Source organism: Labrus mixtus, chromosome 17 (assembly GCF_963584025.1).
Source record: "Labrus mixtus chromosome 17, fLabMix1.1, whole genome shotgun sequence".
NCBI classification, from domain to species: domain Eukaryota; kingdom Metazoa; phylum Chordata; class Actinopteri; order Labriformes; family Labridae; genus Labrus; species Labrus mixtus.
In genome coordinates, this window is record NC_083628.1 from 17,151,665 (window position 1) to 17,223,753 (window position 72,089).

Below are 72,089 nucleotides of genomic sequence, written 5' to 3' on the forward strand. Positions count from 1 at the left end.
CGCATACAAGGAAACAAATTAGCAGACAAGGTGGCAAAGGGGGCTACATTAAATACTCAAGTAGATTTTATAGTTGGCATCAGTAGAACAGAAGTAAAGAGCATTATTAAACAGAGATTGAAGGAAAGGTGGCAAAAGCAGTGGGAGGAGGAAAGGAAAGGACAATGGTTTTATAGAATCTAAAGGAAGGTTGGTGAAATGAGAAGTGCAGGAACAAATAGGAGAAATGACAGAATAATATCTAGATTAAGATATGGACACACTCGATTCGATAGGACATTGTGTAAAATATGGAAAACATGATGGACATGGACAAGAGGAGACAGTGGAACATGTCATTTTAAACTGTCAGAAATATAGTTTAAAAAGAAGATAGATGGTGGAAGATTTGAAAGAAATTAAAGTACACTTGGATTTAATAGATATCTTATATAATAATTCAGAAAATTAAAGCTATAGGATTTGATGAGTACCTTAGCCAAACTAAGTTGATTGAGAAGATATCATTATTAATATTTGTATTCATTTGTTTTATTATTTTTAATTTATTATTATTTACAGAAAGTAGTACACGTTAGTTTGATCCACACTCCATATCTTTAGTTGAATTCAGTTAGCCTACATAGACTGTGGAGGGCAGCATTACACTCAACAGTGTACAGCCTGCCGGAATATCATTACAAGACGAAGAAGGAGGAAAGCTGTCAGGAAAGGTAGTGGCGTCTGTCAGTCAAAGTTCACAAAGACTTTATTTGCTTAGTGATTTGTCGACGGAGAAGCGAACCTGCACAGCATGAGCGACAAAGAAGAAGTCCAGTTTGATCCAAAAGGTATGGAGATGTTTACATTTAGCCTGCTGGAGTAACTATCAAACTCACTGGAAGTTATTTTCGTATATCGGTTGCAGACAACTTTTCAAATCTGGCGTAGGCTGCCTGTTTTATGCTACTTAACATCCACACATACGGTCTCCTGAACAGACCTTTTGGAAATGAATTGTGTGCACTTTCTCCACACGAGTACTTTTTCACAACACAGCACTTCTATAGATGTTGTCATCTTTGCCAAAGCGCGTGACTCTTGCGCATACACAACCCTGACCAAAAATTGCAACAGGTTTCTAATAGATTGTTAATTCTGTTGTCTTAAAAACACATTTTCTGTTAATAGAAAACCAATGCTATTGACTTTAAGCCAAATTGTTTAGTAGGTTACAGTGGTAAAACGAGCTTCTGTCAGCTCAACACTTTATTGAGACGTTCTTCAGGCAGTCTTTATTTTTGTGTGTCTATCTTAATACTGAATTAGATCGTGCAACCTGAATTGAATCAAGAAATAAAGCATATAGCCTACTTTAACTTGCTTTATTTATTGTCCGCGAACATAGGCTGCAGCTGATCGCACACTGGCCGTGACGTCATGTTCACGTGTTTACTTCCTGTTTTCCTATCATGTAACTTGTCTAACCAATAGGCTACATGACATCCCTCATTTTTTTTGGAAATAAACTTAATCAAATGGTGTATTTTTTTTACAGCTCTGTACACCAGAAAATATCATTTGTACATATTACTTTAACACAAAATCACTGAGTCTTTCAGGTGTCCTCTTGACTTGGTCTTCTTCCTCTTGACTGAGGTCTGGCCACTGGTATGTCTGAACTTTGAAAATCCTGTCTTGATGTCTGAGTGACCGTTGTCTGTGTGTTTGCTTCTAGCACTCTGTCCTCAGTTCTTATATCTTCTTGTGTACGTTGTACTGTCTTGTGATTGTCCGTCTCATATCTTTTTACATGTGTTGTGTTCATCCGATAGTCGCTCCTGTTAGAGATTCAAACACAACTTGATTTCCTGTTTTACTCAGCTTTCTGTGCGGTTTTGTGTTGAATGGGGTTCTGACCTCGTCCACTTTGTCTTGATGTAAGAGTACTTCGTCTCCAATATCCATGTTCGAATACTGAGCTACTCTGCATACAATTTAGATTTTCCTTTTTTGCTCAGCCTCTCTATCACGCACGTTCTGCTGTGCGTGACTCACAGACGTCTGTTAACTTTCCAAATATTTTCTGGTTAAAGAGAAGGTCAGCAGGGCTTTTCCCTGCAGGATCATGTTCTATGCTTCAATATACTGTACAGTCACAGTATTTTCTCAGTTCACATTTCCAATCAAGTCTTCCGCTTCAGCAAATGTTATTATTTTGATCAGTGATGCATTTTGACGCTCAACATCTCTATTTGCTTGAGCCCATTTTGGAGTTGTTCTGATGTGCTTGATTCCAATAGTTTCACAATAGTCTTTGAATAATTCAGACTTGAATTGTGGTTAGTTATCTGACTTGCAGGTGACAGGTAATCTGCATGTCTGCTGCAGATTGTCTCCAGGCTGTCCATAACCTTTTCTGCAGTTGTAGAAGTGGAAACATCATACTCATAATTAAGGCTGTAGTAGTCAACAACCACAGGTATTTAGTGATTGGCAGGCAGTGGTCATAGTAGGTCTATGGCGACATCCTGCCAGGGTTTGTCTCGTAGGGGTGTGGGTCTCAGTGGTTCTGGTGGGTCAGGTCTGGATACAATCTGACACCCGTGACATGCTTTACAATATTTCATTGCTGCTTTGTACCAGGCCACCAAACTTTGGATCTGAAATGTTGTTTTGTTCCCACTATTCCCAAGTGTCCTTTATGAGCTAACAATAATAGCTATATTGAGCTATTATTGTGGCAAAATAATTTCAAAATGCGTACACAGATCCACACATGCGTGAATAGATCCACCAATACACACAAATCCACAAATGTGGAAAAAGATCTCCAAGCAGTGGCATTTCTATGTGTGAAAAAATAGTTGAACCTTCTTTCTGAAATGGACCCCAGCAGAACCAGTAGTAGTAAAAACAAAAACATTGCCTTCAGGATGTTTATTTGCCTAAAAAGGATGATTGAAATGATTATCCTTAAAGTTACACACTGATATTAAGATTCTTCGATAGTGACTGTTTTGGTAGTGGAAATTGAAGCTAATTTTGAGCATAACTCAAGAATGCTATAATTGACATGGTTAGCAAACACATCTCAGGCGGCTGTGGCTCAATTGGTAGAGTTGTCCTTTTTTAACCGGAAGGTCGAGGGTTCGATCCCCAGCTCCTGCAGCTCCTGTCCGATGTGTCCTTGGGCAAGACACTTAACCCCGAATTGCTGCTTCTGCTGCTTCGTCGGCTGTGTATGAGTGTGTATGAATGGGATTAATTACTTCTGATGGTCTCACTACATAGCAACCTCTGCCATCAGTGTGTGAATGTGTGACCTGCGGTGTAAAAGTGCTTTGAGTATTCAGAAGACTAGGAAAGAGCTATACAAGCTCTAATCCATTTACCATCTTTGAAGAGTTGTACACCCATAAAAACATAATAGTTTCAATAAAATGTTTACCTAATTGATGAGAATGTGTGTTTTGTAGTGATCATTTTTAAAGTAACACATTGATTTTCAGAATTTACTGACACAAAATCTAAATATTTCAACTTCTGTTTGAACTTGATCATAAAAATATTTGAAATCAAACCACTGAAAAAAAAAAATCTAAAAAAGTTGTTTTTTTACATACATTGACATTTAGGGTTTTTTTTGTTATGGGAATGTCCCCTCTATGTACCACAGCTTTCTTTGAGTTTAAGCTAGCTCAATTTTAATATGGACCAATTTCTATGGACCAAACCTTTTAGGAACAGGTAAAAATAAGACAATGGAGAATGAGGGGGGTTCAGATTATACTCACTAAATGAAGGTTCAGTGATGCCATGCATATAGACTGTTTACAAGTTTGTGCGACTGTAACTGCAACTAGAATCAGCAAGGCTGAACTTCGCTGTGTGTGTGCATGACTGAGTGTGTATGTATGTAAAGCTCCTGCTGTGTGTTAACTTGAGTTTCTGCCTCATAGACACATCTCACTGTGCAATGAATAACACATGGGCAGCCCAGAGCTCTGTCTGTTCGTCTCATCTCCACTCATATATATGTAGAGCGTTAGCTGTCCATTATGTAGCCCAGGACACATGTGCGTATTACACACCACCAAACCAATGGGGACAAATGTGTCAAGAGTGATCAGATCTCAATCCATACTCAGGATGCACTGGAGTGCCTTCACACTTGTCCACTTGTATTTCGATCAGGAGGATATTGATGAAAGGTTTAAACAGAGTCCTAAGTCCTCCTCCTCAAGGATGAGGGATAGTTTCATGAAAAAACACTGACAGAGGCACCAAAGCTGCCTTATGAGAAATCCTTGTTTTGTATCTATGTTGAGCAAGTTAGCACCACTTTGTATGCAACACTGCTGTTTAATGAGTTAATTTGACATTTTTTGAAAACCTTAGTGTCTTTCATAGATCGATTGGTTAACCTGATCTTTATAGGCCTAGAAACAACTTACATAGCCTGTAATAGCAGCAGTTATACATTTTTACATTTATTTATGCAATGATGTGTCAATTGTCATGATCACTTAGGTGATTCTACAACAGTTGCTTTGTACAACAAAAGACACCTTCTTACCTTTTTGGACATATTCACTTACTTTAACAATAAGGTGTATAGAGAACAAACCATATGACGTATTTTTGGAGGCCAACCCGGAAGTAGCATCGCCATGGGTTTCGCCCATGAATTCGCCCTATGGGATTTTTGCATTGGATTTTGGATCATTACAGAAAATAAGATCTGTGGCAAACACACGTTGCTGATGTGTAGGCGTTTTGTTCAGCAGGATAATCTTCACAGATGAACGCCATGTTTATGATGTTTGAAGCGTTAATGCGGCCGACAGAAGTAAAAAGCTAACGTTATGCTATAGAGAACCACACCACGGTCGGATGGTACTGACGTCACTACCGTTATGCTTCAGACGATCTCCGATAAACTAATCCACGTAGTTTAATAAATTGTTTATTAACCTAATATTTGCCTTAACCTAAAGATTAAACCTACAGGAGACATCTTCGACTAGTGAGCGAGTTCCCGCCCTCTGTGTCCGGCGTGATGACATTTAATGTCCCCGACAACCACTGTAGTCACATTTAACCACTTGTTAGCAACCGCCTTTTTAAGGACACATAAAAACTTCAAAATTCACAAGTGGGGGTATTACCTAACGTAGTTTATGTGGTCTAACAAAACACCAACATCTCTCAAGCTTGTGTTAACCACAGACCTTATTTCAGGTGTCTTACCACAAAGCCATTCATAATTTCCCTTGACATTTAGATGATAGACCCCATGGCGCTCAAATGCTAACTTACTTCCAGGTTTTAGGACTCATTCCTGTGGCGCTCTATTGGATATGAATAGAACACATAACCTTCAAACATCTGTGCCATGTTTACAGTGTGTTATTCAGTGTGACTGCTGTAAATTTAGAGCTATCAAACAATTAGAATTAATTATTCTTTTAAATATAATGAATAATTAATTTGTTCTCAAAAATACTTCCGCTAACTGTAAACTATTTAGTCATTTATTGTATTATGTCTCCTAAACTCCTCAGAGCACCAGCATCTGCGCTATAATCCCCTGCGGGATACCTGGGTCCTGGTGTCTGCTCACCGCATGAAGAGACCCTGGGCTGGTCAGGTAGAAAAGCCTACTGAGGAACATGTACCCAGATTTGACAGCAACAACCCACTTTGTCCCAAGAACACACGAGCAAGTGGAGAGGTGAGAGCAGATAAATATCATATTTCTACAGTTGCACAAAAATATACAGGAAATCACGACTTGTAATGTATGTTCATGGTTTGGACAATAATGTTTGGTTCTCCACGGGTCATTTAAGCTCTAATAAACTGATCTTTTCTCAGCTCAAAAGGTCTTCCCCTTGCTCACACAGCTAAGAATTAGTCAGTGATCACTAAAGGAAATCGCTCCAGAATTATTATTTTTATTAATTAGTGCCCAGCAGTTATTATTAAAGTAAAAACACACATTGTGATACAAAAATGTACTTTTTGCCTATTTTTCCCATTAATCATCTGTAACTAAAAGTATTACTGGTATTTAACCATAATTATACTGGTGTTTGTCAAACTGATATTGTATTTGATATGTTTCTTGAATCTTCCAAACAACAAGGTCACCCTTGTGAAAGAGATCCCGATCTCAATGGGTTCTTTATCTGGTTAAATAAAGGTTAATAAAAAAAATAAAAAAAAACATATGCCAGTTATAACTGATATTTCTTTGGTACCACAACATATTTTTTGCTTTATGTTCCCCAATTTTTACATTTCTGTGTCCACCTATTTCATTCCAGGTAAATGAAGACTATCACAGTACTTTCATATTTGATAATGACTTCCCTGCTCTTCAGCCAGATGCTCCAGATCCTGGTAAGTTTCAATGCTGTAAATATATTTACTATAGCAAGTCATTGAAAAACATAATAGGAAATATTCAATCCACTGGTTGGGTGCTCGCACATTTTTTTCAACTGCTTGGGATGATGTCAGTTTGTTGCATATTACAATTTAATCTAGTTCTTTTTTTATTTAGTGAAATGCAAGGTTATAAATATTTATTAGTGCTGTCAATCTATTAAATAAAATAATCAAATTATTTACAGGCTTTGTAATTAATTAATTGCAATTAATTGCATATCGATAAAATGAGATGGATTGCATTACAGACCAATTCACTGCATGTCCCTGTTTCCACATTGTTATATCTAATTCCAAATTTAAACCTTACTCTGTTTTCACATTAGTAAGAGTCAAAGAGTGTATTTTACAATTTACTTAAACTGATCAAGTTGCTTCCCTTAAGTTCTCACCCACCCCTCCCTCCACACACACACATTCTGTATACACACACACGCACACACATTCTGTATACACACACACACACACACACACACACACACACACACACACACACACATTCTGTATACACACACACACACACACACACACACATTCTGTATACACACACACACACACGCACACACATTCTGTATACACACACACAACCACACACACACACACAGGGTAAACAATAACAAGCAAGCCTGTTAGGGGGCTTTATGCACTTGAACTTAAGTTACATCCAGTAACTATTACATGTCTGCTCAGCACTGCTTATCACGCCGCTCTCTCAGTTTGTCTCTATGTCACGTGTGTTGATCTCTTGTATAGATAAAATAATAACAGTCAAAGGGTCATGACATTGTTATAATGTGTTTTCATCAACTTAAGAACACTACCCTGGACGTGTGTATGATCAGTGATGAATGACATCAGAGATTTTTACCTGTTATTTATCAAATTAACACGTTATTTTGACAGCCCTAACAATTGTATCCAAAACTTAGACATCAAATCATTTTTGACATGATTTCATGTCACAATGAGCAATTGACTAAAATGTAATGATGTCACAATAACAACTTTCATATTAGTCGATATCAATAATTATCAAATGTCAAAGCATTATTTCTTCCGATTTGAAGGTTGATTTTAGCTTCTGAGTGAAATCTGAAGAAACCAGAAAGTTAATTCTAGGTTAACCATTCTTTATAGTTAGAACAGGACAAACTACACTCTTTAATTCTGGGTGGCAACTAATGTTTAAGGCGCATTAGCGGCCCCCTTTCCCAGTATTTGGGTAGTTTAATTACAGGTTAAAATCTATCAAACTTTTTTTTAACATTTGTTATATTTATATCGACAAAAATTTAATTGCGATAATTATCGTTAACGTTGTATTGCCCAGGCTTAGAATACACGTGTAGAAGGATCAATGTGCTTGTCCCTCAATTTTCAAAGCAAATAAGTTGTTGAAGGCATAACATGATGTTATTTATGTTGTTTTTTTAGGTGTGGATGAAGATCCATTGTTCCAGTGTAAAGCTGCCAGGGGTGTCTGGTAAGAACAAAGCTTGATGTCACATTTTACTGCCTTATTGGTAAAGGTTTTGCATTTTCTGTAAGGTTGAAGTAATTTCAGCAACTTTTTAGTTTGATACACCCAATTGTGTTTAAAGGAAACAATTAAAGAGACTGTAGGTGATAAGCAGCCAGCAGAGGCACTTGGTTACAATTTCTTCTTGTACACCAGCAGATGGCATTATTTTCCCACAATGTTGATAAATACAAAAAGTTGTTGTAAAAGTTGATAAATTATCTGTGAGTGTCTCAGGAGATCTAATCCTTTTTAGATGCTCAGCGGAAAAACCTCCCTTTAAATCTATACGTTTATGGGCTCAGGGCCCATGATGGAAAGTGCATAAAAGTTTCTGATCTAACTTCCAGAAATTCCAGAAGAGTATTTTCCCATTCTCCTTATTGCTAAAGGAGCCCAGAGTTTACAACAATACAAAACAAGTTTTCTTAAAAAACAATTTATGGCAACCATCTGCTAGGACAAGCAGACAGACGGACTGGCAGCAAGCAAGTTTAGGATATGATATGCTGTTGACCAAATTACCCAATTTGCAGATCAAATATGTATTTTGTATTTATATTATAAGTTAAGTGAGCTCCTCTCTTGTTGCCCAGCTCAATCACCTCAATCTTACCTACCAGGCTGCTGCTGACCATAGGAGAGAATAGGTCTGTCTTTGACTTTCCTGAAGATGTGGAAAAATACATAGAGGAGATTGGAGAACGAATGACTTGAAAATTATTTGCACATAATCCAAATAATTTATTTTCGAGCCATGATATAAAAAAGTAAAAATGTAATGAATTCAAAATGGATATATATATATGTGTGTAAATATATATCTAGTGTAAGTGATGCGAATTGTCAATCAACAAGCAATGTTAGTGTTGCTAAGAGAGTTTACAGAATGGTTCCTCATTATGATGTGGACCCGTTCTAAGTTTTAGGAGGAAGTCTAATAAGGGTTAGGGGTTACCCGTGTGTTCAAATCAGGCTTGTTCAGGACAGGGTGGGGGAAATCTCTCTAAACCCACCATTTTTATTTCTTCTCATTAAACCAAATGCCTCATTCTGTTATGATATATTTAAAATCATGAAGGATTTGATGAAGGATTTCTACTGAAAAAGTAGGGGGAGATACCACTATATATACAGCATTAAAAAAAACAATGTTGAATATCTTAATTGATATTTCATGGACTGTAGAGGCCTATAAAAACATATCAATGTATAACAGGTCATGAATAGAATAAAACAGTTAAAATCCAAGGTAGTGTTCTTACAGGAACACTTTACTGGCAAATGAGACATCTAAGATCAAACCTAGATGGCCAGGACAGGCTTACTCATCTTTTTCTTCTAACTCTGGAGTTGTTTTGACAGTAATTCACAAATCCATTCCATCACAGGATGAAAAGGTAATTGAAGATAATCTTCTCACTTCTCAGCTTAATTAAATCAACGTTTATGGACCAAAAAATGATGATGATAAGTTCTATAATAACTTATTTTTCAGAATATCATCATTTGCCAGGCAAGCACATTGTTGGGGTGGACAATACCTCTCTAATATCAGAGGCTGTCACCACAATAGTATAATCATTTCAGACCAAGCTGTTGTATCTTTGACTCTTGTGGAGCCAAAATTGATACGCCAATCCCCAAAATGGAGATTTTATATCAAATGGATGCAATATTTAAAGTTCCTACATTTCTTATACATCACAGACATCTGCCACAATTAGGTGGGAAACCTTTAAGGCATTTATCAGAGGTCAGATTATTAGCTACGCAAGAAGCATATCAAAGTGTATTAAAAAAAAAATTGACAGCTCGAATACAATATTAAAATACTTGAGAACAAAAGTTTTCAGGAAGAGCAGAATAAACAAGAAATCTCAAAACAGCTGTTACACCTTAGAACCTAATACAACGAAGAAACTATGATCATATAATGGATTCAACATTTAAATCTTTAGAAAGATGGATGACTCTTCCTATTTACCTCATTGGGAGGATAAATATATTAAAAATGAACCTCATTACCCAAATGTTTATACTTATTTCAGAATATTCCTTTGGCACCACCCGAAGTAACATTTGCAAGAATTACATCACTTGTTACTAAATTTATATGGAATATGAAATGTCCCAGAGTGTGCCGGTCTCTGTTATATCTTCCATTCGATACTGGGTGGTTAGAATGTCTTAACCTTTACTGGTAAAACTTGGCAGTGTAGTTGAGGACCATAATGTTTTATTTTTGCAAAGGAAACCCTCCGACATGGATGGATAAAGAGGCGTACTCCTTCCAGTTACTATTACACTTATATCTTTATACTGCCAGTTTAAAACGTCTAAGAAATCATACTACTCATCCTATAGTTCTTAACATGGTTAACATATGGTATGAAGTTAGGAAATAAATGAATATGTCTAATTCTTTGTCACAATTTAGCCCAATATGAGGCACTACTGCATTAAAACCAGGCAAACTAGATGCTGGATTCCAGATATGGACAAAAAGAGGAGTATAATATTTGACATTTATAAAGAAGGCGTTTTAATGACATTTGAAGACATTTCTTTTGTGTATACTGTAAAATTCACTTCTTTAAATATTTACAACTAAGGAGTTTTATTTCTTCTTTACAAAATGTGTTATATTTATTATTATGAATTTGAATTATGAATTTGGACTCGGAGCTCTGATTTTTAGATGAAGCTTTTTCCTCCTCTCGACACAAGCTGTAGGCTAACTCAATGTTTTACTTTGAAGAAGGTTTGGATGGTCCTTCTGAAGCCTCTCAACACCAAGCAATAAGAGCGCTCTTAGAGTTGCCCTATAAGTGTTCTGACTTTTCCGTCAGGTTGAGGGACCCCCCCCCCCCCCCCCCCCCCGTTCCTCAACCCCCTTTGGGCGTGGCTGTGCCCACATTCAAAACATACTTTTGAAGAGCAAGAAGGAAGAGAAATGGACATTCTAAAGGTTTCAACATTTTTAGAAACAAACCTTCAAACATTTAGAAGTGTGAATTATTCTTCCCAATCTGCATTTTAAGAAAATCTATTTATTAAACAGTCAACACAAAAAAAATAGATAAATGAAATATAGAAATAGCATTTTTAAATAACACATTCCAATCTAGAGTCGATTAAAGTCATAGAATTCAAAACTGTCTAAGCATGCAATATCAATATGTGTGAGAGAAAATCCTAACCACTAGATGGCAGTAGCTTTCCAAAGTGAAAATATATACACAAAATCATGCCAACTCCTTCCTCTATAGCTCAGCCATTAAGAATCCAATAAAAACCAGAGTCAGAACATTTTATTGGACAGAAATTACGAACTGTTTGATTTGAGTGCAAATGTGAGTTCTTTGACAGTTTTTCTGGTCCTTGATGAGATGCAGACCTCAGCAGGAGTTTTCTAACCGGGAAGCGAAGTGACCTTTGAAGTCTCTGATTGCTTTTTTTATTTGCTCCTCAGCACCAATAGTGTCAAACACTGTCCTATGATTTATAATATATTGGGTTTTTTTAATACTTTATTTATAGCTTCTTCTTTTTTTTTTACAATACAGACATACAAGATAGATAAGAACACCCAACGGTATCACAAAAAATGATGGAAATAAAAGCAAAAAGAGAGGCAAGGGGCACACATCTAGATGTCCAAAGCTGACAGCAAAAACGAATTCAAAAAGAGACTGCCCCTCTTTTAAAAACGGTCCTGGGTAGAAAACAAACAAAACACAAAACAAAAACAAAAACACACACATATGGGTGGGAGTCAGTCAGAATCATCAGTCAGTATGCCAAATAAGGCAGAGTTTGCACATAATATAGACATAGCATAGCAGCACAGACCATAATGAATACATTTAAGTTTTATCCAACAACATCAGAAAGGGTTTCACCACCTTAATGAAATAACCATCAGAGTTCTGCTTGCTAAAACGAATCTGCTCCATCTTAGCAATGAGAAGCATTTCAGTGAGCCACCTTTTGAAACATTGGGATGTTGTAGACTTCCAGTTTAGCAATATCATTTTTTAAGCTGCAACCATGCCTGCCGTGAGAGCATGTTTTTGGTGGGAGGGAAAGGGCCTTGTCACGTCAGAGCTGCCGAAAATTGCCAAGTTGAAGTCTGGCTGAATATTTGTTTCATATTGTTTGGAAAACCAATTCAATTCAATTCACTCCAGAACTTACTTAGTACTGGACAATGCCAGAACAAGTGTGATAGTGAACCTTCTGCAGTATCACACCTATCACACAAGGGGGAGACTGAATCAAACATTTTACTTAGTCTTGTTTTAGAATAATGCAGTCTATGGATAACTTTGAATTGAATTAACAGACAAGCCCTCCTCCCACAGTTCATCTGACACTGGAAAACCTAGTTCTTCAGCCCAGGCCTCCTTGAGATGACTTGCACTCACTGGTGTCATAAAAACAGATACAAAGCGGGAGACCAGATGTTTAGAGTTTGGATTTGGTTTGAAATAAGTATATCATAAAATATTTGGCTCTTTGGTTTGTTTATAAACTGTGGGATTGACTCCTGTATTAAGTGCCTGACTTGAAGGTAACGGTAGAAATATGATTGAGGGAGATTAAATTTAGTTTGAAGAAATGAGGCAAATTTGTTGTCCATACAGAGATCTCCAATACAGCACAGTCCCCTCTCCCTCCAGTTCAGAAAAACACTGTCCATTAACCCTGGCTTGAATAAATGATTATATGCTATAGGAGTTTGTACCGAAACATTCGGCAGACCAAAAAATGTCTTAATTCTTCTTCATGGAATTTCTGAGAATGAAATTATGACCAAGTAATTTGTGGGAGGGCTCTGCTCTAGAAAAGAGGAGCGCAGGAAGAGAGGTTCCTGTAACTGACATGGCTTCGATTTTTAACCAGAGTGGGGAGACGGCAGACCAGTGACCATCAGGGAAGCCCTGTTGCCAAAAAGTAAAAGCTCTTGCATTTGCAGCCCAGTAATAGTGCTTAAACACAGCCAGCCAACCTTTTTGTGTACTCTAGTTCCTGCTTAGCAGTTACAGCCTACATTTTGAAATGCTATTACAGACCACGTGCATGTGATCAGCTTACACTGAGTACCATGTAACTTACTAGAGCAGATTTGCTCAATTAGAAGATGCTTAACACATTTATATCAATAAATGGTCAATGTTTGATAACTGTAAATCTTTTTTATATATCAAACTGGTGTTTTATTATTTCTATAAAACCAAAATCTTTCTGCTCTTCATCTTAACTCTTCTCAGTAAGGTCATGTGTTTCCATCCCTGGTCTGACATTACCCTCCAACTCATGAAACAACAGGAGGTTGTGGAAGTGATTGACAAGTGGGCAGGGCTTGTTGAAGAACTGGGCAAACTCTACCCCTGGGTTCAGGTACGGCTTGCCTGCATACACACAGTCATCACTCTTGAAATTCACATATTATTGAAACAATTACTTCCAGGGCTGGATCATTTTAATACTTTAACTTACCCCATTCTACTTTTTGGTTGCAAGTATAGAGTACTGAATTTGTTATAACTATGCACTTTCAAACAATGATGAATTGACATCCATAGGTTCACATAGCTAGCAATTTAATTGTTTCCATCACATACTGTTCTGTTTTTTGCTGATGGATTTTCTCAATTCAAAAGCGGCTGTACATCTTAACAATTTGTTTAGCAGACGCATTTGTCCAAAGCAACGTACATTATTTAATTCCTCAAAGAAGTCAGGACATCTTAATTACAGCAAATCTGACAAATGCCCCGTGGCTCTGTCCACCCATCCAAACATTGGAAAACAGTAACTGACAAACTCTCCTCCATAATAGGCTGCAGCATTCCAGTCTGAAAATAGACGAAACCCAGTGACTCAAATTACTTTCAAACTACATAACGGCAAAATTCAGGGCAATAACTGAAAACCAAATTGACCTGTTTGATCGTCATTAGGCCCGTTTCACTCAACTCCTTCACTCAATTATAACTTGTTTCATTGAACTCCCACTTAGTCAACAGCAACCACAAACCCAACCTGCCAGCGAAGCCAGTAACTCTCCCCACATGAACCTTAAACATTGGAAAAAACTAAAAGTAAATAAAAAAGGGGAAAACACAGCCCACCACCAAACAAGATGAACCTCCACATTGTTCTTTATAAAACTAATGCATTCTTAATATTCTGATTTTTGTTCTTCTTTCTCCGATCTCCTCAAATCAATGTTATTAATCGGCGTATACGTACAACTGCCATCAGTTATATTTCTGACAGGCATTGCACAGAGGCAAAGCACAACATTGACGGCAGTTCTTGAGAGCTCTAATCAGTATAGAACAACTTAGAGCAGTGAACAGGACCACAGCCAATCAGAGGCAAAGACCCGCCCGAGCTCTGTCTCTTATTGGTTTAGACCACGATATGATCCTACCATGAGTGTGAGTTCGGTCACAGGAGAAAACAGAGAGATGATGCGCTTGCGAAAGAAATCTATGTTTTCACCCGGGCAGCGTCAGGTGCACCAGTGCGACCCAGAAAAAATGTTGGTCGCACTCTGGAGCCCTGCTGGATCTGCAAAAACGGCTATTAGATCTTGAACAACAACATAGTAGAAATAAGGATCCACAATTACTTCAACAGATGAGACCATTTAAACAAGAAATAGATCAAATTTATTCTGAGGAAGTAGAGAAAAAGCGCAGGTTTACGAAACAGAGATATTATGAGGCTGGCTCTAAGGCCTCTAAGATGTAAGCTTGGAGGCTGCAAAAACAGCAATCAGAAAACACAGTTTATGAAATCAGGGAACCTACTTCTAAAGAGACTACATATACATTAGAGGCAATACAAAAAGCATTCAAGAAGTTTTACCAGACTCTGTACACCCAGGCTTTACCATTTGATGCCTGTACAGCTGAACACTTTCTGAATCAGTTGGACCTGCCCTCTTTGGGGAAACTGCATAATTACAAACTAATCAAAGAAATATCAACTGGAGAAATTGGAAGGGCAATTTCTTCCTTGAAGTCCTGCAAGTCTCCAGTTACTGACGGATTTCCAGGAGAGTGGTATAAAACACTGAGAGAGGAATTAATAGCTATATTACACAATCATACTCTGTGGGAGGGAGTCCTTCCTCCATCTTGGAGAGAGGCGACTATTTCTGTAATTCCAAAAGAGGGTAAGGACCTAAATGAATGTGGGGCAACTGTTAATCTATCCACCAGGAGGAGCAGTGACGATCAAGTGATAACTGCATCTGAAAACAGCCGCGTGTAATAATGTATGCGTCAGTCTTGCGCGATTTGTGTCTCTTTCTCCCTCTCTCTCTCTCTCTCTCTCTGTGAGAAATAGCCTACTGTATCAACACCCTCCTAAGTATAATCCTAAATGTAAATTAGTATTTTTGCCTCTGCTATTTGGACATGGAGTGTTTAATCATGCCTCTTTTTCCTCTCAGCATCTTTTTTTCTCCTCATCGCTCAAACCCTTTGTCCTACCACTCCTCCGTACATTAATGTTTTCTGCCTAGAAAAGTATGTGTGAATACGTTTTATATCTGTTCTTGGTCTGAGATCAATTTGAAAAAAAATATATATTCCTAATTGTTTAGCAAGAGTTTCGGAGTAGCTCTGCAAAAGCCAGAGGTAAATTTACCCGTTATTAAAGTGAATTGATTTTCAAGCAACAGTGTCCCATCCTGTTGGCCAACAAGGTTGTTCATTTATCATCCTACACGCATGATGTATATTAGCCTACTTGTACATTTCTTCGTTTGGACTTTTTAAGCATTAGTGTGTGTAAGACACCTCAAGATATGAAATAAACAAGCATGAAGAACACCTTAGATTCATGTTCTGCGTCATTATTTTTTTCAGACTTTTATCCAGGTTTAAAGTAAAACTGCAGTTTTTCATTTTTCCTGATATGCGGATCAGATTCAGCTGCATTTAATTTCAGACTGACAAAATACCCAAAAGAGCCTAAGTGCAAGGAAGTGCGCGCAGATGTAGTGGTGAAAATACACTCTTCCACTGTGGAAGGAATGAAACCATTAGCATTTCAGTGCGTCTTTTTGTTCAAACGTAATGGACAGTCCATCCTAATCGGTCTCCCAGCACCCGCATTGTCACACACATTGAATAAGGAACTTTGATCTGAACTCCAGCAGAGTTTTTAACATTTAATTTAAACATCCGTGACATTTGAAAAGCTTGTGAAGACAGAGCTTGTGAGGGAAACTGAGCAGGCACCGCAATTTGCCTATAGGGCGCATAGAGGAGTTGGAGATGCCACAACCAATCTTATTAACCTTCTGCTTAAGCCTCTAGAAGGTTACAAAACACATGCCAGATTGCTATTTGTTGACTTGTTGCTTCGGCCTTCAACACAATCCAACCCCACATCTTAGCCAGGAGGCTGATTACGATCAGACTCATGTTCTTCTTGCACTGGCTCACCTCAGGGCTGTGTTCTCTCACCCCTGCTGTATATTTACTTCACAAACATATGCAGAAGTAAACAGGATAGCAGGACCATTTTGAAAATTGCTGACGATTCAGTCATCGTGAGTTTGTTAAATGGGGATGAGTCCAGCCATGGACTGGTTGTGAATGAGTTTGTCTCCTGGTGTGAAGTGTCTTTCTTGGAGCTCAACATCTCCAAGACAAAGGAGATGATCCCATACTCCAAAACATCAGTCCACAATTATTAAAAACCAGGCGGTTGATTTGGTGGAAACCTCCAAATGACCTGGGACAATAATTGATTCAAAACTGACCTTTGAGAAGAATTATGAGGCAGTCTGCAAAAAGGCACATCAACGTTTGTTTTGTCTGAGGAAGCTGTCTCTATTTCATGTTGACAAAACCCTGATGATTTTGTTCTCCAGAGCTTTCATTGAATCAGACCTGTCTTTGTCTCTTGTTTCATGGTTTGGTAACCTGACTCTTAAGAACAAAAACGCTCCTAAACGTAGAAGAAAACGTTACTGGAACTCTCTTATACCTGCAGCTATAGCACTGCTGAACAAAACTAGCAAAAGATGATGCACTTTAACCATGCCGGGATTTTTCAGCTTCTTAACAGGTGTCTGTTTGAGGATTTCTCCATGGCCCAATGTAATCAATGTTGTTTGTTTTAACGTTTTAATGTTTCCCTTGAATTGTTTTTATATAATGTGTTGTATTTATGTCTGTAAACGCTGAATTCCTGTCTGCACATCAAGTTTACCTTTCGGTACTAATAAAGAAACCTTGAACCTTAAACCTTAAAGATGTAGATGAGTGAACTCTTTCAATGTGTGTCATGGCTTTGAATTGTGATGGTACTTATTAATATAAAATATCAATACACTAAGTATCTAGGCCTGACTATACAATAAATAAGGTATACTGTAGGTTGATGTGTAGTTGTGAGGGAAGCGCCACCTCATGGCGGGGGGTTTATAACCTATACTGCAGCCAATCAGCAGGGGGAGCTTTACATTTTTTGGCTTCACTTGAGGCGAGGTGTCGCTGTTGATTAAGTTATTATTTTTGTTTTGTTTTGTAAGGTAAACTAAACTGTTGATTCCCCTTTTCTCCTATTTTCTGCTTTTTAGATCTTTGAGAATAAAGGAGCCATGATGGGTTGTTCAAATCCACATCCTCACTGTCAGGTACTAAATGCACACATCCATACTTAAAAAAGGAATTGATATTACATGTTTGACAATGAATCAAAAACTAAATATATACAAATATATTTATATCATCATTTATAAAACAAAGGAAGTTAAAAGAAAAATTAATAAAGTTGTGGCCTTTATGGAGAAATAGTCTAAAAGATCAAATGATCGCTATTTACAGGGAACGTACTCTAACCAACTCTTATATTCAAATGCTTTTCATCAGATCTTCCAGAAAAGTTTGATGCAAAAAAAAATGGAAGTTCTATCTTCTTCAAATTATGTATATATGATGAGATCACAGTTTTTTATGAATTAAGATGCAAATATTCTACAACAGCAATAGCTCTCCTTACTGGAAAAAGGAATTGGTATGGTTAAATTATTTGAATGTATGTGGTTTAATATATCCACTTGAACTCCACTTATAAAACAGTCTAAGACTATAGTGACTGTACATTTTTGTTGAAGGGCGTGATCTTGATGGCACTGCAAATTTAAATGTCTCATCATCAGGACATTTGTTGTAAGATTCACATTTATTTTCACAGGCATTGCCTCTACATATCTACAAGCCTATAATTAGTCATAGTCAAAGGGCCACCAACTGGTAAGGGAGGAAGGCCTTGATTGAAAAAGCACATGACATTTACATGGTGTTTTCAACATGATTTGTACAGCAACAAAAATAATGATTTTAGCCCATTTGCTTCTGCCACCAAGAGGGCACAGGCAGTGACATTTTCTGCCTTGTACTATCCAAAACCCATGAAAATTATATTTTACTTTGACTTCTACATATCCTCCGGCTGCAACACAGTGTGCACAAAGGTACATGGGCCCTTCTGACGCTGCTTTCAGTTTGAATTGTGAATCATAATAAGAATCGGCTAAGTCAGAATCAGCTTTATTGGCCATTTGTGCACATACAAGGAATTTGACTTCAGTTGATTTAGCTCTCTATGTACAAGAATTCAAATTAAATATCAGAATCAGAATCAGTGTTTATTGCCAAGTGAATTTTCACATACAAGGAATTTGACTTGGTTTTTTTATCAGCAAGGAAATATAAAAACAAAAGAGCTCCTGCTGACAGCTTAAATAGAATAAGATACAAATATTGTATTATATATTAGAAAATGTATAATAGAATATAAAATATAAAAACATAAAATGTGCAATGGAGGAACTGTGCAGGTATGTTCTAGTCTGTGTAATATAAAGTCTAGTGTGCGTTAACGCATAATTTCATTATTATTATTATTATTTTTTTATTATTGCAAGACAAGAGACAATACACTTACGATACAACACAAGAGACAATTACAGTGAGCACAAGCCAGAAAAGGGGTATTCATGTTTTACTTGAGTGTGCGTGTTTGTGTGCGTGTGCGCGTGTGTGTGTGTGGATGGAAAGTCAGAGTGAGAAAAAGGAGGAAAACAAAAACAAAGTCACTACGAAACAAAAAACCAAAACAAAAAAATGATAAAATAGGTGAATAAATAAGTAATTTCATTCCGTGCTTAGGCCCAGTTTGTCCTAGAGCAGTGCGAGCACTATTTCTTCCACAGCTTCACTGGTCCACTGCTTTGATGTCCTCACAACAGGTTTGCAGAGCTTTAGTTTCTGCTGGTAAGAGGAATCAAATGGACCATTGCATGGTCGGAGTGACCCATTGCAGCGCAGGGGGATGGCTTAATAAGCGTTGATGAAGGTGGTGTAATAGTGGTCCAAACATTCCTCTCAGGGCATTGGGAAAAGTACGGAGGTTGAATGCTGCCTTGAACCGTTTTAAAATATAAAAGTAGATACATTTTTTGGATTCCCAGTGTGTCTCATCATGCTCATTCTTCTTTATGCTTTTTGTTAGGTCTGGGCCAGCAACTTCCTGCCAAATGAGCCAGCTCTTTCAGATCGCTGTCAAAGAGCTTACTATCAGAAACATGGACGGCCACTGCTGATGCAATATGCGATACAAGAGGCTGAGAAAAAGGTACAGCTATGCACATATACAATTCTACAATTCACTTAGCAGACGCTTTTATCCAAAGCGACGTACATCAGAGAGTAAGAACAACACAAGCAAGGATCTATAAAAAAGTAAACAACGTCAGTAAGAGCAAACGATCAGCTTTGAGTCTGATTGGACACACAGGTGCTGATAGGCATTGCACAGAGGCAAAGCACAACATTGACGGCAGTTCTTGAGAGCTCTAATCAGTATAGAAACCATCTTATAAGTCATCGTTATCAAACAAAAACCATCGTTACAACTATCATCATCATCAATGATATCGAAACCATCATCATTAAGTTAGTAGGTGTTCATAAAGAGCTGGGTCTTTAGCTTTTTCTTAAAGGTGCAGAGGGACTCTGCAGATCCAATGGAGTTTGGAAGTTAATTCCACCACCGGGGGGCGACAGAGGAGAAGAGTCTAGTCAGAGACTTAGGACCCTGTTGTGAAGGTTGGATCAGACGCCTTTCATTGGCAGAGCGTAGTGGGGGGGAGGGAGTGTAGACCTGGATGAGAGAGTTAAAGTAAGGAGGAGACGTTTTTGTCGCTGTTTTGTAAGCGAGCAGCAGAGTTTTAAATTTGATGCGAGCAGTAACTGGGAGCCAGTGTAAGGAGATGAACAGCGGAGTGACGTGCTCTTTTAGGAAGGTTGAAGGCCAGTCGTGCTGCTGCATTTTGTATCATTTGCAGAGGTTTGATAGTGATATAAAAGTTAGCTGGTCATCAATCATGACACCCAGGTTCCGGGCAGACTTTGTGGGCATGAGTTTGGTTGTTCTAAGCTGGATATTGATCTGTGGTTGCATAGAGGGACTGGCTGGGAGGACAAGGAGCTCAGTCTTTGAAAGATTGAGTTGGATGAATGAACGATTCATCCATTTAGAGATATCAGCAAGGCATGACGAGATTCTTGCAGAGACTGTAACATCATCTGGCGGGAATGACAGGAAGAGCTGGGTATCATCAGCATAGCAGTGGTATGAGAAGCCATGAGAGCGGATTATTGAACCAAGTGAGCTTGTGTATATGGAGAAGAGGACCAAGCAATGACCCTTGAGGTACCCCTGTGGATAAGCTGTACGCTTTGGACACTTCTCCCTTCCACGACACTCTAAAGGATCGTCCAGAGAGGTAGGACACGAACCAGCAGTGGGGCAGATCCTGAGATGCCAAGTTCAGAAAGCGTGGATAGGAGGATTTTATGGTTGACTGTGTCAAAGGCAGCAGACAGGTCTAGCAATAATAGAACTGATGACTGACCCGCAGCTCGTAGCGATTCTGTTACTGACAGTAGTGCAGTTTCAGTAGAGTGGCCCCACTTAAAGCCTGACTGATTTGGGTCAAACAGATTGTTTCTGGACATGAACTCAGAGACTTGCTTAAAGACTGTGCGCTCAAGTATTTTTGACAGAAAGAGAAACCGGTCTGTAGTTTTCAACCTGGGCTGGGTTTAGTGTGGGTTTTTTGAGCAGAGGGGTTACCCGAGCTTGCTTGAATGCGGTGGGGAACACACCCGTTGACAGAGAGGAGTTGATGATATGCTTAAGTGCAGCATTAAGCGGAGAGGAAATGGTCTGCAGGAGGCTTGATGGTATTGGGTCCAGAGGACAGGTGGTGGGCCGAGGGTCTAGCGCAAGCTTAGAGACTTCATCCTCAGTCAGAGAGGAGAATGAGTCAAGTGAGGCACTTTTGGTTGGTGCCTTTGGGCTGAGTTGGTCAGGCTCAGAAAACTGGTTACTGATTCAGTAAAATACGAGGCAAACATGTCTGGTGTGAACAGATCGGAGGGTGGAGGAGGAGGTGGTTGAAGCAGTGAGTTAAAAGCAGAAAACATTTTTCTTGTATCTGATGCATTGCATATCTTGTTCTGATAATATGTTGTCTTGGCTGTTTTCAGGCTGGAGGAGAATGAGGCAAGTCTTTGCTTATAGTCATTGAGGTCAGCGGACTGTTTAGATTTTTGCCATTTTCTCTCTGCTGACCTCAGCCCTGCTCTTTGCTCTCGTCTGTAGAGAACAAGCAGTACATACATTTAAATACAAATTAATTTCAAACAGCTATCCACTACATGGAGGGTAAATGTTTATCCCAACAGTCATGTAAAAACTTTACTGAGTTATAATAACAGCGTATTACGTAGCTGGGGTCTGGGCAATACCAGCAAATATATTTTTGATTATTTATCAATTTCCTGATCTTATAAAATGATCCACATTATCTGTGACTTAAAGCAGCCATCATAGGAAGAGGTTGAAATCATAAGATGTGACCTATGCAGTTGACTGCCTCCCCACTCCTAACCTCACTACACCCCTTTCACAAAAAATCCCTCTACCTCCCCCTAACCATGTTTCACTGTTAGAATAAAAAAAAATCTTGACCAGATTTAATTGGGGTTTCAGTTACTTAAGCATAATGGAAATGTTGTTTAAAAATTGTCTGAAATAACATGAAAATGCATAGATCTCTGTCAAGATAACACAGACTCATAGACTATACTGTAATACTCAGGTTGAATGCTTACTATAGTGCGTATAGTCACCCCCCAAAGGCCCATTCTGAGTCAGGAAAAATCCTGTCAATGATATATTATTTTTTCCCTGTACTTTCAAAAACATTTAGATTTGTTTATTCTCTAGGAGCGGCTGGTGGTGGAGAATTCTGATTGGCTGGCAGTAGTGCCATATTGGGCAACATGGCCTTACCAGACGCTGTTGTTACCACGACGACATGTCCTGAGACTCAATGAACTGACAAGAGATGAGAGAGAGAGTGAGTATGTTTGCTAGCACAAAGTGCCTATGAGAGCAACTCGGCAATCATAGTTAATGCAACTAATGTGGCACAAACTGTAAATCACCAGGTTGGATTCCTGACCAGTTACTTCTATGCTCATTCAAAGCACATTCATTCATCAAGGGGAGAAAACTATTGATTTTATATCCCTTATAATAATTTATTGTTCAGAGAGATGTTTGAAGTGATTCTAAATTAGCATCACGTCAACTGCAAACAAAAGCAATTTAAAGTCCAAAAAGTAAAATTTTGTTTATAGCAGTTTATTGCAAATGGTCTTGACAGGTGTTACACTAAATGTTGTTGCATGTATGTTTTTCCAGCCTTTACAACTATAAGTAAAAAATAAATAAACATTAACTTGTCTTCATATCAAATGTTAGAATAATTAGCAGTAACAGTTGTTGGTGTTGTCAGACCGTAAGTTAGATCACCTATCATTAGGTTGTTGACTGTTGAAGAGGTGTTTAGCTAAAATACTTTTGTTTTTCAGTTTTGTATTTTATTAGTAAACCCAATACAAACATAGAAAAAAAACAATGTTTGAACATGGATGACTGCTCAACAAAGAATATTAATTTATAATCAGCTCCATATGTCAGTAGAATTTAAAGGTCACCCACTAAAATATAAATAAATCAAGCATGTCACAGATTATGTGCTTAATTTGCTCCATTTTTGGATTACTGGACCAAATCATGTAGAACATTATTTGTTTTTTTTTCATTTTCAATTATATTCCTATGACCATAAGATAATACATACTTCACAGTGTGTAATGTTAAATGTATGTGTTCATCGTGCTTAGAAGTGACCAGTAGGTGGCAGAATAACATCAGTTACTACATGTAGACATGTAGTGATGTGAAAGTTAAATAAAGCAGCTAGTCCAGCAAGCGTGAAGTCCAAAACACTGTGTTTTTATTAATATAAATTAAAACATGATATGGTAACAGGACAGGGTAAAACTTATTCAAGAGGAAGAAGAAACAACACAAAATGGATTCATTGAAACCGCCAAATCTGTTGAAACTGCCTGAAAATCTTTCGTACAACTTTCTCACAGATCTTAAGCTAAAAGCAGTCATGTAACCTCAATGATCTCAAAGACTCTATGATAAGGGATCAAATTGTGTTTGCAATACATTATACAAGAATCAGAGAGAAATGACTGCGAGAAATAGAACTGACATTGCAAAGTGCTATTAAAATGTGCCCGGCCAGTGAGCTAGTACGCCAGCATGTGCTAACTTTGAATGAGTCTGCAAGCAAAGATAGTGAGGATATTAACACTTTGACAGTAAAAGGAAAACCAAAGAGCAAGTATGAGAATAAAAACATGGACGAGAAGTTCACTTGCAAGACATATGGTGAAAAACACAAACCAAGACAGTGTTCTGCTCATGAAAAAATATGTGCCAAGTGTTAAGGACAAAACCATTCAAAAGATGTACCTCTCTAAAGACAGAAAGAAAGGGCGTAAGGTGCATGCTGTGGAAGAAACAATTGCCATGTGATGATTTGAGTGGGACATTTTTCATCAAGACAGTCTCACGTGATGAAGATGACAGCACACAGGAGGCTAGTCAGACTGTAAATACAGTGATAGTCAATGGCACAGCTGTACCTTTTAAGACAAAGCTTCTGAACACCTAGGATTGGTGAAGATTCATCAGATAAACAGTGAGAACAAAGTGATGGATAAGCAGCACAGAGAACCAAACCACATGTAGTGTGAGGTAACGTCAGACATTGCAAGAGAATTTCCTAATGTTTTAGGTCATTAGTCATGCCACGCCTGTAGGACACGCTCCAAGGAGAGTGCCTGCGCTGCTTTGAGCCAGCTTGAAAAAAAGAGCTGGGGTCTCATTTATAACCTTAGAGTGTGCAATTTCATTATGTTATTTGAAACAGAAGTTGTAGGTGTCGTTAATTGATGTAAAAGCAAAATAGAAAATGACATTAATTTATGAGAACAGGAAAGTTAGCTAAAGCAAAACCAAGGTCGGCAACCAGGTTATGAACTGTGAATGTGATCGATACAACAATGGAAGTTTTTTTGATTTGATTTTTTATAGTTTTTAAAAAAAAAAAAAAATTTCAAATACTGTCATATACCGTATACGGTGGCAAAATGGCAGGATGGTATGGTATTATGAAAAAACGAATACCATCATAGTTTTCAATTCACAATTCACCCATCCCATTAAGAGCAACCTTGGTACCTTAGCAGCTAATATCAAACCCACTGCCAGAAACTTAGGAGTTACATTTTACTATAAACAGGGGTCAAAGTTATATTACATAATATAAATAATATCAAAAGTTACATTACATAATTGTTGAGCCAGCCCGCAGCCTTAGATCCCCGGGTAGGGGCCTCCTGGTCGTTCAATAGTCGATACTTCAATCTAAAGGTAACCATGTTTTCACCATCAGGGCTTTGGAACGACCTGCCAGAGGAGATAAGGCTAGCAGAATGACTGACTTATTTTACATTTCTTAAAAAACACTTCTATAGACTTGCTTTATGTGATGTTGTCTTATTTCCTTTTATCTCCTTTTTTATCTTTTAGCCCATCTTACTTCTTTTACTATTGTGATTCCTTTCCCCCCAAGTACTTCATTCATTTTATTGCACTTTTGTTTTTTATTCATTTTGATAGTTTTTCTTGATTTATAGCTTTAATCTCTTTTTATGAGTTTGTGCAGCACATTTCATGCAGAAGCAATTCAAAGTTCATTAAATTAGATAGATAGATAGATCGATACTTTATTGATCCCGAGGAAAATACAAAAGAGAAAGAAGCTTCAATAAAAGATAAAAGAGCACAGAAAAATATAAAGTGAGATGCACATGAACCAGAAACATGTTGTAATACTCGCAAAACTTGCATTTAGTGTATCTGTATTTTTCTACCAAGCTATCTCCCTGGCTTATTATTATCAGCAGTTTTACCTTTTTTTAGTAATAAAATCTTTAAATTCTTTGAACAGCTCAATCAGCAGCGTTTGTTGAAAAAAACGGCACTCTAACTTTCCCTTCTGTGTGACTCATCTCGTGACATTACATGTACAGGATATGAAATCTTGCTCAGAGTCTGTGGATATTTCTTTAAGACACACCGGCTTACCTGGTCACGACCCACACCTCATCTATAAAGCACCTGTGCAGGCGTGCAATCATTGTTTGTTTGATCTCCACTGGAGTCAGAGTGGAGTGTCTAAACTGGGTGATTTTTGAAAATGTCATGACAAAAGAGAAGTAAGTCAAAAGAATGGAAAGGTTGTTCACCAGTGTATCTGCTTACCAAAGTTGGGCGTCTGTCTACAGGCAGCCTCCCTGGATTGCTGATGTCCTTGTATTCCATTCCTTGTGCATCATTTCTGGTGACCTCCCAGTCACGGTACTTCTGTGGGAAACCAGATTGGCGACTGTGTCCCCTTACAGGCTTTTTGCTCTAAATCTTCCATTGCCTCTTGGAGAAAAAAAATTATATTTTTACTTTACAAGTTTCAAAGTTGCACATTCTTACATCTTTCTTTGCTCTTAATATAATATATAATAATTTGTCTTTGCTTGAGCTCCCCTGCCTAATGCTTTTAATAATACACATTTATCAATTCACTGACTTTAATTACTTATTCTGTCTGTCTGTCTGTCTTTCTACCTATTTATCAGGTCTGGCTGACATTATGAAGAGACTGTTGACCAAGTACGACAATTTGTTTGAAATTGCTTTTCCCTACTCCATGGGCTGGCACGGTAAGAATAAAAACTGTTTGTATTAATGTGAGAACACTTTTTAAGTCTCATTTCCTACTTACATAGATTGACAGAGAAGTGAGTGACTGCTGAGAAAGATAATTTAAGTCCATCTGTACATTTATAAGCTGTTGTTGCACAATAACTCCATAGTTCATGATGTTCTAGGGTTTCCCTTTCACACAACTAGCACATTGACACACCTCCTATGTTTTATTACATTTAGGCTTTTATGTCTTTAAGTATTAAGTCATGTCAACTCTGAACTCTCAGAAATTCTTTATTTGTTCATTTTAGTTTGGTTTGGTGCATCCCAGAGACCGTCTATTTTATATAAATAGTCCTACGTATTTAATTCTCTTGAAGTTGATTAGATACTTACCACAGAGTATCTGGGCCAAGTAAAAAAAAAAAACATACAATTTTGAGATTGAAAGCACAATTTTTCGAGACAAACTTCCTACACTTACGACTTTATTCTTGATTGTATTTTCTACCTATATAAATATATATATTAATTATTAACGAGAATGAAGTTGTTTTTTTAGTCTATGGTTTGATGTTTTTCTTTACGAAGGGCAATTTGCTGTCTTTGTTTTCTTTGTTCAGGCGCACCCACTGGCACCCATTTGAAGGAGGACAACACTCACTGGCAGCTACATGCTCACTATTACCCCCCTCTGCTGCGGTCTGCAACAGTTAAGAAGTTTATGGTGGGTTATGAGATGCTCGCCCAGGAGCAAAGGGACCTCACACCTGAACAGGTAAAAAAAACACAACAAATACATTATACAAATCAAGCTGGAATATTACTATTTGGGGACTGCAATACATACATATTGAAGAAAAAATATATTTGGACAAATTATTTTGCAGTGTTAGGTCCTCCTTTAGTTTTAAGTATGAACATTTTTACCATATTGAAATTAAATGTATTGTTAAAAGCTTTCTCCCAACCTAGGCCTTTGAAAAACCTGAATTAAAAGCAGAAACTTTTACAGCTTTATTTAACAGTGCAAACCCCAGAATACTGTATATTTTCTCTCTGCCCTGTTTTTGTATTAAATGTCTCTTTAAGCTTTGAACTGTTGTTTTTTTTTTCCTCAGGCTGCTGAGAAGCTAAGGAACCTACCTGAAGTACACTATAAAACCAGAGAGAACAGGGAAAGGGGAAAAGGAAAGGAGAAAGTGTGTGAGGAGGGGAATAAAGTGAATTGATCTTGTCTAATGAAAAATGATGGCTTTATTTGAACTATAGTATACTAGATTTTTTGTTGTCTTCTTTCTTTTTTATATCTTTGTCATGATTTGTTCCTTTGTTCTTTAAGTCATGTTTAGTCTGTAATCTTGCATATTGTACCTTTTCATAATTGTAACACCCAGACTTTGATTATAAATAAGAATGGATGAAAAAAAACAGTCTTTTAAAAACTGTGAGTGAGCTTACCCTGTGAGTGTCTGACCAATCAGAGATGTTCAGCACTGCAGGGGCTGCATGACCTGCGGGTCTTTTTTTAGGGGTATATCGTTTACCCCAGAACTACTTGTGTCCTAATGAAAAGGGTATTTGCTCAGTGAAGCTTTGAGTGAGAGACCTGCGATCAGTAATAATGTACAGCCTGTTTCATCTGTTTGGCACTAGAAAAATCTATTGTGCCTTTTGCCATTTGTCTTTTCAGTTTGATCGCTGCGACCCTTTCACACCAATCACCATTCCAGTCCTGGTCCTCCCAAGTCCACTTGGGATTCTTCCATCACCACTACTGGTGTCTAGACTCCATCAGGGGGTATTCTGCTGTTAGCCTAGCTACCTTTTAATGAAGATATCCTGATGATGGAGTGTAATCGCCAAAGACATTGCGAATTTGTTCTTTTTAAAACTTGTAAATGAAACAATTATCCATTCATAATATCTCCTGTTTGAAATACAAGTTGGCAGAGAAAAATGCCTGCCAAAAGGCCCACATCCATGAGACTGGTTTTGACATTGGTTGCCTTGCATTAGTCAGACAATATTCACACCAACCTACTTCTCCATAGGAGGATATTGAAATTCACCTTTTTCTTAAAGCCTACATCTACACTCGACTTTCAAGTCAAAGCTTTTTTATATAGCTTTTTAAATGTGGGAGAGATAAAGTGTGCATTCAAAATGAATTTAAAAAAATGGCAAATAAGTAAATAAATAAAAGATTAAGCTAAATTATATTAGGTTTGCTAAGACAAGACAACATCACAAGAACACCTCCACAAAATATGTTAAAGGTTTAACATATTTAGCCCAATTCGACCAGAGTTTAACAAAAACTTCCTTCTGTAGACGCAGAAAAAAAGTGATTCTTTACATAACATACATACTGTATCATTTACAATATGAATCCAGCTTTGTATTGTGGGAGGTGCAGAAACCAGCACCGAGTAATGGCTTATTTACAAGCAATTTTATTTACAAGACTATGGGCGCGATCACACTAGCCATCCATATCGTGCCGTACTCAAGCATGATTGGCCCCCCCTTTCCCCAGCGGGGGGCTGGCGATCACACTGCTCAAAGACAATCCGGACCAAAGCACGGTTACCTCTTGTACATAACGACGTAATACAGCACATGCATGGCTTTATGTTATTATGACGAGTGCCCATTTACAAACAGGCAGACTCGAGACAAAAAAGAAAAAGAGATGCGCAGTCAAGTCCGCTTTTGCACATCATAGAACAACACATAGAACATGAGATCTATTTTACTGACTTTGTGGCTTATTTTGAGTCATTTTAATCAGATACAGCCATAAATTAATTTAAAAAAATAAAAGTTACGCGCGGTACAGTCCGCATCAGCACATCAGAAAACATGACAGCTACCTTGTGTCTTTATTTTGTGTCATGTTAGTCAGATACAGCCAGAAACTCAGGATTTCTCTATAATAAATGCTGTCAACGTCGTTTACCCACATGCTTTGTACTGTACCGTGCTGAAGCACACCTCTCCAAAGTGTGCCATGGCAAAGGACGGAGCGGTCACAATGCTCAAATGAACTGGACTTTAGGGGTGAAGCGTGCTTAGGCACGGTACGGATTGCCGGTGTGACCGTGCCCTAATATGCCAAACAGGTATTTATCAGTGCCTCTTGCCTGACAATCTGCATTTCCTAAAAACAATGTGTTTAACTGCAGGGGCAGGTCCATGTTAAGAATACACTTCAATGTTTCATGAAACTCTAACCAGAAAGGTTGTGTCACTGGGCACTCCCAGTGGGGATTGACATGTGGGAAAGGAGCCACAGGTTGGATTCGAACCTGGGACGCCCGCGTTGAGGACTATAGCCTCCATATATGGGACGCGCACACTAACCACTGTGCCACCAGCTCCCCAAACTGTCCTCCTTCTGTTAAAGAAATGAGTGTTGTTATTCCTTTTGTGGTCCATGGTTTAAATCCGTAATCCATTTTGTTAGGTTTGAAACCGGGATCATGATCATATGACTGAGTCTGAAAGATAACCATTTATTTTAACCTGGGCTGATGGTTTACTATGAAGTGTGCAGATGACATTAACAACATTTTCATGCATGCCAAATTTCCTCAGTGTGTTACATAGGAAAGGCCAGCTCACTGAGTCATCAATATATACAATGCAGGAGAGAGGGGCATGGTCAGATAAATCAGTACATCCAATATCCCAGCTCAGCATTCTATGACGATCTCTCTTAAAGGCAAAATATAGTCTATTGTTACACCCCGCCACAGGCGTCCCTATGTGGCTAACAACAAACCACACATTGACCCATTAAAAGACATTTAAAGGGATACTTCACCCGTTGAAACATGAATCTGTATTGACATTGGGTCATATATGTAGTAGGAATGTGAAATAAATTTTGAAGTTGGTGTCTTCTTGACTGGGAAAAGGCAGAAAGTCTTTTTTTGGCTCGTGGATGAAAGACACTAAATCCCAGAATGCACAGCGCCGCAGGCCACTCCCACTAAGGTCACGTTCCAGGGAGGACCATCTCCAGGATCCAGCAGATGTCGCCCTTGAGCACCAGCATGAAACCAAACCGGTGCATTGTTGTGTTAGCATGCTAATGCTAGCGATCTTTATTATGCTCGTATCTTCACACTGCATGTAAATTTACCTGAAATGAGCGTGATCTAGAAACACAGTTAAGCAGTGAGTACAGTATGTTATTCTTCTTTTTTCTAGTCCCTCAATTAAACAACTTTTATATGTGAGGGGAGGAGTCAGCCGCCGTCCGGGCGATGTAAACAAACTGAAGATATGACTCGGAAAACATCACAGACTGTGGGACTCGGGTGTTACACCCATTGTAGACAGTCATGACTCACAGAGTTATTTTCAGAGGATATACTTGATTTCTATTAAATTACGTGGGAAAAATAGATATAAAGCCTTTAAGAAAGGGGACAGTGCAAATTAATAAAACACATGATTATACATGGGTGAAAATACCAGAATTAGCCAAAACGCTACTTTTCATCTGTAGTCCCCATAGCAACCACTGCCATCAGTGTGTGAATAGCTATGAATGGGTAGGTGTGACATGCTGTGTAAAAGCGCTTTGAGTAGTTTGACGACTAAAAAAGCGGTATATAAGCTCAAGTGCATTTACAATTTACAGTGGATTTTAGGGAGGCACTGTGCCAGTCACTACAAACACAGGAAAGCCTTCAGATGAAGCTAACGGACCTGGAGGCACACTCAAGGTGTAACAATGTCTGCATTTATGGCATTCCCGAGGGAGCTGAGAAGGACAGCATCCAGCAATTTGTTAGCAACTTTATCAGAAAAGAGCTGCAGCCGGCTGCTGAAATTGACCTAGGAATACAGCGGTGCCACAGAGCTCTCGGCTCCAAGCCGCCACAGGAGACGCAACCCAGGTCAGTGATTGTTTACTTCCAGGAGTATAAAACTAAAAAACTGGTGTTGCACTCCGCATGCTTTTTCCACGGTGAGAGGAGGATTTATTTTGACCATGACTACCCTGCAGAAACGCTTGCTAAAAGGAAGGGGTATACACAGATTAGAAGGATGCTCAGCGATAAAGGAATACGATTTCAAACGCCACCACCGGAAGCTACGAGTGTTTTTCCACTCCTGTACAGTTTCCTACAGGTTGGCGGCTGATGCAGCAGAGGACCTGAAGAAACGGGGGGATGCCTGCCTTGATGGAACTGGGAATGATTTTCGTATGGAGAGACCTTCACCCAACAGAAAAACAATTTACATTCTCCTCAGCGAGCCATAATGTTCTTTCAAGAATTGACTACTGTTTTTACTTATAACTCAGACAGACATAGACTCAAAGACTGTAGAACAAGGATCAGAGACGTCTCTGTTTACTCAGCTGTTTATTTGACTTTGCATCTAGACATGAAAAAGAAAAACACTGGCCACTTAATACAAGTATCCTGAATGACAAAGTATGTAAGGAATACTTACAGAAGGAATTTAAACAGTACATGGATAATAACAATAATGGGGACATATCGCAAAGTGTTTTATGGGATGCTGCTAAATCAGTGATCAGAGGAAAACTGATATCCTATACATAGAAAAAAAAGAAAGGTAGAGGCTGCCAGATTTAAAAAATAACATTTAAAAATCTTAGAGAAGGAACATAGTGAAGGGGGAAACTCTAATATATTAAACCACAAGGTTAAAAGTAAATAAACAAAATATACCGTCATGATTTGGTTTTGTGTTTTGTATTTGAGTTTCCCCGCTTTATCCCAGTGTTGCTTGTTTCCTTTGTGTGTTAATGTTTCCTAGTGTTGATGGTTAACTAGTTTTGTCTTCAGTGTTTTCTGTTTTATTTTGTTATTTATTATCTTTGTGTATCTCTGTGTTCTAGTGTGTTTTGTTAGAATCTTGAGTTCTGTGTGTGTTTAGTGTTTCATCATTTATTTTGTATTGTCCTCAGTGTTTCTGGTCTTGTGTTTCTCCCTGCCTTGATTGCCCTGATTGTCCTCACCTGTGTCTTGTTAGTCTCACCTGTGTTTGATTACCCCTGTCTATTTATTCTCTGTGTTCCTTCCCTCGTGTTGTCAGTTCATTGTATGTTGTAAGTAACCAGTGTTGATTGTTGTATGTTGCAGTGTCAGTTTTTGCTCGTGCTCCTGTGTGGCTCCGTTTTTTGATCCGTGTGTTTTTTGTTGAACTTTTGGAAGTAAGTTTTTGTTTGCCTTTGGCCTTTTTGATTATTAAATACTTTTAGTTTATTCTGCACTTGGGTCTACCTCTCCTTGTTTTCCAACCGTTCATGACATATACGAAGAGGAATTAGAGAAAAAAGCTAAATTTGCCAAGCAAAGGTTTTGAGTCATTCCAGAATTGTGGGTACATTTCAGGTATTGAAAAAATACGGGAAACACTGGTGATTTTTTTCGAATTCAACTTTTTTATTCTGATAGAACACAATCTTAATGTTGCATATTTATTGTCTTCTGACCTCAAACTTATATGATTTAACATATTTATTCTCAAAAACAACATACTAACAGTAAAGTCAAATCAAATTGGGTCAATTATATAGAGTAAAATAACAATATATAATTTAAAACCTTGCCCTCACTAAGATAACTTTTGTCTTTATATCCATAAATGAAACTTTTAGACTGATAAGAGACTCAAACGTAAACTATGCCAATGCATTTAACTGATAAGATGTCAAGATCATGTCCTTTTTCATTAAATGTAGCTTTAAAAATGTATTAAATAAATTGTAATTTATTGTGGTAAATATGTTAGTTATTACACACTTTCTCATCAATTTGATAACAATAAAACATTTAAGCATCATTTTTAAATAAAAACATAACACAAACAGAGTTGACATTGATGGTAACATATGACGTGCATAACAGAGTTGACCACCCAATATTTTTTAATCCTAAATAATACATCTGGGATATGAATATTTCATGAATCTGAATAATAACAGTGTGTGTCTCGTACAATACTGACAGCCAAGAACTAAGCCCAAAACCAGTGGCAAACACAATAACAAGTCAACTCTAACACTAGAACTAAGCCCATCATCCAAGCAGGGTTCTAAATTAACACCCGCCAACCCGCCTAGTTCTAAGGGTTAAACTAAATGCGGCGGTGGTTGGGACTTCTGGGGGCGTTGTAATGTGTTTTTCATGCCAACAATGTTAATAAAATGATCAAATGCATTCAGTGGCACTCATAATTTATCTTATTTTCACCGGAAAAAATTTGGCTAGTGGAAATTCTGATTGGCTTGTGATCAAAAAAGTTAATTTAGAACCCTGCATCCAAGACCATTATGCATTCAGGAAACCTGGCATCCATGTTTCACTATTTTTAGCTAGTCGGCAGCAATTTCGGCCCATATTTCTCAGTCTATCTCCACATGACGTCCCGTCACAGCGGTTGGTTGTGGAATGATTCTGAGGACATCATTGAAGAGATACCACAGGGTTTGGCCAAAAGAAGCAATTCCTCCCCACATTGTGCATGCATTTGACCTTTGCATGGGTCTCGTTGACCTCGACTATGGTCCCAGGATAAATGTCATTATCATATTTGATGAAACACCACTGCCCAATGACATTTCTGCCGTCCCACATGATGTCATGTGTTGCCTGCACTTGTTGCTCTTCAGTGGGGACATAAAGGCTGGGCTGGACATCAAATTCAAACCTTTGTGTGTTGTGACATGCACACTCAAGTATCTGCCTAGTTGAACAGAGACAGCTGACATCTCTGTAGATGACCTTTCCTGGTGTCAGAGTGATCAGCTGATGAAGGCGCATTGTCGAAGGAACTACTGGGAGTACTTTTGGCATCTTCTTTACAGCTTTGTCCACAGCTTCCTCATCAACAAAGAACAGCTTTATAGAGGTCTGGGAACTCAGAAGACACTCATACAGCTGCATGGCATTTGGAATGTCTTTCCCTGCACTAACTAATCTGTCTGCTGTTCTTTTCAAAATCCCACCCACTCCATCTGGAGCTCCCTTTCCGTGACTTGCTTCAAAGAAGTTCCATATTCCTTTCTTGAAGCCCTTCTTGTACAACTCCGTGCTCAACAAGTAGAAGTTGCCCTTTTGGCGGTATTGGGTACACGGTCCATCACTAAAAAAATGAACGACAGTTACTGATGGGTGATGGGTTTTTATGTGGTCCAGAACAGGGGACAGGAGTGTCCATATAGCAGGTAGACCTTTCTCTTTTGATGCTGAGATGGATGTAAAGCACAAATGTTTGTCCACTTCACCCACTTGAAGGATCCCAGTGTGTAGAGTTGCCTGCTTCTGAGAGGATGCAAAGTGAACTGCCTGAATCTCTGCTGACAATTTACATGCATAATTCTCGGAGAAATCAATGTGGATCAAACACTCATGAGATTTCATGTTTTTCTTGAGCTCACGGTAGTGAATGTATTGTGTTTTGATGTTGAATTGATGTCTCATGAAAACTCTCAGCTGGTTTTGAAACATCTCATTAAGGTCTCCTAGACAACTTTCCATCTCCTTTTTCACAGTCATTCGGACTGGTTGTGATTCTTTTTCACTGTCTTTGTTTTTCTTCCTCCTTTCTGCCAGGTCAGTTGTCCACTGAGTGAACCTCACCGGTGTTTCAGCATCATAGTCACAGCTGAACTGATAGACATTGCTTCTGCATTTGTCACATGCTCCATACATGCATTCTTTGCTTGCAGCGTCACGACTTAATGAGTTGGAGATGATTTCCAAGTCAGTTGTGCCAAGAAGCTGGAGAGCATGAAGAAAGGACGCGTGAAACAGAAAAGTGCATATGACAGCTGACTTGATGGATTCTCAAGAAGGAATTTGTGATGTAGGTTCTTTATGGTATCATTTAGAAACCTTTTCTGCATTTTTGCTTTTCCTCTTGTGATTGTTTGATTTTTTCCTGCAGTCAAGCGGCTGACATCATCTCTCAAAAATAATTATTTTACCTCCTTTTGGAGCTCGCTTTGTCTGGATCTATATTTTCTTCTTTGAAAAGACAGGTCCCTTTGGTTTTTCTTTCCAAACCGCTGTCTTGAAAAACCAAGTGAGATCTGTGTTGTTTTCTGTAATTTGTAGTTTTTTATTATCTTTCCTGACACAATCCGTGATATCATCTGACACACTCTCTCTTCTTTTGTGTCTTGATACTTCTTTCTTATATTTTCTATCAGCACGTTGTGATAAAGGAGAGTTCTTTGAATTTCTGCAGGGACTTTATGTTTTCCTATTTGTTTTCGTGTTTTTGATCGAGGGGAGTCAGACACAGGTGTCAGTCTCTGGATGCGTTTCTGGTATTTTCGGACAGCAGTTGTTTTCTTTTTCAGCGAAATCTTAAATTGTAATTTGGAGTTCTCCCGTTTTATTTTTCTTCTTCCTGACAGCTTTTGTCTGAAATGATAAAAACACATTTATATTAAAACTGAATTTAGTAGCCTTTTTCAATTATTTTTCCTTTCCTTTCAAAAAAATTATTTTCCTTTTCTCATTCTTACAGTGAGTTACTGTTCGGTCACTCAAAATATTATGGAATCATGGACATATGCACTGATCTAACCTGGATGTCTGTTGTTCAGGACTTTGTGGTGGTGTCATCTCTACAAGTCTCAGCTTTCTTGTTCTGCACTTCTGCTGTGCCTCTCTCCAATACCTGCGCTTTGATCTTTTCTCCCTTTCACCCAACTCTGCAACCGTGCTTGCATGCCCTGCAATTCTCCTTTTCTTTCATCTATTCCTGTCTTTGCTCAAATTTTCTGCCTTCCTTTCAGGGTCGGCATCTCGCCGGGCCTTGTACTGCCTTTCAGCTGCTGAAAGATTTGTCTCCCTAGAAGATAAATTACTCACTTCCTTATCCTGAAATTGTATAACACAGATGTACTTGTTGCAGTAAAATAACCTAGAATCAATGATAATCAATAATAATAATCAATAATATCAATTATTGCCAAATACTTAAATGTGACTCTGTTACGTATCGTCAACTCTCTTACAATCAAATTGGGTTAGGGTTATCATTTTCCACCGTTTTGTACTTTTACTCCATATGCTAACCTCACACCAGATATCAGCTAGCATTTCTTAAAACCAAATTTAATAGATTTTCATCATATATATATACTTTTTCAATTTACTGAGATAATCACTGAATATTAACACAACAGATTGATGAATAATTAATCTACTGTTGATGATTTCTCAACATATTACTAAATAATAAGAGAAGAAAGATGGACATACCTCACTGTCTTCCAGAGGTTTCTCGCCACAGGAAGTGACATCACTGTGCGCTGGTCAAATGTGTTTTATGTGAACACTTTGGAGATTTAATGCAGTTTTATAACAGAGGTAACAGTTGACGCGAACATACGGACAGACAAAAATATTTTTTTTTTTAAGTAAAATTTTAAATAATACATAAATTTAATATTTCATGGAATTTATTTTAAGACTTTAAATAGAGTAAGCAAAAATAAATAAAAAATTTGACGTCATTTTTACATTTTAATTTGACCTTAATGAATCAGGAGTCGGAGACAGTCAATAATGGGTGGGATGGGAATCATTTATTCAATATTTTATGTATAAATTATGCAAAAAATATTGAATAACATCTTAATTAGTTAAAGTTTAATATAATTAATATTATTATTAAAAACAGATTCAATAAAGATTTTTTTGGGGAACAAAAACAAAGGTTTTTTTCTAGGAGACGAGAAATGTACCCGCAATTCTAGATCCACTCGCGTGGAGACTAATGAAGCATCAGGCAGAGACTGCCTTATTTGAAATCAGGGACCCTACAACTAAAAACGTTTGTCACAAGCTAGAGGATATACAACGCATCTTTGAAAACTACTACAGAGATTTGTATAGGGAGCCACAGAGAACTGGCCACCAGGAAATAAACTATTTTTTGGAATCCTTGGATCTACCCTCCATAGGTGAAAAATGTAGGTTACAAAGTGTAACCATGGTTCTCTGAGTGAAGAGACTATTTCTCCACTACATATTCCAAATGTATGGGGGCTGACCACGGGGTCAGGTGACGTTGTGGACAATTAGCTTTAAGACAATCCACCTGTGAGATGGCTAATGACAGTAAAAGAGCACCTGTGTGCCACACTCTTACTGATTAAAATTTTGATGGAACAGATCCCTGAGTGGCCTCGAGCCGGAGAGATAGTCTCTTCACTCAGAGAAGAGCAGTCTTAAGGGATAGCCACTTCAAGTCAACTGAATCCAGGGGCTCGAACGGAGTCCTTTCCAGAGCCTGTAGAACCAGCTCTAAATCTAAAGGCGGGAGAGAAGGTCTACAAGGACGGCCCATATGTATTCTGGCCCCCTTGAGGAATTGGGACACAAGGTCGCCAACTTCCTCAGACAAACGGTATCGTCTCCTATACGGGCTGCCTTGATAGCTGTCACCATACCCCTGAGGGTGGAGGGCGACTTCCCCGCATCCAGGAGCTCCTGCAAAAACTGCAGAATCTCCGGCGCCGAGCATGCCAGAGGATCTACCTGATGTTCCCTGCACCATGCCAGAAAGACCCTCCATCTGTGCCCATAGAGCGCCCTCGTTGGCGGGGCACGAGCACCCTGCAGAGTTTGGACCACCAACTGTGACAGCCCCATGGCTAACAGCTCGGTCCTCTCAGGGGCCAGGCCCAGAGCCTCAGTCCCTGAGGAAAGGGATGGAACAGAGTCCCCTTTGCCTGCGACAGCAAATCCCTCCGCCTACCCGCTCAACTGAATAGAGGCAATTCAATGAGAGCATCCCCGGTACGCCAGGAGACAAGCCCAGCAAAAAAGAGGGTCAATAATGGGTTCCTCAAAACTGTTACATCACACCACTTAGCATACACATATGCTGATCTTGTTGCTCTAGATCTTTTATAGAGTACAACAGTCAACCTGAATGATACAGTTGTCAGGGTACATCTGATGTTATATAAGCCCCGTTTCCACCGAGCGGTCCAGTATGGATCAGTACAGTTTGGTACGGTTTGGTTCGGTAAAGCCTGATACTGTTTGCGCTTCCACAGCCAACCATAGTTATTGTACTCTTTTTTTTTGGTAGGCGGCGTGTAAGCCGGATGCTGATAGCTGCATCAGCTACGTAATAGCGTGAAATCACAGCAGTGCGACACAGTATACCCCGCTAATATATTTGACGAAGAAGAACACGACACAGTAAACAAAGAGCTACGATGGAGGACATCCAGCAATTTGTGGTCTTTCTCATTGGCTTGTGGTTCTTTGTTACAAAACGCAATGAAGCTTTGTTTCAGACAAGGCTGTTTGCTGCAAGGAAAAATATAGCCGAGTTATGTGTATGTCCTTTATTACAGCTGTCGCACTGGACGTGACGATTCTTTCAACCAATCAACGGACTGCAGTGTTTAGCTCCACCTTTTAGGGTCGGATCAGTTGACTTGGCACCCCAACAGAAGGGTAGCAAAAAGGAGAACAGTACGGGACGGTAATTTGGGGACCTTTCCCGACTTTTGATAGTGGAAACACCACAAAATGCGTGCCGTACTGTGACGAACCGAATTGCTTGGTGGAAACGGGGCTTTAGTCAGCATAGCATATCTGTCTTGCTGATCCAAGACAATCTGGTGGAATGGAGAAACTAGCACCGCAGTGCAGTTCTGCAACAAAAGTCTTTCTGCTGAAAATAAAACAGTGTGCTTCACATAAACAACATCAGTTACGATATCGCGTGACAAAGTCCCAACCATTTTACCACCCAAAATACAAGCAAATTCAGTTTCATATTCGCATGGCCATGACATGCTGAGCTGTTGACTCTGTTGTAATTGCCTCATTATCTGGACGTCAATTGAACGATTGTTGTTATTAGACTTTCCCAGTATGTCATTAAAGCGCTCAAATAAAAAACACCAGCATGAATAAACTGGTCCATAGTCCAAAACACACTCCTTTAAATGAAGATGTAGATCCATATTAGGGGTGCAGTGGAATGGGCCAAACAGTTCAACAAACTTTGCCAAAAATGTCTGCAGGTATCTATCTGATACTTCCAGGTCTTAAGGTGGATATAACTTTAGAGCAGAGTATGATACAGGCCTGCACAAACTGAAACCACATGTCGTAGTGTCTTTTGCTGATAAGACCCTTCAGAAAAAAAAAACAAGGAATAAGTGGTTGTCCAGCTTTTCCATTGATCTGCTATAAAACTTGCAAAGCCAGATGCAATTCGTGATGGAATTCTTCAAACCTCATGTGGCACTTTGATGTTTTCCACCCTAGTTTTAAGATCATCAACATTCTTTGTTGTCAAAATCCCATGTTCTGTCCGAAGTCGCAATACATGTTTTGCTGTTCCAAGAAGGAGGTTGTGATTTGGATCTATGACGAAAAATCGAATGTCATCATAGTAATTCAGGCGGAAAAGTTCTGACCATCTTGCTCCATACTCATGTTAAATTATTTTCCGTTCTGACTTTGACTTTGCCCGTCTGGATAATCCAGCATAGTGTGTGTGTTCCGCTGATGTACGTGGCACCCATGAAGATTGGTCAAATCCAGAGTAGTCAATTTTTGCACCAAATTCTTTCTTTGTGAATGTCTTCAAACACTTGTGGCACCCTGTAAGATGAAATAAATACAATGTGTTACAATCACACATGTGTGACTGTGAAATTCAAGAAAAAAGACACAATGGTGGACAGGTAAATAGGCCATGAATATTTCAAATGCCTCTGCTCCATGCCCAACAAAGCCTCCACATTTTCGAGTTGCTGGGATGTCTGATGACAGACAAAGCAGAGCAGCTCTGTAAACCTGATAACCCGTGGGAGAGCCATCTTCAATCACGATGGCATGCCACAGTTGTTGGTGTTCATCAACCAAGGGGTCCAAGAAAACATTTATGTTTAAGTATGGCTCCTTTGGGCCAGGTATCAGTCCAACAAGACTCATATTCTCCTCCTTAAAACGATCTTCACGAGGTAAGTTCAAAATTACCAAGTAGATGGCCCCAATTGAATAAGGTGCATTTTTGAAGGGTTGGAATCAGTCCACATTCAGCATCACGCCCAAATCATATGGCTCTGCTAAAAAAGGCTCTCCATTAACATACTGAGAATCCTGCCATACCTTTCCATCATATACATCTCCTAACACGTTCACTGGTATTTCCATCTTTGACCATTCTTCACATCTTTCTCTAAATCCAGGTTTTTTTTACGAGTGATGTCAGAGACTGTATAACACTGTTGTAACAGTAAGATCGTATTGGATAGACATACTCTGTGCCACTCAAAGATTTTGCCTTCCGTAGCAAGGCAGAGCCACACTGCCTCCTCAGAGCAGACCTCTTCTGTGGGTGCTTGTAGAATGGGACGTGGCTACACGTCTTGCATACCTTCTCACCATCCCGTCTGAGCACATAGCATGTATACCATCAATACATTTTGGGCAAACCACATACTGCAAGAAATTGTCCCGGACGATGCCTGTCCATTTCCTCAATGAAAATAAAGTCTTTGGGATACTGCTTGAGAATGTGGTGAGTGAATCAACACAAAGGACATTACCAAGTATCCACATAAACTGTTTGATGCACAAAAGAAGTGATGTGACAGCATCGTCTGAAATATTTTAAGGGGCTTGCCATGACAAAATCTCCATGGCCAGAATTTTTAGCAGCAAGTACTCAGTTTTTTCTGGAAATGGTTCACTTCCATGCCCCTCTACATCTTCCATGTGAGAATAGTCCTCACTTTAGCCCTCTTCAAGGCTTTCTACCTGGTTGACCCCCTCAGCCACAGAGTCCTCCTGCAAACAATAATAAAGTACCAACACATTACGATTATATTTTGTCTAAAATACAAGCAGAGCACAAATACCATACATTATAATATGAAGTACAATATTAGAGTAAAAGATACTGTTGTGGATAAAGGCCATAATATGAAGGTAAAATTACATTTAAAATATATATGGATTATTGACGTGACATGGCATTTTCACTGTCAGATGTTATCTTACACTTACACTACACATTGTTATAATGCTTATTTCAAGCATTCATTTATGAAGGGAAATGAAAATCTTAACTCATTTAAAATTTGTAATTTTGACTGCAAGTGAAACAAGAAACAGTGGTAAAGGAGTTAAACATAATGTCAGAAGTAAGATTATTGTCATGACAAACTGTTTAAATGTCCGACTGTCCGTTTAGCGTCTTTTTAATGTCCATCTTTTCTACGTTTTTAAACTCCGCTGCTGTTGATAAGTTTCACTTATCATGAAGACGGGGGCGGGTCAGTCATTAAAAAGACTTCCTGGAACGTCCGGGGCATTGAGCTGTCACTCAAAAACTCATTAGCCAATGGGGACGCATTCCTCAAAAAGCACATCCACTTGAGAGGTTTGTGCCAGAATCGCAAGTCAGGCAGCGCAAAGGAGAAAGCTGACAGTGAGAGCAAAAGTCTGATCAGTGAGAAAGAAAAAGAGGGAACTGTAAACAAAAGGACTGATGATAAGAAAAGTAAAAGGCTGATTATTTACACGATTACGCAAATATTTTAATTGCAAGCAATTTTTTTTTGTTTCAGTGAGATTATATCTCTCTCAAAGTTTTGTTAGATTTTTTTGGCACAGATATGATTCCATAATGGAACTGGAAGAAATAATGACTCAAGACCCACATCAAGTCAAGACATCACACCTTGTTGAAGAGCCCGAACCCAAAAAAGTAAGTAAAAAAAAAAGGAAGACATTTCCAGTAATGTTATATTAAATGCCATTCAAAGTTTAACACGCAAATTTGACACTCAGAATGACCACTTCCAAGCCTTGGAGTGGCAACTGAAGAAAAATACAGAAGTGGTCGTGAAAATAACTGACGCTAACACATCAGCCCTGAAAGGGATAATAAAAGACGTGGGCAAGTTGAAGCAACAGATGGCCACTTTACAAAAATAAATCACAGAACTTTGTGAAGCATGTTTGGAGCATGCAAGATATAAGCAGAGATGGGCGCTACAGCTAAATGGCATGCCTGAAAAAGAGGGGCAAAACACCGGAGAGGTTGTGATTAAGATCCTGTCCAACATTGTGCCCTCTCAACCGAGCAACTACGAAAGACGGTGGACATCGTTCACAGACTAGGTCAGAAAACGAAAGCTGAGGACTTCCGGTGGACGCGGACGATGTAGGACGTGTGTAGCGGGAGCTCTGCGGGAATGTGATGCTTTACATATTTAGTAGTATAATAGTTATAAAACTATCCACCGCTAAGATTTAGTCTGGCAGTCTGCAAGCCTCTCACTCAGCACCTTTAATATTTTGTGCTTAAGCCTGAAGAAGACCTACGCGCATTTACTGATTTCATTTATGGAGAATTTTGATTGAAAACTTTTTTTATTTCATTTTAAAAGTTTTTCTAAAAACTAAATTCATTTTTTTCATTTTTTTTATTAAAAATTATTATTATGAATTATTATTCATTTGGGTATTTAATAAAAAGTCACACTCGGCCATCTTGAGCCCTGCATATGACGGCTACTGGACCGAGGTACAGTACGGCCGGCGAGAGGGTTACCCCCGTTACCGTACCGAAGACAGACCACCACCACACAATAAGTGGTCTTCCTGGGGGGAATGGAATGGGAATAACAGGGGGATGGACCGAGCATTTCCTGTCTCCCGTACAGTGGGATAGGTCCCCTTCCCCTATCCTAATTCATCCCCTTAACCTACCCTCATCTCTATAACCTAGGGTCCAAACTCAAAAACTCAATCGTAGCAGAATCTTACAGTTCTTTTATTAAACAGAATTTTTTTTCATGACATAAAACAGACCTTAAAATGACCCTTATAAACAAAGACATTTCTCAGGTGGAGCTGTATAGTTTAGACAAGTTATTGCTTTGTTCATTTTGAATTGTTTTTAATCTTTTGAATAAGGCAGCTAGGTAAAAAAAAAAAATCTGAAAGTCTTGAAAACTAGCAAAACATTAAACAAGCTCAAACAGATTTTCTGATGTTAAGGAACTTGAACAACTAACTGAAAGTTAGTCATTATAAATCTGGATAATGTCTTTGGTTTGATTGGAGATGAGCATCAGGCTACACCAGCCTCTACACACATCTGATAGAAGTGACTGTGCATGTGGAGCAGCTGAGAGGGAGAGTCCATCTCTGCAATGGAGCCTCTGTCCATCACGATGACCCTGAGGAAAGAAAGACGACACACTTGCAGTAACTGTTGATGTAAACAGTTATTTTCACCTAGAAGTTAAACATGGAAAAACAAATGACAACTGTTCTCCTGGTGGAAAGGAACAAATGCTTTTCAGATGGTACCGGCTGTAATCCATGATGGTGTTGAGGCGATGAGCAATGGTAAGGACTGTACAGTCCTTAAACTGAGTGCGAATGGTCGACTGGATCAGTTGGTCTGTCTTTAGGTCCACAGCTGCGGTGGCTTCATCCAAAACCAGGATCCTTGTCTTCCTCAGGAGAGCTCTGGCCAGGCACAGAAGCTGCCGCTGACCAAGACTGCAGAAAGAAAACAAGTTAAATACATAATTTCAATAAACAATTAATAGAATTTAAAATAAATGAAATTCAAGTCAGAAATATTTTTTTTCAGGGTAAACTTAAAAATAATAAATAAATCTCAGAATCAGTCCGTCAATAAAAAAATGTGAAGGGGGATATGGTAACTCTAGTCTAGGTGTGTTGTGTGGATCTACCTGAGGTTCTCTCCTCCCTCGCAGCACTGATGGTTTAGTTTTTGTGGAAGTGCAGACACAAAGCTACTGAGATGAGCCAGTTCCAAAGCTTTCCACAGATCATCATCTGAATACGAATCAAAGGGGTCCAGGTTCATCCTGAGAGAACCTGAAAACAGAACAGGATCCTGCAAGAGAACAGAATTTGGTCTGTAAAACATTTAACGTGACCACAAAGAAACATTTGTGTTATTACCCAGTTGCACACAAGGTTAATTAAATTCTATAATTCAACAGTTACACAGCTTCAGTGACCACAAGTGTTTACTAAAAGTACTTGATACAAAGTATAAAATACTTTTAGCTGAAGTGCTCACTGCCTGATGCACTAACTACACAAAGTACTTGAGGAGCTGACTGCAGTATTGACCTGGGGAATAATGGTAATTCTGGAGCGAAGATCATGAAGGCCGATATGAGCGATGTTGATCCCGTCAATGAAGATTCGTCCTTTTGCTGCCTCCAGAATCCGGAAGATTCCCAAAGCCAGAGACGACTTCCCAGCTCCTGTCCTCCCAACAATTCCGACCTGCATATTTGATTTTTAATCAATAAATATTCAGGTCACAATTTTTATAGTACACATCATGTAAAAATCATTAACTGCAGTTGTTGCCTAACTGACTACATTAGTGTTACATATTTGTGTTTTTTAATACAGTTTTTATGGCTTTGTTCTGAATATTTCTGATGACTCAGATAATTTCTTACCTTTTCTCTGTCCTGTATGTTGATGGAGATGTCGTTTAAAGCCCAGTCCAAACCTTTACGGTACTGTAGTCCATAGTCTTCAAACTGGATGTTTCCTGAGGTCGGCCAGGCAGTCGGCAGCAAAATGCCCTCGAGGGTCCATGCTGCCTGGTGGGATACAATAAATGTCCCACACACATCAGATCGGCAGATTTATCATCAAAACTCATGAACAATGTTGCCTGTTTAACAAAAGTAAAAACTCAAAACACTGGGGAAACAAAAGACACATTTCTACATTCTTAACATTCAATAAAGAAGTTTCATAATTGTTGAACCAGGAGCTAGATTTAAATTAGATGTTGTACAGCAGCAGACCTCTTTGGGTGTCTCATCATACTCTTTCACTCTTTCCACAGACACAATGTTGTTCTCCACATCAGTCCAGGATCGAACAATCCAGCTCAGAATTCCTGTCACCTGAAAAACCACATAAAAAAACAAACACCATGATTTATCTGAACATTTCCTGATATGACTCAAGGGGAAAACATCCTATCTGCAACTAATTGATTGGAGCAAAAAAGGCAGAAAAATCTCTGATTTCATCTTCAAGCAAAACCAGACACATCCAGCTTCTGAGGGTCCAGTGAAGGATCATTTGCTCTAAGTTTGATATAACTGGATCGTATCAGACTGCCATCTAGCACCACTGTTAGGAATCTAGGAGTCCTATTTGATCAGGATATGTCCTTTAACTCTCACATAAAACACATTTCAAGGACAGTCTATTTTTACCTTAGTAATACGTATATCTAAAATCAGGCATATCCTGACGCAAAATGATGCAGATAAAGTAATTCATGCATTTGTTACCTCCAGTTTGGATTACTGTAATTCTCTAGGGTTAGGGTTGGGTTACCCAGGTACCTACGGTCTCTAAATGTACTATGGGAGGTAGAGCCTTCAGATATTCAGGCCCTTCTCCTTTAGAATCATCTTCCTGTCAGGGTCCAGGAGGCAGACACACTCTGTACTTTCAAGAATGGGCTTCAAAATGTCCTTTTTGAAAAATCTTATATTTAGGGCTGGAGCAGGTAGAGAGCAGCTCCTAGTTATGCTGCTATAGGGTTAGGGGATCTGACACATCAAGTTTCTGTCAATATCTCTGAACTGGGGTTTTAATTAGTGTTCTAAATACTGTGTCAATGCATTTGCTTTATTGGAAATGTTTTCTTTTGTTGAAGAAACATTCTTTGTTGGTTGTAATGGAAAAAAATGTCTAATTGATCATTTGAATGAATCATTTCCATGTTTTAAACCATTGGAGTAGAAAGGTTTGAAAATAGTAAAACAAATTTTTAACCTGGAGAGAGTGTGACACTGCCAATCCAACGATGCCTGGGCTGAGTTCATCCCGACCTCGAACACACAGCACGGCTGCAGCCAAAACCAACAGATTCCCTAAAAACTCCAGATTCACCGCCAGCCATCTGACGGAAAGAGATCAAATTAATGAACTACAGACATTAAATACTAAAATATTTGCATAACTGTATACATGACCTGTATGAAATACATCGGCCTTCAAACAAAGTACAGCTTAAGTGTAAACATTTCTTTCCTGCTGTTTTTCTGTTCTGCTTTCACAACATATTTCTATGTTGTCATTTCTATATCTAATATAGTACATTAAAATACTTCTATTATGTGTGTGTTTTGAGTAGATTAGGTAAACCTGGTAGCAACAAAGCGAGGAAAATACGCTTCCTGGTTGTTGTCAACATAGTGGGAAGCCTGCAGGACAAAGCGCTGCTGTTCCCCAAAAGCTCGGATGACGCCAGCACCCTGCACCGTTTCATTAAAGTGGCTGTAGATCGGTGAGCGACTCACTGCCTCCAACCGTCGCAGCTGACACGAAGAAGCCACATAGAAACTCTGGAGACCAAAATCATGAAGCAGTTTAAGAAACATACGTTTAGGCTGAACCTTTAAGACAGCATGGTATCGTTTAGCAGAAGCCTTTACCTGTATGAAGATGTAGACAAAACTAAGAGGGAGGAGCACCAGCCCCGTAAAGGGTGTGGCTAGGAGCAGAATGATGCAGACTTCCAGAAGCTTGAACAGATAGCCTAACATCATCTTCAGCCCGTCTGGAATCATGCAGTCGATAGCGTCAATCTCTTTGGAGAAGCGATTCAGGAGGTTTCCACTGGGTGTCACCTCAAAGAAAGACATAGGCGAGTGCAGGACGCTGTGCAGAAGATCAGCATGAAGGTGACGTGATGCAACAATACCACCCATAGCAATGGCGAGCGTCGTTCCAAACATGGCCATCCCTGAAACCAGCAAAGTCATCCAGATTCCACAAACTGGTTTAAATGGGCCAGTCCATCACACAGCTCACAGACAAATCAATTGCTGTGTTTACCCAAGTAACATGTTTATATAGTTTAAACATTTTAAAGATGAAATACAAGCAGCTTTTCTGAGCTGTCACATCATACTGAAATCACAACTTCAACCAGGACTCACTGAAATCACTCAGGCTATGAGCAACAATATTTATGGAGGTGGACATCAGAAGTTCTTACAAAATTCTTACAGGTTGGCTGGGTTTCGCCACACTGATTTGAGGTAAAATGACCCTCCAAAAGAATGTCATGACCACTGAGGTCTGCAGCATGCTATATTTCATGTAGTCTGGCTGATGCGTTCATTGGGTTCCATTGTTTTGGTTGTGTATAAAATGTTTTACTGACCCAAGTAGCATCTTAAGAGCAGAGCCATCATTACCGAGTGGAGCTGTATTTTTATTTTGCAAACATGGTAAAATATTTAAGAAGAGTGTTGCTGGCTGGCTATTATGTTTTCTATGTTGTGTTGTCCTGTCTGTCCTTCAGTCTGACTCTCATTAATACAACATGAACACCTTTTACCCACCCTGTGTGAAGCCCAGAGCGGCAAACACGCTGAGTTTCAGCACATGGTCACTCTGCGTGCCATTGAATGGCTGCTCATCAGCCCACAGACTCAGCCAATAGCTGTAGGCCAATGAGGCTGTCTGTTGGAAGGCACAGAGGAAGACGATGGTCATGATGAAGGTGAGGCCAACAGTTCTGAAGTACTCTTTGTACACCTGCAGCTTCACCTGTTCACAGAAGAAAAAACTATTTAAAGTGATACACCCTACAAACAACAAATCTGCAGAAGAAATCTAAAGAAGAGTGACAGAAATATATATACATGTAAATATATTTATTTTCCTTTTCTGAATTCATGATGAAAGTATGTTCTTTAATTCCTTTAAAAATACTCTTATACGCTTCTTCAGTGATTTCTTATTTTTGAATTCATCATCAGATTAATGTGACAAGGGGGAACAAAGGATGAAGGAGGGTTAGCACTGTCAGCTCACAGCAGGGGGGGTTTAGGGTCCTGGTTTGAATCCTGGGGGAGTTTGCCATGTCTCTGTAGGTCTATGGGTTAACTTTCTCATAAAAAAAACCTTTAATTTTAATGTATGAATAAAAACACAACTCACCCTCCCTGTGTGAGCTTTATCCACCTCGGTCAGTTTCCCAGCATCCTCAACGTCCAGATCGACGGCTTCCATCATCTGAACACTGCCCATATCACAGCTGCAACACACACACATACACACATAGTTACACATGCCAGTATTTTAATTAAATGTCTCTATAGGTTTATATATATAAATGTCTGTATTGTACCTGCTTGGTGTGTAGTTTGTGTTCTTACCTGATTAGTTGCTCCTGAGAAAGATCGGTGGAAAAATCTGTCATACTGAGTCGAGACATCGACTTCCTGCTACCTACAAGCCAACATAAATAAACAGACAGCTTTTAACACACATATAAACACGCACAGTATTACACATGTAAACACACTACAAAGACATTTACAAAAAATGTTATATATAAACACAAAATGAGTTTAGTTCCTGTAATTTAATTCCCCTGCTTTATTTCTTTGGAATTATGTTGTAGTGTTAAAATAATATACATTTGTATATTTTCAATATGTAAAATGTTTTGTTACAATGTAAACTGCAAACCCAAGGAATAATAACTTCTGGCTATGCTGAATCTAATCTGGATCCAAATGAACAGTAACAGAAGTATTTGTTTGCGGGGTTAGTATAGATCAATTTTAGCTGTGCTTTGTTACTCTTGTCTTTGGGGGCAGAGCTCTCTCTGTGCTGGGTTACACTGAAAGTGTGGATGAATTTGGCGAAGGCTCCCTTCCTGTCCATCAGCTCCTTGTAGGAGCCCATTTCAGAGATCTGACCCTGGTCCATCACTAGGACCAGGTCCACCTTAGACAAGTAGCTGAGTCCGTGTGTTACCAAAACCCGGGTCTGCAAAAAAAAACAGCACATGTTACTAACTAACTAACTACACACTTAACAATATCAACACAAACTACAATACACATACAATAAAGTGTATGTAAAACAGTTTCCTGTTCTCAGGTCTCTTGTTCCTGTTGAAGTAAAACACCGCTGATGAGGCAGTGGGAACAATTGGGGTTGAGTATTTTGCCCAAGTCACGTCGACATGTAGCTGTAGGGGCTGGGGATCAATCTCAAAACCTTCTGGTTGAGTGACGGCTGACTCTATCACTGAGACACAGCCACCCATAGAGGTAATTCAAGGTGTGTTGACCAGCCGGAATAGACATGATATGTTTTGGTGAGCCTCTGGTGAGAACAGGTAAAACTGTTCATTACCAAAGTACTGACACCGTCCATGGTAACGCACTGGAGACAATGATGAAGTGCAGTAGTTGTGGTACAGTTTGATCAGACCCTGGTGTCTGTCAGGTACAGGTCTACAAAGAAGCAGAAGGGCTCACCTTTTCTTTTAGGATTCCTCTTGGTCCAATAACTCGATCAAAGATGTGTTGTCCCACATGAGCATCAACGGCTGATAGAGGGTCATCCAGTAGGTAAACATCTGACTTCCTGTAGACAGCCCGCGCCAGACTAACCCTCTGCCTCTGCCCTCCAGAAAGGTTTAGACCCTGCAGTCAGAAAATACCTCATCAATAACCAAACCACTTTTTTACAGTGCTTACCCAAACCCCCCAGCCCCTAATTCTGACTCGCTCTCCATTACAAAGACCACACAGACTCTTGGTGGGGGGGGGTCACTGTTGATACCTTCTCCCCGATCTCAGTACTGTCTCCTGCAGGCAGGATGTCGAGGTCCGGCAGCAGAGCACAGGCCTCTAGAACTCGATGGTACCAACTCTCCTTCCTGTCTCCACCAAACAGGATGTTGTCCTTCAGGGAGGCGTTTTGTATCCAGGCCTGCTGGGGGACGTACGCCACTGAACCCTGCAACATTCAAAATCACCTTTATTAACAATCACAGATGGTTAAATAAAAAAAACACCTCATAAGCACTAATGGAGGACTCTGAGTAAATTCTTGATTTTATAAATATATATTCTAATTGAAGGGTCAAGGTGGTTAATTGAGGAGTTTTGTGTTTGGATGTTTAGTTTTGTCTGTTTGGAATTGCAGGATGACTGATATTTAAATTACTGATGAAAGAAAGCAAAACTGCTGTCTGACAACTTTAACTGAACCAGAGTTGTGTTTTTGCAGCTTTCTTATCACAGCTAGCATAGCTTAATATAGCTAAAAGTAAGGTTTGCTATTTTTAAAGTGAAATAAATAATATAAAATATATATTTTTAAAGTTCACTCAAAATGCTTCGCTCTAAATTATTACGTGGATGATGAAATGTAATTTTAAAGGTCATAGTTGTGTCTACACAAAGCTTTGAATATATCACAATAACTGACAAACACACTCCAATATGGCGTCCATTCATTTGATAGTTCTTCTACCTGGCTCCACCCCTTTGAAAATATCATCCAACACTTTTAAACTTGAAGAAATAATTTCTTATTAAAAACCGTTTACAATTAAATAAAGATAAGAATATTTATAATGCATGCTTTGTGTTGTTACCTTGATGGACACAAAGCCACTGCTCTTTTCCATCTCCCCCAACATGGCCGACAGCAAGGATGACTTCCCTGAGCCAACATTGCCTACCACAGCGACCAGGGAGCCTGTCTTAATGTTCACATTGATCCTCTGCAGACATGGCGGCCCATCATTGGTCCAGGAGAAGGTCCCTCCCTCGACCCTCACACCATATCCACCTGAAGGCAGAACATTGAATCTCCACTAGCACTCTGCATAGTTCTACACAACTCTTCTTTTAACACATGGTTCACATTGCTCAATTTAGCTGGCACATTAATCAAAGAAACTTAATTATAGCAGGAGTAAAAGTAAGTGATCATATTTTCAGAATCCCAAAAATATAAAAATTCACCATCAAAACCTGGAAACTTAAAACTTTAAAAATAGTTTTCCAACCAAGAAAGAATTTGATTGTGACCAGGCCATATGATACACTACGCTAACAATACATTGCTACGCTAACAATACAAATACTGGACTGGTGTGTGTGTTCGTGTGTGTGTGACACACACCTGTGCTTTGAGGAAGTCTCTCCACGTTATCAAGCTTAAGTTCATCCTGACAGAGGAAGTTTCCCAGACGTCTGAGTGAGATGATGGCCTGAACAATACAAATGTGATCATGTGACTTTTTGGTAACACTTTTTAGTAACCATCATCAATAAAGGGTAAATCGATAGTTAATAAACTTTAGGGTTATTTTACTGTCAACAAACAACGAAATGATAGTTCATAATGTTTGCTAATTATCTGTAAAGCTACATTTTATGTTAACAGTTTATTGTTGCACACATTCAAACCTTTTATACTCTTTATAAAGTGTTTGTTAATTATCTGTAAACCTTTAAGAGATGGTTCCTAAAACATCTTTAAACATGACAGAAATACATGGAGCAGATGTCAATCATTGGTTTTGAAAAGCATATGTTAACATTATTTGGATGACTATTATAGAGTTGGAACTGAAAATTATAATACCTTATTAATATTCAGTTCCAACTGTAAAAAAGCCATCCATCTAATGTTGACAGACGCTTTACAAAATATTTATTAACCATGAACAAAGTGTTCCAAATCTCTGCTCCATGTATCTCAGTCATGTTTTATAAACCATCTCTTAAAGGTTTACACTTTATAAAGAGTATAAAACATTATGAACTATCATTTCATTGTTTGTTAACAGTGAAATAACTATTAACTAAAGTTAATTAACTATGAGCCTTTATTAAAAAGGCTTTATTAAAAAGTGTTACCGACTTTTTAAACCAATAGAAATGAAGAGACAGCAGAGCACTTTCACTGTTCTTCAACTCTCACATTTAGGTTGATCAATGATGCTTTGGAAAACAACTGTTGCTGTTTAAGGTTCAAAGGTGGCTGGTTGACTTGCCTGCATGGCCGTGCTCATGGCAAAGGGAAGCTGACTCAGAGGAGTTTTCAAAATGTTGATGATTGCGACAGACACAAAGATTTTCTGAGCATCCAGGACGTTTCCTTCATCCATCAACACGTAAAGTCCAAATACTGACAAGGCGATCTGTTAGGAACAAAATAGAGTCACAGTTATAAATATTAATCAGATTTAAAAACAATGAAACAAAATGTTTGTATTTCTTACAGGTTTTAATTTAAACTTTAAGTTCGATGATCATCACCATGACTTTTGAAGGAAACTTGTTTTTTTTTTCAATATTAACAAACATTAAGCAAAACAAAACATTAAGCAAACACACATCAATGTAGTGATGGCTCCGTCTCAATATTTAGAAAGAAACTAGTTTTTAGTAACAGAAGAGATGTCGGCTTCACATGTTTTTTGATTCTATTGATTAACCCGTGTCCCATCTGTTAACATGAAGGATTGAGATGGAGAGAGAGAGGGGGGGAAATCAAATAACATCTATATAGGCCTTTATAACAAAGATTATATAAGGTCTAGCACTGCTGTAGTCATAAAGTGTCTCAAACATTTTGCGCGCTACAAGAGATTAAAACATTCAAAGGTTAGACTGGTCTGTAGTTCACCTTCATTTATTAGCTCAAATGTACAACGTCACGTCTGTGTATCTGTGGGTCTTTTCCAAACCTGATCTTCCTCTCTTTACGATCCTCGCTGTAAAAACTGTCCACTTCCAAATCTTATTTCTCACCAAAACATCCAGTGGTAAATGCCTTAACCCATCTACCAAAGCACAGTGTATTCTCTCAGGTTTTTTTAATATTTCATTTATATTTAGTATATATATTTAATGTATGCATGAGTGCAGGAAGCCATTGTCCTGCAAACAAGAAGTCAGAAAATCAAATATTCAAGGTCTTTCCAAAGTTTGGTCAGGGCACCCTTTTGGATGTGTTGTTAATTTACATATTTTTGGTTTTGTTCAAGGATTCCCATCAGGTATTCTTATTAAAGACTCTCTCATTAGCCCCTTCTGATTCCTCTACCTCTAGTATAAACAGCTTTATTCCTTCAAGGGATACTTCACCCATTTACATTAAGCTTTGTATCATTAGAAACCTGGTAGTATTTTTGAATGGTCATGCATCCCGTCCTCATTGTCACCCGAGATGGGAAAGATCTGTATTTCTTTTCTGAAAAGGAGCTTCTGATGACGCAAAAATCGTCATTTTGCGTCATCTGGGATTACGTGCATTCTGGGAGTTGGTGTCTTTCATCCACATGAACCAAAAAGACACTTTCTGCCTTTTCTTGGTCAGGAAGGCACCAACTTCAAAATGTATTTCACATTTCTACTACATACAGTATATGACCCAATGTCAATACAGATCCATTTTTCAACGGGTGAAGTATCCCTTTAAGTCTTCATACTTTGCTTTTTTAATGTTTTGCATTTGATAAAGACATTACAGATGAAGTCTTGTCTCTTGTCCTGTTGCCATGGCATTGTTTCCAATTGAATGGTGTTCAAAGTATGAGTCTGTTTTTGGAATGCTGAATCAGCATTTTATAATGTAGTCAAAAGCTTATGCTAGATTCTCTAAAACCTGCTTGTCTCTTCTCTGCCAGCTTGTACATAGCTCAGCTCAGCCACATAGCTCTTTGAAAGGAGAGACCAAATCTTGATATTGCCCAATGCAAACAATTAAAAAATAGATAAAAATAGATAAGACAAAGCAATTCTTAATAAAGAATACATGCATTTCTAAATTTTGAAATAATAATAAATTTCAACCTATAAGCCCTCTATTTTGCCCAGATGTCTTTTTATTTTATTTTTTTTAGATTTATTTTTTTGGCTTTTGTGCCTTTAATGTAGAGATAGGACAGTGGATAGAGCTGGAAATCAGGGAGAGAGAGAGTGGGGAATGACATGCGGTAAAGGAGCCACAGGCTGGATTTGAACCTGGGCCGCCCGCTTTGAGGACTACAGCCTCCATACATGGACTAACCACTGCGCCACCAGCGCCCCCAGATGTTTTTTTCACAGGAGATCTTTTCTGTCTGTCAGCCAATGAGTATTGATCCAGTTTGACGTTCACTTGCATTAGCCTTTGAGCATTTGACAACATTTGAACATTTCTATGTTCTACTACAATAAATATCCTTAAACTACAGAAACGTGAAATCAGGAGTTAGTTTGAGTTCAACAGACCAGGAGTAAATCCAGACCCACCAGGAAGGACGACGAGTTGAAGGAGGCCAGAGAGACAGAGTAAAGGATCTGAGATTTCTTTAGGGCCTGGAGTTCTCCGTCTCTCAGGGTGAAAACTCGTTGTAGGAATGCTTCCTCCCAGGCATAAAACTTCAGGATCTTTACACCACTCAGGATCTCATTCATCAGTTTGATTCGACCATCCAAAAATGTCATCTGAACCTCCTGACAAACAGACAATGATCCGTAAATTCATTTTTATTCAATTTAATTGATTGAACACTTACTGATTAGCAGAAAACATTTGGATTCAATGTGAACTCAGGAAGAAGCTCTAATATAAAAATGAATAAATGTTTCACCTGAAGCTTGCTTCTAATTTTAGCGATGAAGCCGTTCAAAGGGAAGATCAGAACAACAGCAGTGATACCGGCCAGAGCTGAAGGACCCAGGAGCTGTCAATCAATCAGTCAGTCAATTAACCAATTAACCTTTCAATCGGTCAACCAATCAATCAATCATTCAGTCAGTCAGTCAGTCAGTCAGTCAGTCATCTAATCAATTAAGCCAAAAGGCAAAAAAGGCGTATATATTGAAATTTGTTTAACCTGCCACAGGAAGTAGAAGCACAGTGAGATCTCTATGGGGGCGATCCAGATGCTATTGAAATAAACCACAAAATCCATGAGCTTCTGAGTGTCCGCTGAAACCAGATTTATGATTTCTCCCACGGTGCAGCCACGCCGCGCTGCACTACTGATCACCAGACACTGAGGATTCAAATACAGAAAACTTTATTAACAATATGTTAGTCAGTAAGGATCAGTGTTGATTTTTGATGTGATAGTGTTTTACAGATGAAACATCCTCACTTAACCATTCAAAGCTAAAACTTGAAAAATCGCCTCCTTCCCTCCACTCATGCTCAACCATCAGCAAGTGAAGTTGCATTCTGGGTAATTCAGGGTTCAACAAGAGAGAAGAATTTTCAGAAAGAAATAGAATCTTTGTTTTCCTGTTGCATGGAATGTCTTAATTTGAATTATCCATCATTATTGTGATGGACGATGAATTATTAGAAGACTCTTTCATCTACACACACATACGTAGACTATGAGTAAACAAACACAAACACACACTGTGTTCTTACCTTCCTGTAGACGAGGCCCATGATGGCCGTCTTCAGTCTCATCCCCACAGTGAAACAGTAAAACATGTACTGATGGTGCAGCAGCGACTGAAGGCAGGACAGCAGGAAGAGCAGCGAGGCAAACAGGAAGCCTTTCCACATCTCAGCGTCTCTGTCCCGCATGAATCCCAGCAGCAAGCTGAGGACAACAACAGTCAGCTGTACTCAACAACAACAACAACAACAACAACAACAACAACAGTCAGCTGTACACAACAACAACAGTCAGCTGTAAACAACAACAGTCAGCTTAGAACAACAACAACAACAACAACAACAGTCAGCTGTGAACAACAACAACAGTCAGCTGTGAATAACAACAGCCAGCTGTGAACAACAACAACAGTCAGCTGTAAACAACAACAGTCAGCTTAGAACAACAACAACAACAACAGTCAGCTGTGAACAACAACAACAGTCAGCTGTGAACAACAACAACAGTCAGCTGTGAACAAGTCAGCTTAGAACAACAACAACAACAACAGTCAGCTGTGAACAACAACAACCATCAGCTGTGAACAACAACAACAGTCAGCTGTGAACAAGTCAGCTGTGAACAACAACAACAACCATCAGCTGTGAACAACAACAACAACCATCAGCTGTGAACAAGTCAGCTGTGAACTACAACAACAACCATCAGCTGTGAACAACAACAACAGTCAGCTGTGAACAAGTCAGCTGTGAACAACAACAACAACCATCAGCTGTGAACAACAACAACAGTCAGCTGTGAACAACAACAACAACCATCAGCTGTGAACAACAACAACAACCATCAGCTGTGAACAACAACAACAACAGTCAGCTGTGAACAACAAAAACAACCATCAGCTGTGAACAACAACAACAACAACAACCATTAGCTGTGAACAACAACAACAACAGTCAGCTGTGAACAACAACCATCAGCTGTGAACAACAACAACAGTCAGCTGTGAACAACAACAACAACAACCATCATCTGTGAACAACAACAACAGTCAGCTGTGAACAACAACAACAGTCAGCTTAGAACAACAACAACCATCAACTGTGAACAACAACAACAGTCAGCTGTGAACAAGTCAGCTGTGAACAACAACAACAACCATCAGCTGTGAACAACAACAACAGTCAGCTGTGAACAACAAAAACAACCATCAGCTGTGAACAACAACAACAGTCAGCTGTGAACAACAACAACAACAGTCAGCTGTGAACAACAACAACAACAGTCAGCTGTGAACAACAACAACAGTCAGCTGTGAACAACAACAACAACCATCAGCTGTGAACAACAACAACAGTCAGCTGTGAACAAGTCAGCTGTGAACAACAACAACAACAACAACAACCATCATCTGTGAACAACAACAACAGTCAGCTGTGAACAACAACAACAACAGTCAGCTTAGAACAACAACAACCATCAGCTGTGAACAACAACAACAGTCAGCTGTGAACAACAAAAACAACCATCAGCTGTGAACAACAATAACAGTCAGCTGTACATAACAACAACAGTCAGCTGTGAACAACAACAACAACAGTCAGCTGTGAACAACAACAACAGTCAGCTGTGAACAACAACAACAGTCAGCTGTGAACAACAACAACAACCATCAGCTGTGAACAACAACAACAGTCAGCTGTGAACAAGTCAGCTGTGAACAAGTCAGCTGTGAACAACAACAACAACAGTCAGCTGTGAACAACAACAGTCAGCTGTACACAACAACAACAGTCAGCTGTAAACAACAACAGTCAGCTTAGAACAACAACAACAACAGTCAGCTGTGAACAACAACAACAGTCAGCTGTAAACAACAACAGTCAGCTTAGAACAACAACAACAACAACAACAACAACAGTCAGCTGTGAACAACAACAACAGTCAGCTGTGAATAACAACAGCCAGCTGTGAACAACAACAACAGTCAGCTGTAAACAACAACAGTCAGCTTAGAACAACAACAACAACAACAGTCAGCTGTGAACAACAACAACAACAGTCAGCTGTGAACAACAACAACAGTCAGCTTAGAACAACAACAACAACAGTCAGCTGTGAACAACAACAACCATCAGCTGTGAACAACAACAACAGTCAGCTGTGAACAAGTCAGCTGTGAACAACAACAACAACCATCAGCTGTGAACAACAACAACAACCATCAGCTGTGAACAAGTCAGCTGTGAACTACAACAACAACCATCAGCTGTGAACAACAACAACAGTCAGCTGTGAACAAGTCAGCTGTGAACAACAACAACCATCAGCTGTGAACAACAACAACAGTCAGCTGTGAACAACAACAACAACCATCAGCTGTGAACAACAACAACAACCATCAGCTGTGAACAACAGTCAGCTGTGAACAACAAAAACAACCATCAGCTGTGAACAACAACAACAACAACCATTAGCTGTGAACAACAACAACAACAGTCAGCTGTGAACAACAACCATCAGCTGTGAACAACAACAACAGTCAGCTGTGAACAACAACAACAACCATCATCTGTGAACAACAACAACAGTCAGCTGTGAACAACAACAACAGTCAGCTTAGAACAATAACAACCATCAGCTGTGAACAACAACAACAGTCAGCTGTGAACAACAAAAACAACCATCAGCTGTGAACAACAACAACAGTCAGCTGTGAACAACAAAAACAACCATCAGCTGTGAACAACAACAACAGTCAGCTGTGAACAACAACAACAACAACAACAACAGTCAGCTGTGAACAACAACAACAGTCAGCTGTGAACAACAACAACAACCATCAGCTGTGAACAACAACAACAGTCAGCTGTGAACAAGTCAGCTGTGAACAACAACAACAACAACAACAACCATCATCTGTGAACAACAACAACAGTCAGCTGTGAACAACAACAACAACAGTCAGCTTAGAACAACAACAACCATCAGCTGTGAACAACAACAACAGTCAGCTGTGAACAACAAAAACAACCATCAGCTGTGAACAACAATAACAGTCAGCTGTACATAACAACAACAGTCAGCTGTGAACAACAACAACAACAGTCAGCTGTGAACAACAACAACAGTCAGCTGTGAACAACAACAACAGTCAGCTGTGAACAACAACAACAACCATCAGCTGTGAACAACAACAACAGTCAGCTGTGAACAAGTCAGCTGTGAACAACAACAACAACAACAGTCAGCTGTGAACAACAACAACAACAGTCAGCTGTGAACAACAACAGTCAGCTGTAAACAACAACAACAGCCAGCTGTGAACAACAAAAGTCAGCTGTGAAAAACAACAACAGTCAATTGTAAACAACGACACACAACTATAAACCCCTAACCCCTGTGTGAACTCTATATGACCTCTGCGACCTCTGTGTGATCTCTGCAACCTCTTTGATCTGTTATCTCGGTGTGACCTCTGTGTGTCCTCTGTGACCTCTATGTGACCTCTGTGCGACAATTGTATGACCTCTGTGTGAACTCTATGAGACGTCTGCTTGACCTCTTTGATCTGTGTAACCTCTGTGCGACCTTTATATGACCTCTGTGTGACCTCTATGAGACCTCTGCTTGACCTCTTTGATCTGTGAAACCTCTGTATGAACTCTATATGACCTCTGTGTTAGCTCTGTGACCTTGGTGTGACCTCTGTATGACCTTGGTGACCCTTTTGACTTACCTGAGCACCTGGGGCACTGTGAACATGAAGGCATCATGCAAAAGGAGACACAGAGTCCCACACATGAAGTAAAGCCCGAAGCTCCGTCCCACAGCACGCAGGAGAACAAGGCCATAGCCCTGCCCCTTCTGGTTCTTCGTCAGCAGGTGAGTTTTCTCTGTCAGAGTGGCAGAATGTTCAAACCAGGACTGGGAGCCGGACGGGTATGGTCCTGGCGTAGCTGGCTCGTCCCTGTAGAACAAAAACAAATAGAATGTATGACCTTTGGGGGGGGCTGTACCCCCTGGATTGACCTTTATTTCGCAGCTGTTTAATGTCACCATTAGCTACACCTTCACACTCCCCAAACTTTGTCAAACAAACACAGATTGAAGTGATATTAGTTGTTTCTTCTTCTGCTTGTGAAACTATGTGGTCAAACATCAACTGGTCTTCATGTAGTCAAACATGGAGCGGTTTATGTGGAAGGACGAAAGACTCAATGTCCCAGCATGCCCTTTTGTAGTTCTGTTCCAGGTTTCTGTCTGTTCAACATGAATCTGGTTCTGATCCAGGTTTCTGTCTGTTCATCATGAGTCTGGTTCTGATCCAGGTTTCTTTCTGTTCAACATGAGTCTGGTTCTGATCCAGGTTTCTGTCTGTTCATCATCAGTCTGGTTCTGATCCAGGTTTCTTTCTGTTCAACATGAGTCTGGTTCTGATCCAGGTTTCTGTCTGTTCATCATCAGTCTGGTTCTGATCCAGGTTTCTGTCTGTTCAACATGAGTCTGGTTCTGATCCAGGTTTCTGTCTGTTCATCATGAGTCTGGTTCTGATCCAGGTTTCTGTCTGTTCTACATGAGCCTGGTTCTGATACAGGTTTCTTTCTGTTCAACATGAGTCTGGTTCTAATCCAGGTTTCTGCCTGGTCAACTTGAGTCTGAAACATATCCCCTAACCCTGATTGTACCTCTGTTCGTCCTTCAGATCATCCTGATCTCAGGGTGGTGTGCAGCATTTTGATCGTGATTCATATTCTTCAATGTTAATGTTTCATGTTGATCCTTATTATTAACTTTCTGCGTGCATCATTTTGGATGCTACACTGTCCATTAATAACACGAGCTTGATTCTCACCAGAGACATTCACCTTTGCTCTCTGTAATATTTGGACTCCTTCAAAGATGTTTCTGTTTCCTTCTGTTCAGAAACTTCAATCATCTCACTTTAGAGCTGCTCACCTGCTTTGACTTTGTGCCAGCCTGTTGTACGACACCTGTCGACCTCCTCACTGTGTAATTACATTTAACATCTCTTTTCAATATTTCAGTCATAAAAACTTTCATACTGCAGCAGTTTGCAGTTGGGAGTCCAGAACTTCTCCAGGTCCATCATGATCCTCAGTGATGAGTCCTCGTCCCGTAGAGACCACAAGTCTTCAGACTGTAGGGGGCGCTGGTAACCCCGAAGCACCAAACTGAGCGTGAAAAAAACACAATGACAAATGTTTTTATTATTATCATTATTACTATTAGCAGGTGTAGAAACAGCTGAATGTTCCTCATCTGATCATTTACCACAACCCATGGATATAAAATAATAATAATAAAATAACATTTATAAAATAGAATAATAATACAATAATACATTAACAGATTATAGAATAAATATGGAGGTGATCTGTAGTCCTGCCAAAGGAAATTAAACTACAATCTGCCATATTTACATGTCAATGTACATATTTGCACTGTCCCTATTTGTGTAATACATTCATTCATTAATGAATAAAAGGTTTAGGGTAGCCTTCAGTGTTTCATCTCTGACCTTCATTATTCAACTTTGACCTTCATACCTGCTGAACCAGAAGAAGAAAAACCTGGAGAGAAAAGAGGCGTCTTCTTCTGGACACTGATTCTATGGCGAGAAAAGAAAGAAATCTTTTAAAGACACAAGTTGATGTGTTACCTGGCTATAAGTGTGTGTACCTGGGTGAAGGTGTGTACCTGGGCGTAGGTGTGTATTACATGGGCGTAGGTGTGTACCTGGGCGTAGGTGTGTGTTACCTGGCTTTAAGTGTGTGTACCTGGGTGAAGGTGTGTACATGGGCGTAGGTGTGTGTTACCTGGGTGAAGGTGTGTACCTGGGTGTAGGTGTGTGTTACCTGGGTGAAGGTGTGTACCTGGGTGAAGATGTATACCTGGGCGTAGGTGTGTACCTGGGCGTAGGTGTGTGTTACCTGGCTTTAAGTGTGTGTTACATGGGCGTAGGTGTGTACCTGGGCGTAGGTGTGTGTTACCTGGCTTTAAGTGTGTGTACCTGGGTGAAGGTGTGTACATGGGCGTAGGTGTGTGTTACCTGGCTTTAAGTGTGTGTACCTGGGTGAAGGTGTGTACCTGGGCGTAGGTGTGTGTTACCTGGGTGAAGGTGTGTACCTGGGCATAGGTGTGTGTTACCTGGGTGAAGGTGTGTACATGGTCGTAGGTGTGTGTTACCTGGGTGAAGGTGTGTACCTGGGCGTAGGTGTGTGTTACCTGGGTGAAGGTGTGTACCTGGGTGAAGATGTGTACCTGGGCGTAGGTGTGTACCTGGGCGTAGGTGTGTGTTACCTGGCTTTAAGTGTGTGTTACCTGGGTGAAGGTGTGTACATGGGCGTAGGTGTGTGTTACCTGGGTGAAGGTGTGTATCTGGGCGTAGGTGTGTGTACCTGGGCGTAGGTGTGTGTTACCTGGGCGTAGGTGTGTTACCTGGGTAAAGGTGTGTACCTGGGCGTAGGTGTGTGTTACCTGGGTGAAGATGTGTACTGGGCGTAGGTGTGTGTACCTGGGTGAAGATGTGTACCTGGGCGTAGGTGTGTGTACCTGGGTGAAGGTGTGTACCTGGGTGAAGGTGTGTACCTGGGCGTAGGTGTGTGTTACCTGGGCAAAGGTGTGTATTATCTGGGTGAAGGTGTGTACCTGGGCGTAGGTGTGTGTACCTGGGTGAAGATGTGTACCTGGGCGTAGGTGTGTGTTACCTGGGTGAAGGTGTGTATCTGGGCGTAGGTGTGTGTTACCTGGGTGTAGGTGTGTGTTACCTGGGCGTAGGTGTGTACTGGGCGTAGGTGTGTGTTACCTGGGTGAAGGTGTGTATCTGGGCGTAGGTGTGTGTTACCTGGGTGTAGGTGTGTGTTACCTGGGCGTAGGTGTGTGTTACCTGGGTGAAGGTGTGTATCTGGGCGTAGGTGTGTGTTACCTGGGTGTAGGTGTGTGTTACCTGGGCGTAGGTGTGTACTGGGCGTAGGTGTGTGTACCTGGGTGAAGATGTGTACCTGGGCGTAGGTGTGTGTACCTGGGTGAAGGTGTATACCTGGGTGAAGGTGTGTACCTGGGCGTAGGTGTGTGTTACCTGGGCAAAGGTGTGTATTATCTGGGTGAAGGTGTGTACCTGGGTGAAGGTGTGTACCTGGGTGTAGGTGTGTACCTGGGCGTAGGTGTGTGTACCTGGGTGAAGATGTGTACCTGGGCGTAGGTGTGTGTTACCTGGGTAAAGGTGTGTATCTGGGCGTAGGTGTGTGTTACCTGGGTGTAGGTGTGTGTTACCTGGGCGTAGGTGTGTGTTACCTGGGTGAAGGTGTGTACCTGGGCGTAGGTGTGTGTTACCTGGGTGTAGGTGTGTTTTTTTGACAGCTGTCGGCGGTCAGAGAAGCAGCTCAGGACGAGCTCAATGAGCTGGAGAGAAAATCGGATGAAGAACGCAACGAAACGAACGGCATCAGAGGAAAATCCCTGAAACCACAGAGGTCAGAGGTCAGCCTTTTGATGGTTCTAGTTCCTTAACAGTAAATAGGGTTCGCTTTATTATCAGTGGTCGTATTCACGAAGAGTCACTCCTAGTGACTGATTCTAAGAACATTCTTAGAGTCAGGACATTTTCTCAGAGTTTCCCCTCAATGTTCAGACTCGATCTTTGTAAAGATGAAAGTTATTCTCAAAGTGTCTCAGTCCTTCAGAGAGCTCATCAGGAGGAGTGAGGAGGAGTGAGGAGGACTTTTAACTGGATGAAGAGTTTCTCAAGCTGAGGAGGAAACAGAGAAATGTTCTCCAAACACGACATGAAGAATATTATTGACTCATAATCGAACAAATTAAATGATTCATGCAGACATTTCGATCCATCTCTGACTTCATTCAGTACAAAGTGAAACATGTTGAGTTTCTCTTCATGTGTTTACCTCCACAGGTGTGTCACATCACTGATTAACTCTTTACCTGCTGAGGTAACGATCAGCGTGTGAAGCAGTGGTCATGTGATTTCAAACATCTTGTAGACGTTATACTTTTAAAGTACGTCTTACAAATCATCACACAGATGATCATTTCAGAGTTATAATAACAAAATATCTGACTAGATTCTATTATTGACTTTTTCAACCCATCAATTTATTTTAGATTAACCAATCACAGCTTCTGAAAAAATGTGTCATACCGAGCAACGGGGTCGACCCGACTCACTAGATAAAAGTTTCTGGCCCTTTCCGAATAGTCCCAGTTCAGTATGCAGTGTGTACTTTTCAGTAGGTGGTTTCAGTATTCTGAACATTTCAGCATGGATACTAACTTCCTGGTTTTGTTCAGTATGGTTTGGTTGTATTTTAACTCCCACAATGCTGTGCAAAGTTAAACGTAAATTGTCACTTCACGAGCACCTCCAAATCAAAACAAACGAGGATGGATTAATTAAATTAGTTTTTAATCTAGAGTTAAAGTCCCGACTGAAATCACTACTTTTAGTTAACAACAGAAAATATAACAAATGTCTGCATTATTATAAAACCTTTCATTTTTACTTTCCTTTATGTACTGTAAGTTATTTGCATACAGTTACTGCTCGCATCAAATTTAAAACTCTGCTGTTCGCTTACAAAACAGCGACAAAAACTGGCTCCTTCTTACTTTAACTCTCTCATCCAGGTCTACACTCCCTCCCGCCCACTACGCTCTGCCAATGAAAGGCGTCTGATCCAACCTTCACAACAGGGTCCTAAGTCTCTGACTAGACTCTTCTCCTCTGTCGCCCCCCGGTGGTGGAATGAACTTCCAAACTCCATTCGATCTGCAGAGTCCCTCTGCACCTTTAAGAAAAAGCTAAAGACCCAGCTCTTTATGAACACCTACTAACTTAATGATGATGGTCTCCATATCATTGATGATGATGATAGTTGTGACGATGGTTTTTGTTTGATAACGATGACTTATAAGATGGTTTCTATACTGATTAGAGCTCTCAAGAACTGCCGTCAATGTTGTGCTTTGCCTCTGTGCAATGCCTGTCAGCACCTGTGTGTCCAATCAGACTCAAAGCTGATCGTTTGCTCTTACAGACAGTGTTCCCTTTTTTCTAGATCCTTGCTTGTGTTGTACTTACTCTCTGATGTACATCGCTTTAGATAAAAGCATCTGCTAAGTGAATTGTAGAATTGTAGAATTGTAGAATTTAGTTATTTAATCTAAAGATAAACAAAAATAAAATAAAACACGCGGACGGATGCAGCCAGTTCGGGTAATGTAAATGACGCCACTTCCATAGGATTCTGTCTCTGTCCCCACCTCTGCGTGGCATATTTACAACTTCAATAATAATGGATAATAATAATAATGGAAGTCGCTCAGAGTGAGATTATAACCATTCAAACGTCTGGCCACTAATGATTTATCATCATCATTACGTCTAGAAGATTTGTGTTCACATATCCGCGTCTTTGATTCGCATTTTGTCATACCCATGTAATATAAATTACATGAACATGTTAACAAATAAACAACATATTGTGTGGTGGAGACTCCCTCTGCTGGGATGGACTAGTACCTATTATGGACTAGTAGACTAAGTTTAAATTAGTCCCACTTGTGTGTGTTAGAGGTAATTGTCTGTTTGGAGTGCTGTCCTAATCGTTTTTCTTCTTGATATAACGACAGTTAGTCCTTCAGAATCTGTGATGTGTCCATAGAAAGGAACTCTCTGCTGTAGACAAATGACATACCTTTGAATGCTGTAATTAACCAATCAGAATCCAGTTTTACACCTCAGTGTAATAAACCAAAAAACTGAAGAAAGTGCAGATCTAAGTTTTCATTTCAGAATTGAGTGGCTTCTTATTAAATGGTTTTAATTAAGATTCTTCCTCAGATACCGAAAGAACGGACTCTTCTTTGACTTCATTATCAGTGACATACGATCTGCTCTGTCACACACACACTACCTTTAAATTCATCTGCTCTAGATTTAGACCTGACACCCTCAAGAGAAACTTTTCACTGAATGTGAAATTCTGCAACTGAAAGAGAAAACTGAGAGAAATGAACTGAGATGTTTCCAACACGTGGACGCTGTCTCTTCAGAAAGCAGAAGGTGAGAATGGATGTAGAGGAACAAACGAAGACAGAACCAATCGCATGAGAGAGAGACTACAGCGGGGAACACGTTATAGATTTAAAAACGATCTGTGAAATGTGAGAGAGCCCACACATGACGACAGATCATGACAGATTAACAGTTCAGACAGAAAACTCACAGGAAATGTAATCGTAAGACTACCAAAGATAACCAAAGATGACCTTGGTATGATGAACTCTGTTTGTAGTACAGAACAATGGAGTCCACCTGGAGACCTCAGACCACATCTCATCCTCATTCATGTTTATAAAAACCAAACAGAACCTCCAAACCTCCGTCCAGGGTTAAGGTGAGTCCAACTAAAGGTCTGCCAAAGTCAGGGGTTAGGGTGAACAACAGATCAATATTACCTGATCAATAATCTGCTCGATATCGACCTTCAGAGGAACCAGGGAACAAAGAACCAGAAGAGTCCAGAAGAGGAAAAGGACGACAGAGGATCGGTTGCCCTTCATCCGCTCCACCTGGATGATCACAACAGCAAGAACCTACGAGGAAGAGCAGATACTGTTTCCAGGCGAACTTCCTCACCACGACCGTCCTCTCCGTGCATGGTGGATTTAACAGTTGCCAAAGTAACGTGAAGCAGTAACCTACCAGAGTGAGGCTCCGGATCAGTGGACCAATCATGACCAAGAGGTGCTTCTGAATCTCCTCGTTCTTCCTAACTAGGATGTAAAAGATCTCTAAAAGACCAAAGGATGCCAGACTGAGCCCCAGTAGCTGCAAGGAGTCCACAGAAACCACATTTAGACCAGGTTTTAACCAAATAAATCACGTTTAATACAAAAACATCAATAATAATAACAATAATATCTTAGACTTATAAAGTGCCTTACAAGAAACCCAAGGATGCTTTACAGTCTTAAAGAAAGGGGGGCAGTTATAGGAGACAATAAAAAAGAAATAAAACAAACAAACAAAGAAATAACACAAAAACAAACAAATGAAGGAAAGAAGAAGAAAGAAAAAAGAACTGGGTTGGGGGGAGGGGGGTGTTAACGGAGGCCGAATGCTTTGGTGAACAGATGGTGTTTGAGAAGATTTTTGAAAATGTCAAGAGCCGCAGCAGTGCGGATTTCGGCAGTTTGGTGTGGGTCGTAGAGAGCAGGCCTGTGGCTGAGGATTGCAGCTGTTGGGATGGGGTGTAGGGAGTCGGTGAGGTTAAGATTAAGATTAAGAGTAAGATTTACTTTATTGATCCTGCACAGATCCGGCACATCGGCAGTGCTCAGGAAGCAATCTGGCACCTCTCCAGCTACCAGACCAACTTCCATATTTTTGTCCGCACCGGGACTTGAGCTGGCGACCCTCCGGTTCCCAACCCAGGTCCCTACAGACTGAGCTACTGCCGCCCTAAAGGTACGGTGGGGCTAGAGCATGGAGAGTGAGGGCTGGAGTTTTGAGATATTTTTGAGGTGGAAAAAGGCAGATTTGGTGATGGGTGGTGGTGGAAGTTGTGGACCTCGAGTGAAGGGCAGATGGAGCGGTCATCCACAGAGAGTTGGAGATCTTCAACCTTCCTGAGAAGTGGCTTGGGGGCCACAACCATGAGCTCAGTCTTGCTGCTGTTGAGTTTGAGGAGGTTAGAAGAAATCCAGGTTTTAATGTCCTGCAGGCAGTTGACTAGTCACTAGGGGCTTTGTGGATGGAAGGGTGTTGAGGTAGAGATGCTTGTCATCGGCGTAGGAATTACAATTTAGCCCATGTTGGCGGATTATCAGACTAAAGGGGAGCATGTAAATGGTAAAAAGAAGAGAGCCTTGCAGCATGCCTTGGTTAAGTGGGGCTGAGGAGGAACTGGAGTTGCTGATGAAGACAAACTGTTGCCTGTTAGAGAGAGCTGTACCAGAGATGCCAAGGTGTTCAGATAGGCAGTTGAGTAGGATGGTGTGGGAGACTGTGTCAAAAGCTGCAGAGAGTTTTAGGAGGAGGAAGATGCTGATGTAGCCTGAGTCGGCAGTGTGGTCTCTGTAGGCCTCCAGGTTGACAGTGAGGCCAGATAATTTTTTAGAGTCGTTCTAGTTGACGACCAGAGGCCTTCATGGCATGGAATTCGGCGCTGAACCAGGGGGCTGGAGAGGTGAAGGAGACAGTCCGGGTTTTGAGGGGGGCGACTGAGTAGAGGGTGAGGGACAGAGCAGTGTTGTAATAGGCTACCCGGCCTTTTACTGTGGTGTCAGGGGGATCATAGGCCAGATGGGTAGCTAGTAGGTTTGTCAGGGCTGATGCGCTCACTGACTTTGTGCTGGGAACTGGGGCTCTGGGCATCTGAGGCTCTGGGGCACAAGATGGCAAAGGGTCTGGGGCACAGTGGCAGAGTCACTGGGTACCTGGGAAGCTGAGGCTCTTGGCAGCCAGAAGGCAGAAGCTCTGAGGAGCTTGAAGGCTAGCACACTAGCTGCTGGGGCTGCAAAGACTCTGGGCAGCTGGACTGTGGCGGTAGAAAGTGGCAACGGGAACCATGGTGGTTAATTATTTTCCTCTGTCTTCCACGGGTCCCAGGAAAAATTGCCAAGCAAGACAAGTCCAAGTAGACTGCTTGTTGTTGGCAGTGCTCCTCACCTCATTGGAAGCCATTCTACAAATGCTCTGTGTATAACTAATCTTTGAAATTAAATCCAGTCTTTTAAGAGGCTCTGGGTCTATCTTTGCTCTCTTCATACTGTCATGATAGCAAAAAAAAGAGATGGACCCACGTGCAGAAAAGTCCCAAAGAATAACCCTCACTCTTTGCAAGAAACCAAAATCCATAAATCTACAAAAAGGGAAATAAATACAGCTCAGGAAGCCACAAAGAGAAAAGCAGATGATACAGGACCATGGCTAGATAGAAAAATCACAGAAGGGAGGAAACAAAGGCTGTTTTCGAAACTGCGTACTGCATACTACTATCTAAATCAGTATGCAGTATATACTTTATACTGCATACTTAGTTCAACAGTAGTATGTAGTATGACTGCCAGTCGTCGGTTATTTTGCAGTATGCTTGGCACGGTTAGACTGTCCATCTGGAGGTAATTAGCATAATTAAAATAAAACAAGTCTACAATCTCTCATATATTGTGTCATTTATACACAATGCCCAGGGTTGAAATATGATTGGCATGCTATTAAAGTTTTAGTATACTTTTCAGACATTCAGGTTTAACTTTTACTCAGCTGTTAATAATATGAAGAGCAAGCTAAGGACCCTGTAATTGCAGCTGCTTGTCCAGCTGTGGCACATGCACTGTACAGTCTACAAAGCAGGAAAATCCGATGTGGCAGACAGAGGAAGACTTGTAAATATATGAACATGTCATATTTGTTATTGGTTCATGCCCATAATGTGGCAAGATATTCAGTCACCACCACCGACGAGTTCAAACAGCTGCTCTCTGGCATTTTGATCTCTGACCTGGCACTTTGCATTGTGGGAAACAGTACGCGAGGTAGACTGGTCCGACTGTTACTTGATAACAAACACCTGTACATGAAGAACAACCTGCAGTCTGCTTCAAACCAAAAGGACAATTTCTACTGACAAAAAGATTGAATATTGAATTGTTTATTTATTATTTTTATTTGTTTTGACTGATAATCCGATAATGAACTCTGTATTTTATACACACAGATAGTTCATGATGTCTCAGGAACACTGACAATTAGTAATTAGGTTCTAAATTATAGAGAAAAAATGTCTGTTTAAATGTCCGACGGTCCGTTTAGCGTCGTTTTAATGTCTTTCTTTTCTCTGTTATTAAACTCCGCTCATGTTGATAAGTTTCATTGAAGTCTGATCCGCTGCAGCGTCCAATCAATGACTGATATTCGATAAGGGGCCGTGCCTGTCAGTAAAAAGACTTCCATAAAGTCATCTCTCATGTATCCTCGGTCATCGCTCCTCAGATCTCCCTCCTCTCTCCTCGATCCTCTCTCCTCCTTTCAATTACAAGAGCTTTGGGACGATCCTTATCATGGCGGGTCTAAAACTACTCCTGGTTCGGACAAGGAGCGAGGAGTGAGGAGACAGCAGTTGAGAGAACTGAGATGCAGGGACAGAGGCAGGAAGAAACATGATAGGTATGATACACAGGGGGAAAAATTACAACATAAAACAGGAAACACTCAAAACTAAACTCAAGATTATCAACAGAAAAATACACAGGAAGACAGGAAACAACAGGGTACAATTAACAAAATAAAGACCAGTTTAAAGGGGCTATATGTAACTTTAAAAAATACTGTGTTTGTAGCGATACTGCATGGCCGTTAGGCGAATTGCACCAGTAACCTGTTGCTCGCTCTCCCTCGCATGCTAGTCATACGTGCTCGTACGTACACAAACGAGCATCATCATCAGCCGTGAAACACTGGATATTTACCGGCATAATGTTTACAGAGGAGGTAAGTTTGTACTGTTGATCTCTGTAAGCGGAGCTGAGTGAGGAGGACGTTGAAAACGTGCATTAAATGTCACTTCCTGGAGCTTTGGCGGAAAATACGACCCGCGGAAACTTTTTATACGGGGCAACACAGACAGACAGTGATGAACATCTACTTTTTCACATCAGTTAACCGTCAGCTTATTAATGGGCGATAAAAAACGATTTATGTAAAAAGTTACATATAGCCCCTTTAAGACAAACTTAAAACCAGCTTTAAACCAGTTGAAAACCAGCTTAAGACCAGCTTTAGACATGTTGAAGACAAACTTAAATCCAGCTTTAGACCAGTTTAAGACAAGCTTTAGACCAGCTTAAGACTAGTTTAAGACCAGCTTTACCAGCTTTACGACAGCTTTAGCCCATATCCTACCGTCTTGCTGCAGCAGAGCTTGGAGAGTGGGATAACTCCTGGATGTGGGCGGAGCTGCAGGTAGAGCAGGTAAAGAGGAGAACAGGTCCACAGGTAAACACAGGGCAGCCACACCAGAACAGTGTGCTGGAAACACTGTGTCAGGTGAGGTCTGGAGGTGTACCAGGTGACATTCCAGTCCTGACATCAACAGGTAGACAATAAACACAGGTAAACAAAGTGAAATGATTTCAACATCTGTTATTGACTTTACATTATTCAATCATTTTAAGTTATTTTAAATTTGAATACATAACTCACCCATAGAGGATCCAGACCACTCAGACTGCACAGAGCCTCCATTTAAGAGGACCTTTATTTTATTTTCTTCTTCTTCTTCTTCTTCTTCTTCCTCTTTGTGCTGTATGATCAGTCTGATAAACGTTTCTGCAAGAAGCAAACCTCTCGCTTCCTCTCTCTCTATCTGGGAGGACTCTCAGATGGTTGTGTGGATCTAGTGATGGTTCAGCAGGGACTTGTGAAGGCCTGACTGAGGGTACAGTTTTCTTATTATCACATGGACGATGTACATACCTTCAGTCGTGTGTGATTACTGAGAAACATTGAGTGTAGTTTGTCTTCATGTGTAACGGTAAATATATTTAACAGCTTTTACTGCACACTGACTTTTCTTTCCACATAGATAGAGATGGCTAAACTCAGGATATATCAGTGATCTGTTTACTGAAAGCCTCTCTTAAATCCTTATATTTCTTACAGTATAGTAAGAAGTGAGATTCTGTCTCCACTTGTCCTAGATGATGACAGAGTGAACACAGCCTGGCCTCTCTGGGTAATCAGTTCTGTCTGTGACGGCCTGTTTCTACGCCCAGACTGCATCCACTCAGTCTGTACATCATCATCGTTTTCCTTAGTTTCACATCCCTCACTGTGCTCAGGTACTCTGCCAGCTTGTACTCTCTGTTTAGGGTCAAATAGAATTCTAATTGACTTTGTGATTTGGTGGTTTCCTTCCAATGTAATTTTATTATAGTTATATTTCTGTGTCTGTCTCTGCACGGAGTGTGCGAGGAGCTGAGAGAGGATTGTATAATAATGTTAATGTTTTGGTTTTGCTATTTCTTAGGTTAGTGTAGTTTGGAGGTGTACCTGTGTGTGTGAGGCCTGTGTGCTAACTCAGAACCAGCAGCCCAGTTTGAGCAACTGTCCCGCCGGCATGGCATCAAGCTGGTGTCCATGCTGAAGTACAATGTGGAGAGACCGGGCTGGTTGGATGGGGAAAGTGGTCAGCTATGAGTCTGGGAAGACAGATTGTCTCACAGATTAAAATGGTTTCACTCGGCTACCACAGACTGTTGTTTATGGTTTTAAAAGACTCTATTCGCCATCTAAACCTAACCCTGAACCTGTCCTTCTCTTTTAGACTCGATGGTTTTAATTATATAGTGTTTCTGTCGTCTGAGACCAGGAAGTGTTTTGGCTGTGGAGCTGAGGGACATTGGGTCAGAGAAAGCACAGGGTCAATAATAACTCTAAAATCACTGAAACCTGCAGAGGAGAGGAACTCTGTAGTAACCTCTGTAGTAGTACTCATGTCAGGTAAAGAGATTTCTGACTCATAGAATTGTGGGTAATCGTCCTGAAGTAATGGTTGCTTTGGTAACAGTAAGGAGGACCCATTCAGTATTG

At 39.9% G+C, this 72,089-nt stretch overlaps 2 protein-coding genes across 3 annotated transcripts; one reads left to right on the top strand and one right to left on the bottom strand.

The window, feature by feature from the left end:
* Nucleotides 1-668: 668 nt before the first annotated feature.
* Nucleotides 669-28,184, top strand: galt (galactose-1-phosphate uridylyltransferase). The gene is made up of 11 exons (XM_061061303.1): nt 669-830; nt 5,547-5,716; nt 6,312-6,387; nt 7,870-7,918; nt 13,231-13,360; nt 17,571-17,627; nt 19,508-19,630; nt 22,292-22,424; nt 26,131-26,214; nt 26,824-26,978; nt 27,322-28,184. Exons 1-11 carry the CDS (start codon nt 794-796, stop codon nt 27,430-27,432), a joined length of 1,125 nt encoding a protein of 374 aa, XP_060917286.1. The 5' UTR covers nt 669-793; the 3' UTR covers nt 27,433-28,184.
* Nucleotides 28,185-43,011: 14,827 nt separating this feature from the next.
* LOC132992361 (multidrug resistance-associated protein 1-like) lies at nt 43,012-70,796 on the bottom strand. Of its 2 annotated transcripts, XM_061061607.1 has the most exons (30): nt 70,701-70,796; nt 70,401-70,580; nt 66,198-66,323; nt 65,951-66,088; nt 62,807-62,932; nt 61,021-61,082; nt 60,517-60,645; nt 59,190-59,420; nt 55,480-55,657; nt 54,938-55,099; nt 54,692-54,784; nt 54,351-54,554; nt 52,106-52,252; nt 51,229-51,316; nt 50,696-50,892; nt 49,876-50,052; nt 49,569-49,736; nt 48,882-49,071; nt 48,453-48,525; nt 48,235-48,331; nt 47,634-47,841; nt 46,719-47,029; nt 46,429-46,628; nt 46,057-46,183; nt 45,069-45,170; nt 44,712-44,858; nt 44,371-44,529; nt 43,962-44,128; nt 43,570-43,764; nt 43,012-43,436 (listed from the first exon to the last, which is right to left on the bottom strand). In XM_061061607.1, exons 1-30 carry the CDS (start codon nt 70,740-70,742, stop codon nt 43,328-43,330), a joined length of 4,533 nt encoding a protein of 1,510 aa, XP_060917590.1. In that variant the 5' UTR covers nt 70,743-70,796; the 3' UTR covers nt 43,012-43,327. The 2 variants fall into 2 exon arrangements, with proteins under 2 accessions (XP_060917590.1, XP_060917591.1); XM_061061608.1 differs by lacking the exons at nt 43,012-43,436; nt 43,570-43,764; nt 43,962-44,128 and having other exon boundaries at nt 44,395-44,529; nt 44,712-44,854.
* Between the last annotated feature and the right edge of the window lie 1,293 nt (nt 70,797-72,089).

What these genes read in the sequence shown, in the direction of transcription:
- galt (XM_061061303.1), top strand. Translation starts at nt 794, where the DNA reads ATGAGCGACAAAGAAGAAGTCCAGTTTGATCCAAAAG. An exon ending in ATCCACATCCTCACTGTCAG is followed by an intron (nt 17,628 to 19,507) that starts GTACTAAATGCA and finishes GCTTTTTGTTAG; the next exon opens with GTCTGGGCCAGCAACTTCCT. An exon ending in GACAAGAGATGAGAGAGAGA is followed by an intron (nt 22,425 to 26,130) that starts GTGAGTATGTTT and finishes CCTATTTATCAG; the next exon opens with GTCTGGCTGACATTATGAAG.
- LOC132992361 (XM_061061607.1), bottom strand. Translation starts at nt 70,742, where the DNA reads ATGGAGGCTCTGTGCAGTCTGAGTGGTCTGGATCCTCTATGG. An exon ending in AGCTCTGCTGCAGCAAGACG is followed by an intron (nt 66,324 to 70,400) that starts GTAGGATATGGG and finishes GACTCCTTGCAG; the next exon opens with CTACTGGGGCTCAGTCTGGC. An exon ending in GAGGGAGGAGAGAACCTCAG is followed by an intron (nt 43,765 to 43,961) that starts GTAGATCCACAC and finishes TTCTTTCTGCAG; the next exon opens with TCTTGGTCAGCGGCAGCTTC.